The 72,089-nt window shown below is 33.7% G+C and overlaps 2 protein-coding genes, 2 long non-coding RNA genes and 2 pseudogenes across 4 annotated transcripts; 1 reads left to right on the top strand and 5 right to left on the bottom strand.

Moving 5' to 3' along the window:
* Positions 1–23,938: 23,938 nt before the first annotated feature.
* LOC140038489 (uncharacterized) lies at positions 23,939–24,502 on the bottom strand. Its single transcript, XM_072083861.1, has one exon. The coding sequence runs from the start codon at positions 24,500–24,502 to the stop codon at positions 23,939–23,941; it is 564 nt and encodes a 187-aa protein (XP_071939962.1).
* A 47-nt stretch (positions 24,503–24,549) lies between these two features.
* Positions 24,550–27,475, bottom strand: LOC140038488 (uncharacterized). Its single transcript, XM_072083860.1, has 2 exons — positions 26,989–27,475; positions 24,550–26,457 (listed from the first exon to the last, which is right to left on the bottom strand). Exon 2 carries the CDS (start codon positions 26,452–26,454, stop codon positions 24,550–24,552), a length of 1,905 nt encoding a protein of 634 aa, XP_071939961.1. The 5' UTR covers positions 26,455–26,457; positions 26,989–27,475.
* A 1,998-nt stretch (positions 27,476–29,473) lies between these two features.
* LOC113738033 (uncharacterized) lies at positions 29,474–32,839 on the bottom strand. Its single transcript, XR_003460021.2, has 4 exons — positions 31,580–32,839; positions 31,431–31,472; positions 30,936–30,967; positions 29,474–30,218 (listed from the first exon to the last, which is right to left on the bottom strand). It is a non-coding gene; the product is annotated as an uncharacterized lncRNA (long non-coding RNA).
* An 11,612-nt stretch (positions 32,840–44,451) lies between these two features.
* On the top strand, positions 44,452–45,430 carry LOC113736610 (premnaspirodiene oxygenase-like; annotated as a pseudogene).
* Positions 45,431–46,590: 1,160 nt separating this feature from the next.
* LOC140004444 (uncharacterized) lies at positions 46,591–47,005 on the bottom strand. Its single transcript, XR_011842295.1, has 2 exons — positions 46,900–47,005; positions 46,591–46,803 (listed from the first exon to the last, which is right to left on the bottom strand). It is a non-coding gene; the product is annotated as an uncharacterized lncRNA (long non-coding RNA).
* A 173-nt stretch (positions 47,006–47,178) lies between these two features.
* Positions 47,179–49,034, bottom strand: LOC113737589 (kinesin-like protein KIN-5D; annotated as a pseudogene).
* Positions 49,035–72,089: the final 23,055 nt, after the last annotated feature.

The raw sequence follows: 72,089 nt of genomic DNA, 5'->3' as shown, positions 1-72,089 counted from the left end.
TGTCTTGTGCATAATTGAATCTACTCTATCATTACTTTATCTTGATTTAGGAATATCAGGAGAAAACTTTATCAACATGAAAACAACCACATAGCTATACCTCCACAGAAAAATGCAAATACCAACTATATCAAAGTTCTAAAATACATGCCAGCTCACATAACTACTTTTCACTGTGCTATTTTCAATCTACCTTTTACAGATATACACAGTCAAGTAACTAATACCTCATTGATTATATCTCATAGATCATGTATGTCTTGTTCAAAATGTCTATATGTTAGGTTGAATGTACTTGTTGTTCAGAATGTCTTATTCATAATTGAATTTGCTATATCATTCTTAGAACTACTTTATCTTGATTTAGGAATGTTGGGAGAAAATCTTATGTAATTTAAATGTAATCGTTTATCAAAAACTGGTGCAAATGGCATGAAGGAGATTGAGAAGTTCGACTAAGAAAGCATCTAGAGAAGAAAAAAGTGAAAAATTAGGTAGTAGCGAACTTGAAGCACCATCAAAATCCTTGAATATGTAAGTTTGTCAATGCTTTTATGTTGTACTAGTATGTTGGTAGGATAGTGAGACGTGACTGTTTGATTGATTGCAATTATGAATTGTTGAATTGGTCTCACTTTGTTTTAATTTGCATAGATAAGAGTATATGAAGTTTTAGCAAAACAGACATGTTGAACAAAGTAAATAACCTTTACAATTTCCATGAGCATTGGCACGAAAAAGGGCAAAGAAGAATCCATGTGAAAAGGAAGAAATATGAAAAGTGGGAACTCCTGAGCTTGCAAAACCAATCCCACCATTTATAATTAGAAAGAAAAAGATAAATCAACTTGAGAAGGAGAATGGAGCAAGTGAAACTTAATTAACAGCATTATATAACTCTTTTACTTTCTTTTTATAGATTTTTGTTAGCACAATGTTTGTAAATTTTCAATTTTGATTTATAAAAAATGTTATGTAGTGATAGGTACGAATCCTTGTAAATATCATTGTAATCATCATAGATTTTTGTTCAATTTGTAAATTTGTTTGAATCATTGTATATATCTATTAGACGTTGTACATATTGTTATAATTGGAGTGTATATTTGGTTTATTTTTATATGCATCATACCTAATAAACCCAAGGATATTTGTTCAAAGAGCAATTAAATGATAGAAGTATGCCAAAATTTACATCCCAACCACATTTCTAAGACTTTTAGTTTGGGATTTGATAAAAATGGAAATAAGTGACACTGTGTTATAAATTTGTGGATAAAACGGAAACGTGTACACTTTACAGAAAAATACTAATATCAACTACACCAAAGTTTCTAAAATACATTCCAATTCCAACTCATGTAGTTATCTTTTACTGCACTATATCTAATTTTTCTTTTTCAAATATACATAGTCAAGTAACTAACACCTAGTATGATGTACATTTTTATAAACTGATTATAACTCATAGATCACTCCGTGTAAAGTGCTCACAGACAACTAGTATTACTCATACAAGTAAAATTATGCATCAATTATAGGGAGATGCACAAGTTGATTAAATGGTCAATAACCATTTCAAAGTTATGCGTACCATTACACTATCTTTCATAGATATACACAATTAAGTAACTAACATCTAACATGATGTATATTTTTGTAAACTGATTGTATCTCATAGATCACCTCGTGTAATATGCTTATAGGTAAATTAGTATTAGTCATACAAATAAAATTACACACCTACTATAGCCTGCAAGAAGATACACAAGTGAGTTAAAACACCAATAATCATTCTAAATATATGGGTACCATTGCACTATGCATGTGACTGCAAAGACTCATTGCAATATGCATGGGTAAGTACTACTTTTTTATATTGTTATATATTGATAACTAAAATCTTACCTAATCCACTATTTCCGTAATAGTGGTAAATAACTAATTAAATTTTTGTTCAATCAATGTGTATGTAACTTATAAGTAATCAAATGTAACTAATTTTTACCAATTTGTGAAATAAAAATCTTTATTTCTTTAAATGTATAAAAAATGGACTAAATAGTCTGTAAACCATTAGCAATGGAAAGTCAATAAATACCAACATGGCGTACAGTATTGGCATGTTACTAATTAGCAATAAAAAATAAATAAAAATGGACTAAATAGTCTGTAAACCATTAGCAACGGAAAGTCAATAAATACCAACATGGCGTACAGTATTGGCATGTTACTAATTAGCAATAAAAAATAAATATTTTTTTTACTAATTAATAGAATAGAGTTATTGCTCTGGATATATTGTAAAATAGATCGAGCTAACAATAAAAAATTAACAACAAATAGTACTTAAATACTAACTAAATATACAACACTGATAAACAAAATCTAAAACTAATAATTTAAATTTTTTTCTGCTAATACATTGTAAAATGGATTGAATATGTGGTAATGCATTAAGAACTAAATGTAAGTACATTCTAACTAGTATTACAAGTCTAGCGCAACGAACTATCTAATTGTCCAATCTAATTTCTTTACTCTACCAGCATTGATTGATATCCATTGATTTGTCAAAAGAAATTATCTTTGCCCATGACACACTGCAAAATAAGATCAATAAGATATAATGTGTTAACAATTACATACAGGGTATAGTTAATCAAATTCCAATTTATACGCCTATATGAACTGTATAAATCAATAAACAACTATATAGTAAATTTATTCTTACATTATGTGTATGTATGTGACAGTGTGTATGGGCTAACAACCAATTACAAATTCAAACAATAGACTAACTTCTGTAAATTTATGGCTATATAAGCATACATAAGATATAGCACTACTCCATACCTACTAACAACGTATACACTCTATAGAAAAATGCTAATATCAACTATACTAAAGTTTGTAAAATATATTCCAACTCATGTAACTACTTTTTGTTGCGCTATATCTAATCTCCCTTTTACAAATATACATAGTCAAGTAATTAAAACCTAACATGATGTACAGTTTTGTAAACTGATTCTACCTCATCGATGACCCCGTGTAAGGTACTCATAGACAAACAAGTATTACTCGTACAAGTAAAATTATATATCCGTTATAGGGAGATGCCCAAGTTGATCAAAGGGCCAATAACCATTCCAAATTTATGTGTACCATTGCATTACCTTTCATAGATATACACAGTCAAGTAACTAACATTTAACATAATGTATATTTTAGTAAACTGATTGTACTTCATAGATCACCCCGTATAAGGTGCTTATAGGCCAATAAGTATTAGTCATACAAATAAAATTACACAACCACTGCAGCCTGCAAAGAGATACACAAGTGGGTCAAAATACTAATAACCATTTCAAATGTATGCATACCACTGCACTATGCATATGGTTGCGATGACTAATTGCAAGATGCATGTGGATAAATAATTGCATGTTCAACAATTTCTATGCATCATAGTTGGTCAGTAACACAGTGTATATTATTTGAACCAGATTGTACATTCACTAATTATATAGATATATATATATACATGCTACTTATAGAAGTAAACTACCTATCTACAAAATATTTAATGCATTCTCATAAGCACTAATAATCAATTTAATAGATGATTAGAACAAATAACCATCTAGTAAAAACTTTGATATAATGTTATTGATTAATAACATACCATACATTCTGATAAACAAGGTATACATCACACACCTTATCTAGACAAAATCCTACAAGTTAGCAAAAGTTATGCCATACTTTAAAAGCAATTACAAGGAGCCAAATTTATACATGTACAGTCATATCAATAAATTGTAACTTTTAACTCACTTTCTGTATAGTCATACAAACACAAGAATTGCATAATACATAACTCTTGCTTTATAACATAGTTTTTCTAACTATACTTAACATTTTTCCCTAGTTGTGTGAACCTTAAACTCCTTTATCAATCTAATAACTTGGTTATTTTAAGAGTTATTAATCGACCTATGAATAACCAAAATTAAGGATAAGGGTTAGTAGAATTACCTTCATCTACCTCTACCATTGTTTTTCAACCTTACTTCGCCATCCGGGATAGTGGTGTATTTACTCAGTTCTATTTTGCTACCCAATATTTGCTTCATGATCGAAATTGCGAGGCGTCAATACCCTTGCATCTGTGTTCTTTACCCTTAATCATCAACAAATCTCCTATGTAATGATGAAACACTACTATAGCTTGCTTCTTTAGTTTGAATAGCCCGTATCCATCAAGCACATATCCCTCACAACACGTTACTCCTCCAGCTTCAACAAAGAGGAAGAAGGTTATCTTTCAGTAATTTTCTCATCCCCAACTAGAGAGAGAAATTAGTTTCCTTGAAGGTAATATAATGTTAAATTTTCAATTCCCGGTTAGAAAGATAAAGTTGTTTTCTTCAACATTGTGTTGAATAATGACTTTCCCAATTTTAACTTGAAGCTAACTATCAAATTCAAAATTTCATTTCAAAATTCAAAATTTTGAAAGTTTCGTTTAGTTTAACCTAATCGTTAAGATAAGGAAACTCAAATTTTTTTTTTTAGATTTTACTAATTAGAACAATAACATTTTTGCTTCTCTTGTGGTCCGTGGCTGCGTAGCTCTTTTTCAGCCACTTATTGAGGCTTATGAGGAGACCGTTCAGGGACGGTCCTTCTGATGACTGTCCCTGCCCCATATGCCTGGCAGGTAAGTTGATAACCATCCCTGAACGGTCCCCTCACAATCCCAAGCAAAAGGACTAGAAATAATCATGTCGACCAATTTTGGGAAGGCGGAAAAATGACGTCACATAAATTAGTAATGAAAAAAAGAAATTGATGCTTCTGACGGACCTCGTCATGAAGCATTAGCTCCGTTCCACAAAATCCCGCGTAAATGAATTGTCAAACAAAAAGGTCATTTGCTTTCCTTCCACAATAATTGCTAATTTTCATTCGTCTATAACACTTAAAAACGAAAGCAAACAGAGAATACAAGAAAGTGGCTGGAGGCAGAACAAGAAAGTGATTAGAGGCAGATTAGGGATATGGGAAAGCAAGGGAAATACAATTGCGCTGAGGTATATTACAGCAAGAAAAAGGAAGAAGTAGCGACAGAAGAGCAGAGTTTCGCATCTGGAGAAGAGATAAAGTAGGAAACACCTAGGTAACAAAATAACAATGGTATCACATAACTTTCGAAATTTGATAAGGTCGTGGAGCGATGTGAGTAGTTGTCATTGTTGGACAATGTTATAAATAAATAGGTTAATTGATCTTTAATGATTTTGGTAGAATAGACTGTTCATTAGTCTCGAGTAGAAGAAGGTAGGTATTTTGGTGGCCAACATAGGGGAGAATAGGTGAGGAAAACAGAGTGTGCCAAGTGTTTGTAAAATCGTGTGAAATAGACATGGTTTTAATATCATTACATTAGTGAAGAACTAATTTACAACACCATAGCAGTTTTACTCCATGGTCATTATTTATTTAGATAAAATAATACTTCTCCAACATGATGTCAAGGAACATTGAATTGTAACAAATTTGTTTCACTAGGTAAGTCTAGCTAAATAATATGTACATAGCATAACACATATATCTACAATCTACACTCATATCAAATTTAAAAGAAATCCTCTTTAATTAATTCACTGCTATTGTATGAATAGGTACCAAATTTCTAACATAAGGTAGCAATCAACAATGTTTAATTAATAAAGTGTATAGTTCCCTCCCCTCTTGTGTCCATTATTCCTTTTTTCATTTCTTGCTCCAATGTAATTCTCTACGTATATAAATGCCAAACCATGTTAGAATCCACTTAATTATAGATACATAAGAGTATTTCTTAACTATCAGCAGTTTATCTCAAAAAATATTTACTATCAAGAAATATAGCTACCCACAATTACTCAGAGAAATACATGAGTGTATTTTCCAAGCGTCAGTAGTTTATCTCAAAAAGTATTTGTGATCAAGAAGTACAGCTAGCCACAATCACTCGGATATCTTGTAATCTTGAAGGAATCCCTCTTTGTTGTACTCCCTATTTCATTCGTGTAATTTACAATGATTCAATTTGCTTATCTTTATCTTTGTATGTGTCAGTCTACTGTGATCAAGAAGTACAGCTAGCCACAATCACTCAGATACCTTGTAATCTTGAAGGAATGCCTCTTTGTTGTACTCCCTATTTCATTTGTGTAATTTACAATGACTCAATTTGATTATCTTTATCTTTGTATGTGTCAGTCTACTATGATGTGAGCACCCATACACAGTTGGTAATACAGTCTAAATTGTACGGTGTCACTACTATCCTACAACAAGAATAAAAAAAAAAACAACAATTACCTTCATACTCTCCCTGTTATTTTATATGCTTATAAACTTCTTAAGTTATTTAATTCGTTTATTAAGTCAAATTTACAAACACTTGGGGTGCATAAGTTTCCTGTGCATACCTCCCCAAGCTGGCTCTTAGTTTATCTAACTTGTGTTACCCACAGTTTCTTGTTGAGGAGTTTTCGTCAGAATTTGAATTTCATTATTCATGTCACACCATCTTAAACACATTGTACAAACAAAACCATGCAAGTAAGTTCATTCTCCTTCAGTCACAAAACAAGCCAAATATTGTGATGAGTTTGCAATATTCTTACCTATGGGATTTAGTCCAATTCAATTGAGTGTATTTTTACTTCAGATCTCACCAACTTTCACCATTTTGTAGCTTTTATGAAAAATTCTTGTCCCTCTAGCAGTTACTTCTTGTGTTCCTTCGGTACATTGACTGGTGACACTATATTTCTGCAACACTTCTTCCAAAAACCTCTCGTCTGAAACCATTTTACAACACTATCACAATCTGAATCCATTGTTACGATTTATTCACATAAAATAATACTTCTCTAACATGATGTCAAGGCACACTGAATTGCAACCAATTTCTTTCACTAGATAAGTTCAGCAAAATAATATGTACATAGCGTAACGCATATATCTACAATCTGCACTTTTACTAATCAAGTTTAATAGAAATTCTCTTTAATTAATTCACTACTATTGCACGAATATATATCAAATTTCTAACATGAAGTAGAAACCAGCAATATTTAATTAATAAAGTGTGCAGTTCCCTTCCCCTTGTACCCACTATTCCTTTTATTTACTATTTTCCCCTCAAATGTGATTCTCTACGTATATAGATGCCAAACCATATTAGAACCCACTTAATTGGAGATACATAGGTGTATTTATTAACTATCGGACACAGGGCAAGGACGGTTGCCAGTCCAGCCATTCTTGAACAATGTAACTTCTTTTGAATATTTTAAAATTCTATGTAAATTTCTTATACATTCTTACAATAGAGGTGTGATATTGTGTTACTGTTTATCTGGATCCCATATGTACTAATTCATCTCTGTTGTTAAATTTTACAAGTAGTTCATATAAACTTACACATTGTTCAAAAAATATTATATCATTCCGAACAGTTATTACTGGCAACCGTCCAGGCACTGCATTCTCAACTATCAGCAGTTTATCTTAAAATATATTTGATATCAAGAAGTATAGTTAGCCATAATCACTCAAATATCTTATAATTTTGGAAGAATCCTTCTTTAGAGATACATGAAAGTATTTCTCAACTATCAGTAATTTATCTAAAAAAAAATTGCTATAAAAAAGTATAACTAACCACAATCACTCAGATATCTTGTAATCCTGGTAGAATTTTGTTGTACTTCTTATTTCATTTGTGTAATTTACAATGACTCACTTTACTTATTTTTTATCTTTGTATGTGTCTGTTCACTATGATGTGAACGCCCATCCATAGCCAATAATACATTCTAAACTGTATGGTATCACTGCTATCCTACAACAAGAATGAAAAAAGCAAGTAATGATTACCTTTATACTCTTCTTGTTATTTTATATGCCGATAAACTTTCCAAGTCATTTAATTCGTCTACTAAGTCAAATTTACAAACACTTGGCACACATAAGTTCCTTATGCATACCTCCCCTAAATTGGCTCTTACTATATCTATATACCTTTGGTGACAAATCATTAGATGTAATTCAGGACATGGTTCAGTGACATTACCTTCATCGAATTGGGGCATTATGTTTCACCAACATCAGATGGCACAGTTGATGTTACTTAGTTGTTCGACAAAACTGAAAATTGTTGTAAATGTATTTCTTCTATTCCCTTCTACTTTGTTGCCTGCCCTGGAAAGGATACAGAGAAATTGTCCTAACAATTTTTAACCCCATTCAATTGTTGTATTCCCTCCCAAAAAGCAAAGACATCCATTGCTGAATTCCTTCTAGTGATTGAAAAAAAAAAGAAAGAAAAAGAAAAAAGGAGAGCCCAGATTTTAAGTCCAATACTGGGGCAATTTTTGGGAAGAAATGCGATCTTAAATGCGTTGTCCTTAAAAAAATTTATTTCTTTTGGCTATCATTATCAAATCACATTACAAGTTCATAAAGTCCATTACTGACTTATCTTTCATGACAATTTGAAATGAAGATTTTGCCTCTAAGGAACCTACCAATCATTCATGATCATAAGACCATAACCTGTTTTCATATGTTTAACTATCGTTTCTATCCATACATTATAAGCCTATAGAGATTATATGTTAACTGAGTCTTCTCAATAAATAAGAGTGATAAACTATTTGCTTTCACCAAGATGTGATATTCAATTTGAAAAAAGAAAAAGAAAAAGAAAGATCCCGACCTATCATTTCTCCTTGAGCCACCTCAAAATTCTGAATAATACCCATTTGATTGGTCCCAAAAGATGAGCTAACAAGAAGGGGACCCTTTTCCCTCAACACCGATACCAAAATGAGGAAGAGATCTTTTAAAATTTTACCTTATTTTGAGAGATTTATCATGGAATCATCTATGTGAATTTGGATATGACATTTAAAGTCTTCATTTGAAAAATGTAGTTTCTATCCGCATTGCATGTGATTTCTTTGCAACTAAAATAAGCCCAAATTGGGGCAAATTTTTTGTAATATATTTGCCAGATTTTGTCAAATAAGTTCAAATTGAAGCAAAATTTTTATAATATATTTGTAGGGTATGTCCAAGGTCAAGTATATTTTTCAAATTCTTGATAAGTCAACACTTTGTATGAATCTTAATTGTTATATCATTTTTCAAAAAAAAAAAAGAATTTTGAAAAATTCAAATGCTTTGAAAAATTTCCCGTGTACAGGTATTTATGGTTAAGATTGAGAAAAAGACGTAAGTCAGAATCTTGCAAATTTGGAAGTCAATCACAAATAAAAAAGGGAACAATAATACTACATTGCAAAGTGGATGATCGGCTATTTATTCAGAAGGAGTACATAATTCAGCAACCAAAAAAAAAGAAAAAAAAAGATTAAAAGAAAAAAGGGAAGAAGAAAAAAAATTGGCCCCTACACTGAGGCAAAGTTTTGAAAAATTATGAGTTCAGAAATTATTTTAAGACCAATTTAACGGCAGGTTTGGGTCGTGTCCCACTGACCATTTTATCATGTTGGATGTAGAATTTTGGCAGGCTTGGATTGTGTCCCACTGACCATCTTATCCTATTGGATTTGAAATCTTGACAGGCTTGGGTTGTGTCCCATTGACCATTTTATCATGTTGGATTTGAAATTTCGGCAGGCTTGGATTGTGTCCTATTGACCGTCTTATCCTGTTGAATTTGGTACAGGTTTGGGTAGTGTTCCACTGACCATTTTATCTTGTTGGATTTGGTATCTCGGCAGGTTTAGGATGTGTCCCACTAACCGTCTTATCCTGTTGAATTTGGTATAGGCTTGGGTAGTGTCCCACTGACCATTTTATCATGTTAGATGTTGAATTTGGTATCTCGACAGACTTGGATTGTGTCCCACTGATTGTCTTATCTTGTTGGATTTGAAATTTTGGCAGGATTGGGTTGTATCTCACTGGCCGTCTTATTCTATTGAATTTGATACAGGCTTGGGTAGTGTTCCACTGACCATTTTATTTTGTTGGATTTGGTATCTCGACAGGTTTGGATTGTGTCCCACTGACCGTCTTATCCTGTTGAATTTGGTATAGGTTTGAGTAGTGTCCCACTGACCATTTTATCATGTTAGATGTTAAATTTGGTATCTTGACAGGCTTGGATTATGTCACACTGACCGTCTTATCCTGTTGGATTTGGAATCTCGGTAGGCCTGGGTTGTGTCCCACTAACCGTCTTATCCTGTTGAATTTGGTACAAGCTTAGGTAATGCCCCATTGACCGTTTTATCATGTTCGATTCGAAATTTTGGCAGGCCTGGATTGTGTCCCACTGACCGTCTTATCCTGTTGAATTTGGTACAAACTTGGGTAGTGTCCCACTGACCGTTTTATCATGTTGAATTTGGTACAGATTTGGGTAGTGTCCCACTGACTATTTTATCCTGTTGGATGTGAAATTTCGACAGGCTTGTGTTGTGTCCCACTGACCATCTTATTCTATTGAATTTGATACAGACTTGGGTTGTGTCCCACTGACCGTCTTATCCTATTAAATTTGGTATAGGCTTGGATAGTATCCCACTGACCATTTTATCATGTTGGATTTGAAATTTTGGCAAGTTTGGATTGTGTCCCACTGACCGTGTTATCCTGTTGGATTTGGAACCTCGGCAGGCTTGGATTGTATCCCACTGACCGTCTTATCCTGTTGAATTTGGTACAGACTTGGGTAGTGTCCCACTGACCGTTTTATCATGTTGGATTTGAAATCTTGACAAGTTTGGGTTGTGTCCCACTGACCGTCTTATCCTGTTGGTGAGTCTCAGCGTCTACCGTGCACCCTTCTATCTCTCTTCTTGACAATTTAATTCCATGTTGGTGAGTCTCAGCGTCCACCGCGCACCCTTCTACCAATTTTTTGTTGGAGTGTAATCGCGTCTCTCCGCGCATCTTTTCAATTTCCTGTTAGTTAGTCTCAGTATCCACCACGCACCCTTCTATCTCTCTTCTTGACAATTTAATTTCCTGTTGGTGAGTCTCAGCATCTACCGCGTACCCTTCTACCACCATTCTTGACAAATTTAATTTTCTGTAGGAGTTTAATCTCGTCCCTCCGCGCATCTTTTCAATTGCCTGTTAGTGAGTCTCAGCGTCCACCGCGTACCCTTCTACCACCATTCTCGACATATTTAATTTTCTGTTGGAGCGTAATCGCGTCCCTCCGCGTATCTTTTCGATTTTCTGTTGGTGAGTCTCAGCGTCCACCGCCTATCCTTTTATCTCCCTTCTTGACAGCTTAATTTCCTGTTTGTGAGTCACAGCATCCATCGCGTACCCTTCCATCCTCCTTCTTGACAATTTAATTTTTTGTTGGAGCGTAACTGCGTTCCTCCACGCATCTTTTTCAACAAATCAAATTTAATTTCCTGTTGGAGCGTAATCGCATCCCTCCGTGCATCTTTTTCTAAAAAAAAAATCAAATCAAATTTAATTTCCTACTGATGAGTTTCAGCGTTCACCGCGTACCCTTCTACCTCCTTTCTCGACAATCGCATTTAATTGCCTGTTGGAGCATGACCGCGTCCCTTCTCGCATCTTTTTCTATTTATGACTTTACTGTTTTGATTAATAATTGTGTTTTCTCAGGTATCTTGTGTTTCGTGTTTAGAAGTTCTAAGAGTTCTGACTTCTTCGATTTTGAAAAGATCACAGATGGTCAATACACTTGTTTCATTGTAGTTCACCGATATTCGAACTACGTTTGACTTGATTCCTATGGTGGGATACGTAGGCAACTATATATGAGTTTGGTCACGTCTTTTGTAACATTATTGCATTATTTTGTTTAATAATTTCAGCCAAGTGTTGGCTTGTTTATTTTAACTCAGATGCAGTTAGAAGAGACAGGTAAGCAGTTTGGTGTCTACGTTTTTGTCTTGAGTTTCTTTGAAACTCTAGACAAATAGGGGCAAGCTCTAAATACCAAAATTTTGTCAATTTTTAATTTTTCTTGATTATTTTTTATTTAATGAATTATTTATTTTCTTACATTTTAATGTGCATTTTTCTCATTTTTACAGGTTTGTTTTGGAAAAAAAAAAGAAGAAGAAAATAAAAACAAAAAAATTGATTTTTGTCAAAATAAAAAATAAAAAATAATAAAAAAAAAAAGAAAAAAGAAAAGAAAGTGGAGACAAGGTCATCATGATGCCACTACAAAATCACCTTTTGACCAAACCACATGGGAGGCAACGGAATAAAAACCAAAGAAATGCTCTAATTTTGCATGTGGAGTCCTTGGTGGAGCAACGGACAGAGAAAAACGGAAAGAGTTTTTTTTTTTGCAGAAGAGGTCCTGGCTCCTCATTCACGGACTCTCGGACCTCGGCTGAGGCAGAAGCAGAAAACAGAGAAGAAAGAAAAAACACTTGGCCCTGACTCTCTCAATTCTCTCTGGCTGGAGCTCCCAACGGAAAAAGGCCTCGGGTGCAGAAGGGAAAAAGAAAAAAAATCTCTCGGTTCTCTCTCTCAGATTCTCCCTCTCATTTTTAGCAAACACTCACTCTTAGGTTTTCTCTTGGACAGGGCAAGGCCAATAAAAACGGTTGAAGGCTCGTAATTTCATCAAATTTTAGTCAAGAGACTACAATCTTCATTGAGGTATTTATTCTTTTTCTTTTTTTTTCAGCTTTTTCCTTTCTTTAATTTATTAAAGTAAATACATGTTTTGATGCTTGTTTGTCCCTTGGTTTCGTTTGTTGTTGTTGCTACTGATGTTGTGGAAGTTTTGGAGAAGCCATGAATAAACATTAAGAAAAAAAATGATTTCTGTGAATGCATGGTAATTATTTGAAAAAATGCCAAAAAAAAGGAATTTTAGGGGGCTGTTTTGCCTTATTTTATTCCTTTTATGTTGTTTTCTTGTCAAATTAAAATCATAGTTATATTGATGAAGTTGTAAGGAATGTTGTAGTATAATTTTTATGATTTTTAGTAGTGATTATAGTGTCTTAAAAAATAATAAAAAATCGGATTGTTTTGGCAATTTCGCCACTTTTGATTCTTTTTTTTGTAAAAACTAAGTTCAAAAATGGGATCAACACGAAAAATTTAGTTGGGATGTCTATTTTGGTGAAATTTGATAATCGGAAAAATCGCCGGTGATCAGCAACCAAAGGCACCGTTAGCGGTAGCCATTACCGCCAACAGAATGTTGTAGGAGAAAGTTGCAGAAAATGATTTCGAAAGCTTTGCATGATAATATTAAAAATTTGCAGTTTAGCCCCAATTTTCAAATAATTACATTATGGCCCAAAAGCTTTTGTAATTGAACCAGTTATGTCCCTATTTAGTTTTCATCTTCTTTTCATATTTTAAGTGCATTTCTAAGCATGTTGTTTCAGTGATTTGAGGTATAATTAAACCTTAATTTGTTTTAGTGAATTTGTTATCCTAATGGATTTTAATGAAATAGTTTTTGGGCTGAGGTTTGTTTGGTTGGGTTTTGGTATAAAATCTGGTTTATTTTGTTGAGTTTTAGGAAGTGGGTCTTGGCTTATTTTTATGGATTTTAGCATGGGTTTGGGAATTGAAACCCACTCTTTTTCATTGGGTTTGTTGGGTAAAAGAGCTAGGCTCAGCCCGCTCTTCTCCTTTGGGTTTTGGTTGGGCTAGGGAGTTTTCAGCCCAAATAAATAAATAAAATGGCCCAAGTGGCGTGTTGGATTAGGAAGACCAGAAATGAATTTGCTATTTGGTCCCTGTACTTTTGCTTTATTATATTATGACCCTAAATACTTTAGATTTATTTCAATTAGGTTCTTAATTAATTTCAAATAGATCCCTAGACTTTATTTGCCTTTAATTTGGACCCTAAATTTTTATAGTAATTATAATTTGACCCCAAAACTTTATTAATCTTTGCAATTAGATCCCTAACAGATTTGATTTCTTAAATAGAAGTTGCTTTTCTTCTTAGATTATTAATTATATTTCATTTGAATACTTCAATTGATAGATTTCATGTTATTTTCATTTTTTATGATTTATTTGTTAATTAAATTGGTGCCTTGATGATTCTGTTAATTTTGGAATTAAATAGGGCAAATGCCATTCCCCATTAGCTACTACGTCAAGGGAGATATCTTTTTGTGTCATTTTAAATTCTCCTATGTGCTCCTATGTGATTTTATGTGTGTAATTGCATGTTTTTTATTGTTTTTATTTTATTTTATTTAGTTATTCATTTTATTTGTTTTTAATTTTGTATATTTACTTTAATTTAATTTTTATTATTTGAGAGGCATTCAAATGCCAAATTATAATAGTTTGGTTATTATTTTCATTCTTTACCCCTTTAGATTGTAGTTAGGGCCCTCAAATGTAATAGTTAGGTCTTTATTCGCTTTTATTTGTTTGTGTTTGCATGCCTGTGTGTTTATGTATTTACTCGCTTTATTAGGATCTTTGCATCTAGATATCATGCTTACGTGTTATGTGCTACGTGCTCTTATGTATTTATTTGTTTTAATTTATACTTTATTTGTTTTACTATATATTATTAATGCATGACGTCACTACACTAGTCCAATGCTAATTGTGACTTCTCCCTCCGTTTATTTGCTAGTCCAACGCTAGTGAGGATTTTTAGAAATGGGCTAGTCTAATGCTAGACCCTTAGATCGTTCCTGCATTAGATTCAGTATTGTGTGGCATTCATTATATTTTCATGCATATTTTTTAGGATTTTTTCTTATTTGCATGATATTTTCTATTATATTATCATCTACCTGTTACCCTCTATATGTGTTAATCATGTCATTTAGAATTGCATTTCATTTAAACTAGTTCATTTGCTTGTCTATGTTAGGAAAATTAGTCTTTGAACATGGAAAATGGGTGATTATAACTTTTTAGTTTAAATACCCATTAATCCCTGTGTAATAAAATTATGTCACGAGTTTTTACCTCTCGTACCCATTATGCTGCATTTCCTTTTCTTTTGATCACTTATATCTATGTATATAATTTAATTTTTTTTCTTTTCTTTTAATTTCATCATTTGCATACTCGTGACCTTTTCAAGAAATTATTTTGGCCTTCGCAACTAATGCGATTGGTTTCAATTAAACTCTTGAATGGATATTTTGCTCCTCTCGACATTTGTATTTGCATCCACGTAGGAAACATCTAAATGTGATAAATTTAAGGGTTAGATTAAGAAAAATTTGACTAAACCATGCAACTAACTTAGACTAGGTTGAAAGGGTGCCTTAAATTTGAGTTAATCAAACCTTTGCCTTCCCTTTCTTCAACCGTGACTCCCGAACTCATTTTCTCTTGTTTTCAAAGACTTGGAGGTGTCGAAAATGGTTTTATTTTATTTTATTTAAAAACACTTTTGTGTGACTTGGTACACTCGAACTCAATACCAAGAGGCAACTCTTCTTTTCTTAAAAATCCTTTTAGACTAAATTTTGGACCAAATTGTCACTTTTTTTGAAGTCTCATTCTAGGTCCTATTTTACTTATTTTAAAATAAAATCACATCTTTTTATAAATACTTTATTTATTTTTTCCATCGCAAAAAATGGGGCGCGACAGATTTAATCGATAATAGTATTTGAATAAATTACCTTTTACCCTACTATAGTTTGATATTTTACCATATAACTCTCCTATAGTTTAAAACCTACAAACCTCCTTATAATTTGGGATAATGTGTCACTTTTAGCTTTTTTCGTTAAAACTAACGGCCAATAGTAAAAAAGTCAAAATTAAGCTAATAAATTAACAAATTTACCCTTCCATTATTTCTTTTTTTTTTGCTCCAAACTAAAAATAGATAAATAAAAAATAGAAAATATCATTAAAAGTTTGGTTTAAAAACCTATAATGATATTTATAGTAAAAAAAGATTTAGTATTTTTTGTTTCTTATTTATTTGTTTTATATTTCCCTCGTCTTTTTTGTTTCTTATTTATTTTTTTTATTTCCATTCTATTTTTTTTGTATTTGGAGAAAATTAAGATTTTCTAGACCAAAATATAGATTTTCAAAATCATCTCTTCTCTATACACACACAGAGAGAGAGAGAGAGAGAGAGAGAGAGAGAGAGAGAGAGAGAGAGAGAGGGGTGGGGGAGGGAGAAGGAAAAAAAGAAAAAAGGAAAAAAAAGTAGTGAAAGGGTGAATTTTTCGATTTATTAGTTTGACTTTAACTTTTCACTATTGATCGTTAATTTTAACGGAAAACTAATGGTGACACTGTTACCCAAACAATGAGAGAGTTATTTTGAAGGGGGGGGTTAGGTGGTAAATCATCAAACCATAGGAGAGCAAACGATAATTTACCCTATTTATTCTTAACATAGTCAAGCTTTATCAAAGTAAATCTGATAATGAGCCGAGTTTTATCGAGTTTAAGTTTTTACAATATCAAGTCCAAATTCAAGCCTAATCGAGATTGAATCATATAGAATAAACATTCTTTGTGAACAAGTATTGAAAAATAACAAAAATATTTGTTCCATGGGTCAAATTGAGCTCAATGATCATTCAATTTAGTATTTTGCTCGAGTTGAATTTGACTTGAATGTCTTTCAAATTTTGTCTCAAACTTTATTAACGCTGATTTAAGTAAAACTGTTGACCTACTTACAAGTAATTTGATTCACTCACTCCCATCTCATTAGCAAGCCCCGTTTTACAGGGGAGGGACATTGCCCGAAATTTATTGCTAATGAAATTTTTTTTGGAGATGAACATAATAATTGACATCCATAAAAATACAAGATTGAAATTATTTATAACGTCTAAATAAAGGAAGACCTAATCTATCATACTTTAACTGTCCCCCGCCTTCTCAAGGGACCTCCGCAAAGGAAATATGAATAAATGAACAAGAATTAGCAACCCCCAATATTTGGCACTAATAAAATAGGATAGTATCTGCAGAGGCCCCGTCCTGGGCCTAGACACGTGGCAGCCCAGGAAGGACCGAGCTGGGCCTGGACCCCAGACCCCTAACAACCGTCCTGGGTCGCACCGCCACTAGGACTCCAGGAGTGCCAGGGAACAATCCCGTAGAGGTCGAAGGAAATCCCCCTCGGCGCGGGATTGAGGCTATACCGGGCAAGTCCCGAAACGTACGGAGGTCGGACTCTCGAGCTAGTATAAATGGTAATGCACACCCACTACACAAGGTACGCTCACTATTGGCAAATTACTCTCGACTGCTTACTTCCCGTGAACTTCACTCACCGGAAAGCTAACTTGATCGTCGGAGTGCCCTCGGGGACGACCTCGGGGCCCCCTTGTGAGATCACTCTCTTATCTGTCTTGCAGGCTTGGAGCGAGCTCTTCCCGTTAGCACGCCGAGCTCATTAGTTCAGTTCGGTCCGGGGAAGCTCCGCGCTTCTTCAGTATCCTTTACCAAAAATAAAAATAGGGTAGTATCATATGGCCCTAGTGACAAAGTAACTTTTCTACTTTACAATTAAAACTTTCGCGATGGATTTGTTTGTACAGTAAAATTATTCCAAATAATATTTCGCTTGCATCATAAACACATTTTTCAACCCACCTTTTTATATTCCCAGCAACCTTTTTATCTCACATACATCACATCACATCACAAAAAATGTTACAGTAATTATTTCAAATAATACTCTATCTAAACAAACCTTTAACCAACCAAACTCTTGCTGTTTGAAGAGAAGTGAAAAATATATATACATATGGCTAACCAACCAAACCAGCTACACTCTCTAAAAAGCAAGAAGTTTGGTACGCTTTGGGAAAGGAATGCCCATGATTGGTCATTGGATAGGACTCAAAGAAGTTTGCGGGTGCCGACTCTTTTATGAAAGGCCGGTAATTTGTTTAATAGGAAATGAGCACTTCAACAGAGATGCTTGTGCACATTTGAAAGGTGTTAATAAGGTCAGCTGTCACTCAAGAAAAGGAGACTTTTCTTTGACGCGTTGGTTCTTTGGGTCCTTTTTAGCTGGATCTCTTCATCTCTTTTGGCATTGTTTGGTGCGTTGGAAGGATGTAGGAACAGGAACAGCCGATGTTGTCTTACTGTCTGGCATTTTTGCAGCAATTTATCCGTGAATGCATGTGAAATTGTAAAGAAATGGTTATTCCCAAAATAAAAAAAATACTTTTTTCTTTTTCTTTTCTTAGCACATTATTTTCATAAGAAATGCTGCATATTTTGAACTTTTACGATCATCAGTTTCAATTTGTCTACATGTTTTTGCATAATAGTAGAATAGATATAAATAGTAAGATAACTACGTATAAATTACCATTTATCGAAAGTTATGCCTATAGTCAATTTCACTTGCGCAATTCTAAATTAAACCCTTTTGGTCTATCACTTGCATGATGCAATTGCTCTAACAATCGCAGAGAGTCCTGTCCTTAGTGTTGCATAAATCAACCGAAATCCCAGTATCATAAAGCAAGAACTTGGGTTGGAGTCTAATAACAATCTTATTATAAGTAAAAACAGAGCAAGCTTTGATCTAATGGTCTCCCCTATTTTTTGTAAATTTTGTTGTGCTTATTCTCTCTTTTCAGGCTATAGCTTCCAAACTTAACCACTAAAACAAAATGTCTTACCAACGATTGATTGACTAAGTAATTGCATATCTATTTTGTAAAGCTATAATAACATGATTCTCCATGTACTTTCAACTAACATAAATAATTTTTGGTTGAATAAAATAATTTCATGTAATTTTAACATACCAAAATAAAAATCTTCAAGTGCAGACGCATTAATTTGCCACCATTGCTGGATTTTTTTGGGTAAATTTTGAGTAAACGCTATGTGTAGAAAGATTATAATTTAAAGGTATAGATACAATTTGATGCAAATTAATTACACAATTGTTTTAACTTTCCATTGAGACGTATAATGTCAGAAGCTGTATAAGCAAATTTTGGTGATAGATCATATAAAAATATAAAAACATAAATTAGTAGTGGACTAGAAGAGTTGAAAAAGAAATGGTTAAAAAGGGGGAAAATTCACTTAAAATACACACCTTATTTGAAGCATTTAAAATATTTTCTCTTGGATCGACATCATATTTGATTTTTGAGTAGGTCAAATAGCGCGCTTTGCGTGTAACAGTAAAAAGTGTAATTATTATTTTTAGGGAAGGGCTATTGGGAATTGAGTTAAAATGATTGGATTCTATTGTTCTACAACAAGTGACTTTTAAGAGCAATAATTTCCAAAACATGCATGACAAGATCATACCAGAAGGGCCGAACAAAGGGTTAGCACGTAATCACGTAATTATTACATACCCCTTTGGCTAATTAGGTTTATGACAAAATCATTTACCGCTATTATTAACTTGTTTATCTTCTTATCTGGACGTGTTAATTTTCCCATTCAACTAACCGTAGTTTCGTTTGGATTGAGGAATTTCATAAAGGAAATTTTAGTGATAGATCATATAAGAATTTAAAAACAAATTAGTAGGAGGCTAGAAAAATTAAAAAGAAATGGTTCAAAAAGGGGGAAATTCACTTAAAATACATACCTTATTTGAAGCATTTAGAATATTTCTCTTGAAAAGACATCATATTTGATTTTTTAGTGGGTCCAATATCTTCTATAGTTGTGGACAATTATGATTATGCGAATGATTGTGAGAAGGGATAAAAAAAAAATTAAATTTTAGAGAAGGGCCATTGTGAGTTGATTTGAAAATATTGAATTCTGCTATTATACATTTACTAACTAACACCAATCAAATGAATTAAAAGAGCAATAATTTCCAAACATGCATGACAAGATAATGCAAGGTGGACCGAGCAAAGGGTTAGTAGGTAACCGCGTCTCTACCCCTATAATTAACTTGCTTATCTTCTTGTGTCGACGTGTTAGTACAATTCCCCACTCAACTTAAAGTGACTAAAATAAATTAACTGGATAAGTTTGTAATTTTGAAAATAATGAATTTTTTTTGGAAGAGTAATAGGTGCATTTGATAAAATTAAAGTTTGTAAAACTAAAATCTAAAATTTGAAATCTGAACGCTAAAATCTGTTAAATTATCAAATTATTAAATACTAAATCTGATACATTTGAATGTATATCACATTAAATGATAAGTAAATAACTTATCATTTATTTTTTAAAATAAGTTTTGCCTAGAAAATATAGTATCATTTTATTAATTCTGATGTTCTACTTTTTATTATCAAATGCGTTTGACTATGTTAAAATCTGAATCTATTAAATTTAAATATCGAAATGAATTATCAAATAGAGGCTTTTTATGAATTTTTGGAATTTGGAAGTATGTAGTAATGAGTTTTACGGAGACTTTGCTCTAAGTGAGATATCAAGATTTCTAGCTTCTGTTGACTTGGTAATGTGTAGAATTATTTGGTTTGAGTAGGTCAAATATGTTGAATTGCAAAAAAATTAAAAAAGGACGATCAATATGAACATTCTATTCAGAATTGATTGATGAAAATTTATCATAAGGGGAATCTTGTAAATCTATTATGTCGTGGAAATACAAGCAATTTGGCCCTTACTCTACTCTCGGATCTAAGACAAATATAAAGGGGAAAAGAAGCTTTACTGCTTTCTTCGTAGAGGTTAGCGAGATCCTTAGTCTTTTTTTTTTTTTTTTTTTGTGAAGACTCAAGAAATCTAATCTTTTTATGTCTTACTTATTTCTTTAGTAAAATTATCCCAATAAGATTAAAGCCTAATAAGTAATTAACTAATTCATTATTCATTTCGCCAATATCCTTTTTGTTTGTGGTTTCGCTAGTATCATTTCTTTACTATATTGATAGTTTGTATAGGACAGATCTAGCAAATGTCCATCCTTTGAGGGCTCCAATTTTGCATAAATTAATATTAATTTTATTTTTGTTTCATTATATTTTACTATTCTTGTAAATTAAGAAGAAACACAAATACAAGGTAAGAATTCAAAACGGAGACAGTTTGACAGCCTTGTTCCATTACTGTTATTATTATTTTTATTTTTTTGGTAAGAAAATAAAAAGGCAACAATTAGTTTCTTTTTTAATTTAAATCTAGAACTTCTAATTTTTGAGATTTCAAATTAGCTATGATACTAAAACCTTCTCGGTAGGCAACACTAGTTTAAGTTTAGAACGAGGCAAAATTAATCAACAAGAAGTTTGGAAATAGGAGTGGGTTTACAAGGAGAACAAAATGAAATCATCTTCAGCTTAGCACCCAATCAGGACACCCTTAGTTCACATTTTCACTACTGTTTAGTATCATGCTCGGTATTGGATACACATCCTCCCATGGCTTAATTTGCCATGCTTAACCACATTGTGGATGGCTTTTATACAATTAAAAGTTAAAAAAAAACATTGAAGTTGTACACCTTGAGTTTTCCTAATTTTGTTGAGATCCAATTCTCATATAGTTAAAGTAAAAAATGCATCTAATTAATGGCAATAATAATTACATTAATTTCATTTCTTTTGAGTTTATATTTGACAATTTTCTGAGAATTATTTTGAGTTTATCAACACTTCAACTTGGAGTTTCCCTCAAGCACGTAGATAGGGTTGTATAGTATGTAGAGCCTTTCTATTCCTCAATTAAGTGGAATCAATATCACGTTAACATCATAAAGAAAGTGACTAATAAACAAATTGTGTGGTGATGATGAAGCCTTATCCACTCTTTTGAATTTAAGTGGGGAAGAAGTTGTGACATCTGAATTCTGCTATATCATGATCAAATTTTTGGACCCATATCCTAGTGCACAGAAAATTAGGTTGATGCTGGCCAGAAAGTCCAAAGAATTCGACAGCTAAAAGAAGCAAATTTGAAATTTAGTTCCAAGGAAGATCCCACAAGGACTGTGACATGGGACTATGGTTCCATGTGGTTGACTTAAGTTTTCATTTTCTCAGTCATAAGTTGTGTGCATGTTCCTGTTTTCTAGATTCAAGTCACTGCACCGAATTGAGTACGTTGCCAATTTTCAATCTAATGTTTCCATCCAAAGATGTAATATATATTACTATCCTTGATTTCCTTTTCTTCTGTGACTGAAAAAGTAAAAAAATGGGTAAGAGTTAGGAAGAACGGTCAGTATAAGTCAATGACTAGTGGTTTTATTGAGCCTCTAGTCACATTCTTTTCTATCATAAATGATGAAATTGATCGTTATAACAATCATCTAGCAAATTAACGCGTTCAGCAGATGGGGCAAGTGCATGCAATTGTGTTGTTGATGGGTCGTACGCGAGTCGAGCCGCTCGCGAGTTGATCGAGTCAAAGTTTAACTCAAGTTTGATCAACATCGAATTCGATTTGAGTTCAAACTAATCAAATCGAACTCGAGTTCAAAGATAGTCCATTCGTTAGTTCGCAAACCGACTCAATTATATATATATATATATATATGTATATATTATTTTAATAGTGAAATTATATATTTTTAATATTTGTGAAGAAAAATATTATTTTATTTATTTTTAAAATAAAATAATAATTTTTTTAACCTTGAGCTTGAACTTGAACTTAGTAAAATTAAATTAAGACTTAGCACGATTAGGACAAAACTCGACTCGACTTGTTATATTATTATTCGATTAGGACAAAACTCGACTCGACTTGTTATATTATTATTCTTGACTTTCTTTTATTTTTGTGGCTGAAAAAATTGAAAATTTGGGTAAGAGTTAGGAAGAGCGGTCAGTATAAGTTAATGACTAGTGGTTTTATTGGGTTACTAGTCACATTCGTGTCTATCATAAAGGATGAAATTGACTATTATAACAATCAACCAGCAAACTAACCTTGTTCAGCAAATGGGGCAAGTGCATGCAATTGTGCTGTTGGCGATTTTGTACTATATTGTGTTTCTCATATGGTTTATTCTGCATTTGTATCACCTAATTGTACCCATATATTTTGTTAATGTACACCAATTTTGTAAGAAATACAAGAGTTTAAAAGTGTACACTTAATGTTTTAAGAAGTCCAATAATTGAACTAAATTGTGCCAAATCATAATTGTACAAGCTCAAAGTGCAGGGACCTTGAACACTTTTTATTGCAACTAATCTACAAGCCCTACTAGAAACTGCAGAATTCAAACCATGAACTGAGAGAAAAGTTGCAGGGAGTTCTAGACTCGAACTTTAATTAAACAAAGAGTTACAAGGACGTCGTTATCTAATACCTAGACACCGCCGCAATATTTCTAATTTGGTTAATTTTCAAACTAGATAAACTTGTTGGTTCCAGCTTTGACAAAGTGGATCTTGGCAATAAAACCCTCGTCACTCCAAGATATCAAAACTTTTGGAGATAGAGAATTTCGTCAATAATTATTTGTTTTAATTACTACTATCATTTATGTCAATTTATTCATTTTCTAGATTCTTTTCACTAGTTTCTCCTTTCTTCTTCCTTGCTTTCTTGATTTTGATAGACAAAATAAGTGGGATTGTGAAATGAATTATGATGATCAACTATTACTACACCATAGCACTCAATGGGACAGTCGGTGGTTTCAACCACCATCTGTATGGCAAAGACAGTGCCATGTGCAAAGGCTTAAAGTCAAAATCACAGATTATATGCATATCCAACACCGTCTGGGAAATTGGATAATTATTTTTGTTGTCACACATTAGAAGATCACAACCAATATCTTGTTATCAAAAGCACTTCTAATGTATCTCTCTCCTGGACGAATGTTATGCACAGGGACGGAGCCAGAAATTTATTTTTGGGGGGGCTGAAGTGTATTAAAAATTTTTTTTTGTGACGAAATAAATATATTTAATAAGTAAAATTTAGAATCAATAATTATAAAAATAATAAAAACATATAATTATACATACCCAAAAATTTGTTATTGATTAACACTTGAAGTATTGGTAGTTGTTGCACTCGAATAACGAAGAGGAGGCAATTGCATTCTGCGAGTCTTCATCCGTTGAAAACGTTGCAATATTTGCTCATTTTCAATTGTTGCAAAAATATCCTTCTCGATGTATACAACCAGACAGTCATTCATCCACTCGTCTCCCATTTTGTTGCGCAAATCAGTCTTGACAATATTCATTGCAGAAAATACTCTTTCAACAGAAGCAGTCGCAACTGGTAGAACTAATGCCAACTGGATCAGACGATAAACAAATGGAAAAACTGTATTTTTACCAGTTTTAACCATTTGTTGAGCAAGACTTCCCAAATCTCCAACTTCTGAAAATTGAGGATCGCGTTGCACATTATAAATATAATTTCGAAGTTGAGACTCAAGATATAAATAATCGTTACTTGAGAAGTCTTCAGGATATAAATCAGCAAGACGGAGTAGTTTCTGCACATTGAATTGAGAGAAAGAACTTTTTGGATCAAGACATGCTATGCAACTAAGCAATTCCGTGCTAACTTCCGAGAAACGATTATTCATCTCTTGTATAATTAAATCAATAACCTGACATCACAACAATAATAAAATTAATAACTAAGAAAATCTGCTAACAAGTAACAAATGTAATGAAATAATAATTTCAAAAATAATACCTCACAAAAAATTTCCACGCGATAATGATGAAAATTAGTGATGGTTTGACCTCTGCGACTGCGCCTGGCATTGCCACGGATTGCTATACTGTCTTCCATATCAATCACGGGAATCATATTCAACTCACAAAAATTGTTGACTTCATCTAAAATTATTTGCCATCCCTCTTCCCTAAAGTCTTGCAATTGAGATTTCATAGTATCAATCAAACTCATGGCTTGGACAATATTTTGATCCCTTTGTTGCAAAACAAGTGACAAGTCATTTGTGATTCCCAATAAATACTTCATCAGGTGCAATGCAAAAACAAACTCATAATCATTCATTCTATCAATCAAACCCCTGGCCATACCTCTATTGTCAGAAGTGGAGGCATCATCTTGTATATTTCCCAATATTCCAATCACCGAAGCCCACATAGAGGATAGACGAAGTAATGTTAGATAGTGTGATCCCCAACGAGTATCCCCTGGTCTTGCTAAACTAGTTTCTTGATTTTTGCCTTTTCCACTAATAATATCTCCACTGTCTAAAAGTGCAACAATCTTATCATGTTCTATTTGTCTTAATTGATCTCTCCTTTTACATGATACTCCAGTTAAATTGACAATCATAGAGACATAGACAAAGAATTCACTGATAATGATATTTCCCTTAGCAACAGCAACAATAACTAACTGGAGTTGGTGAGCAAAACAGTGAATATACATCGCATAGGGATTTTCTTGTAATATAAGGGCCTTCAAACCATTGAACTCACCTCGCATATTTGAAGCTCCATCATATCCTTGACCTCTCAATTTGGATAATGATAATCCGTGTTGCGCGAATAAAGAATCAATTGCATCTTTCAAACAAAGAGATGTGGTGTCAGACACATGTACAATTGCAAGGAAACGTTCAATCACACGCCCTTCTTTGTTCACATATCTCAAAACAACTCCCATTTGCTCTTTCACTGAACTGTCTCGAGACTCATCAACTATTAGGGAAAAATAATTGTCTCCAATATCATTGATTATAACACTTGTGATCTCTGAGGCACAAGCATGTGCCAGATCTTTTTGAATCATTGGAGAAGTTAGTTGATTATTTGCAGGAGCATTTTGATTTACAACCTCAAAAATCTCAGTATTTCGCTGGCTATACCAATCAAACAATTCAAGAAAATTGCCTCTATTTGAAGAACTAGTTGACTCATCATTTCCACGAAAAGCCAATCCTTGCTTCAAAAGAAAGCGGGTCACATCCAGAGCAGCAGTTAAACGGGTGCGATATGCAATATCTATTTCGCGCCCACAAGATCGTAGCACATTTGACACACTATGCCTTTGATCTTGAAAACTTTCAAACTGTATTCTAGCATCATTATGGCAACTATTCACAGCTCCAATATGTTCATTAAATCTTTCCATTGCCTTTTTCCAATTATTGAATCCCGTTTTTGTAAAGGCATCCTCTGCATATCGACCTCCCTTATTTTGTGTTTTGAAAAGAAAGCACCAAAAGCAAAACGCCGCATCTTTCGATATGCTATACTCTAACCATACAAACTTTTGATACCAAATATCTTGGAAACTTCTATGTTGTTGACCAAATGATGTTTTTGGATACATATGGCCAATCGGTTGGCAAGGTCCCCTAGTCAAATACTCTCTTCGGACATGGTCTCGAAGAGAAATATCAAATTTCTCAACTGATTTTCGTAATCCCGGATCACTAACAATATCATTTAAATTCAATTCCACACAAGATTGATTTTGAACTGGTTCACTAATATTAGGCTCATTTGAAGATTCACCACTACGGACTCGTTTAGGTTTAAAGAATCTCTCCATTTTCTGTCACAATTAAATAATTGTGGTTAAATTCAATAAAATTATGCAATTCAATAATCAATTAATTTAAAATTCATATAAATAATTCTTTAATTTAATAATAAATTCATATTACTTATATTTCTCAATTTATAAAATTCATTATATAAAATTATCAAAAAGTTAAAATAAGGTACAACTAAATACCCATATAATTTCTAATTCAATCTCATAAAATTTTGAATTTATATTTACATTCAAAATTTCTAATTCACATAATTAATTCTTAAAATTTCAAATATAAAACTAACAAAATTTTAAAAACTAAATACAACCTAAAATCTATACAATTTCTAAACTAATTTCTAATTTAAATTTAATATCATTAAATTTTTTAATGTAATCTTTCAAATTCTTAAATTACATTAACATAAACTAAATAAAAATTAATCTTAATCAAATTAATATCAAGATACTCAAAATTCAAAAATAATTTAAACATATAATTAACAAAAATATAAAGATGAATATTGTAATTTAAACCAAAAAACTAACCTAAAAGATTTATGTGAATGGAATGGTGGAGAGTTGGAGTCTTGGAGCCTTGAATTGAAGGCTTGAAGCAGGATGGTAGAATCTCAAGTTCTCAACTGAAGCTTCTTGGAGTTCTTGGAGCCTGGCGTGAGTGGCGTCTTCTTCTTGGAGTTGGAGACTTGGAGTCTTGTTTCAGTTGTTTGCCCTTTGGCCTTTGGCATTGGCGGCGACGCGGCGTGCTTTTGCATCAGATGAAGCCTTAGGGCTTCATCTGATGTATTTTTTTTTTCCCTCATTATACAAAACGACATCGTTCCACTAAAAGTGAAACGACGTCGTTTTGTATTTAGAGGGCAAAAAAAAAATTCAACATAAATTGGGTCATCTTCTTCCTCGGACCTCAGCAGTCAGCAGACTCAGCAGTGCTGGCAGCGGCTTTCCAGGCCCAGCTATTCTTGAGGTCCTCTGCAGCATTCATGGAGGCATCAGGCATGGAGCCATGGACATGGACAGGCACGGATTTAAGGGGGGGCTGGTAGGGGCTGGTGGGGGCTGGCCGCCGGAATCCCCTATATATAGGGGATTTTCCGGCGGCTTGGGGGGGGCTTAAGCCCCCACCAGCCCCCCCTTAAATCCGTGCCTGGTTATGCAAGTCTTTGGCTCATGGTTGCATTGAGATAAGAAAAAATTATTCATTTCTTGCTAGTTACTTTTATTTTTGTGGCATTGCTGCCAAACTTATATCACTTTTTTATTTTACGCTCTAAGCTTCAATTTTGAACAGTTTACATCCTAAATTCTCAATTTTGGATACTTTATACCTTAAATCTCAAGCTTGTCCTATTTAAATCCAATCAATGACAACTTTATTCAAAATTAATGGTATAGAACATCCAACAAATCAAGGATAATGTGCCAAAAGTAATCAAAAGGTGCAAAGGTATCATATCAAAATAAAAACAATACATTATCATTAATTTGCACCATCTTTTATTTTGTTAATTTTGCTAACAGTATTAGTAATTGAGATCATATAAATAAATGATAATGTGATAAAAATGGTCAAAAAAAGCTAAGGATTTGTAGCTGGAACAAAAAGATACATTATTGTTAATTTTCATCACCTTTTATCTCATTAATTTTGTGAACATAATCATTGATTGGACTTAAATGGGACAAGTTTGAGAGTTTAGGGTGCAAAGTGTTCAAAATTAAGAGTTTGAGGTGAAATGTTTAAAAATTAAAGTTTAAGGTACAAAATAAGAAAATGATGCAAGTTTAGGAGTCCAAAATAGAATTAATCGTTCTTGCAAATATATAAGTTTTGAGTTAATTATTGTATTTTGTGGTTTATATATTTTGCTTTATTTTTTGAATGCTTACATTTTCGTTTTTGGGAGTTTCTATGAGGTCTAAACAACAAACCAAAATTCTCGAATAAGAATCACTATTGATCAATAGAATGAAAAAGAAATTTATCTCCAGTACTATTTGTATTCAGACAGGTTAATTTGTCCACAATATCTAGCTACGAGTACATGGTGCAACTTTGACTCTGTTCGTGCATAGCAAATTCTTGGTCTGACAAAGTTGCAAGTCGGCTTTGATATGATTTTCTGTGAATGTGTCCTAATAATGTCAAGGCAAATTTAACAAAGTCTTGAACCCATTTGGATTGCTATATTTTAGAATTTTTATATAAAAAATGTACTACAAGAATTTGATGTATATATGATAAAAAGATAATTGAAAAATATGTTAGTAAAAAACGTGAAATTTTTTTTTTTAAGAAAACTACAATCCACACATAGGTTGCCACTTATGTCTTTAAAGAAAACTAACATTTTTGCCTAATTGAAAGATGTTATCCTCTGGATTATGATTGCAAGCACCTTTCGCCTTGGAAGTTACAAAATTCACAAGTGAAAATTTTGTCAAATCACAATTTGATTGTTCCCAAACCATTTTCTTCAGGTTAGCAAGACCGGGATTAAACTTACTGTTATTGTGGCACACCATTTGCTCCACTTTCTATTGTACATATTACAAAGGAGATGAACTTTTGTAACGAAAAGTGTAGTATCAACAGTGCTACCCTTTCGTAACAATTTGTAATTCAATTTTCTAGTACCAAAATATTTTTTATTTATTGGTTTACCCTTCTTTTCACTTTGCATCCGTCTTAGTAACTCTTCCACATTTTTGGGTCAATGAAAAGTTGAGGAAGAGAAAATTACCACATTCTAAGGGTTGAGCAAGTTATCGATGCATTTTTCAGCAACTTACTGTTATTCTTATGGGTTGCTTCTCAACCGAAGACCACTGGAAGCGAATCTTGAATCCAAACTTTACATAGACTAGGAGGGAATCACCGCGCGATGCGCGGTGTTAATTTCATGTTGCCCAGAAAATGCCCAAATTCATAAGTGGAGATATCATGATTTGGATGCATTGCATTTAAGTTATTTCGTTATAAAATGATTAAACTTTTAAATAAGCGAAAGCGTGAGCAAATAAATGGGTAACTTTTCTCGATTTCCAATTGCTATGCATGTTTAGCTAATCCTTATCCCTTCTCACCATTTCAAATTTACGTGATCCTTATCCGTTAATCTTATGAACTAATCTGGAACACAGAAAATTGAAATCACATCTACAAAACCATTCAGCCTTTTTTTTTCTTCCAAGGAGACAGTAGCATCGAACTTCTTAATTGCCTTCGATGTGCATATAGCAACTCTTAGACGACGACTGACTCAATGTGAAACCTAAAATGTTTTAATTTTCGAAAGGACTTCTCAGAGATAGAGGCAGGAATTTCTCGATGACCGTACACGTCAGGAGTCCATCCAGGAAAGTGTGGTACATCCTCTTTCCGTCTCCTATTTGCAGAAGTCCCAAGTACTCTGAATGAGCCTCACGAAGCCCAGACTGCGTGGGGTGGTTCATGCTAACCACCAGACTGACGGAACCACATACACAAGAAGGCACCCTTGGCTTCGTCTTCACCTCTCCGAGCCACTGCATTTCCGCCAGTGGACAGCATCATGCGGAACAAAGCCCATTCACTATCATTAGTTCTTAATCGTTCGTCGACTGCCTCGAGCCAGCAAGATATCTCTCCCGAACAAGGTAAGAGGAAGCTGGGTAGATGAAGTTTGTATGATCTATCAACGACCAGCACCAGTTACTATCACGACATTGGCAGTCCCATATATTTAGTCCCTAGAATGTTGCATAAGCTCAAACCACTGCACGTAAAATACAGAAAAAATTGGTTAGACTCGGATCATAATATATAGTGCTACAGTAGTATTCCATACCTTTTAGGCCTGAGAGAGAGAGAGAGGGGGGGGGAGGGGGGAACAGAACCATCTCACACACTTAGAAATATACTCTCTATTTAAAACGTTACTATGAAGCTTTGGTCTGACTATGTTCAATTTTTTTGGTTTTGTCATGTCTACGTAGTAATTGCTAAGCATCAGCTGTGTTGCATAGAAACACGGTGGAGTCAATAATCATCTAGTTCATATTTTCTCTCATGCAGAAATGGAGATATTCTATGGAATCAACAAACTCAATAAGATAAATACAAAATTCTGATTTTAGGTCCATGTAAACTTTCTTGCTTTCCAGTTTTACCTACTACAAACAAATTAATAGTTTTGGCATTTTGTCAAACACTTGATTTCATATAAATATCATTGCATTATTACAGAAATTTAGAATTAAAAAAATTCTCAAATGACATCTATAAAATACTCAAATGACTACAAATTCTAGTAACATTATATCAACTTTCATGTTTCAAAGGTTTAGGAAACATGCCACAACCTAATCTTTTGAAGGCCAACTAATCCATGATAACCAATATCAAAACTTACACCTAATAGGTTATAATCATAAATAAATCAACAATTCAAGGGAAAATAAAAAAAATTTTACAAAAGGACAGAGCAAAAAACCTGTAATGTGACAAAATCAAGGATAACCTCTTCTGCAAGGAAAAAAAATGCAAGATGATGTTTAGGGTACAAATGGCAATGAAATAGATACAGTCAAATATTCATTTACTATAACCTACCCAAAATATATATATATATATTCGCTTACTATTACATACAAAAGGCTGGAAAATAATCCCTCACTACATAACCTAGATTATTTCGAAAAAGAATTGAAGAATTTTCCCAAACTTTGACATGAAATATAAAAAAAAACGTAAATTAGGAAAAAAGAAACCAGGAAAAATTTCTTATAAAGGCATTAGATCGGGAAAAGTTCCAAAAAACTTTCTCAGATTTGTTAAATCCTTTTTAATACTTTTTGGCCAAGAACAAAATTGAGATACAAATACGGCAAGAGAAGGAAGAATACCAGGCAAAAGGGGGGGGGGGGGAAGAGCAAAACTAACCACGTGTTTTAGAACACAATTTTAAAAACAGAGAAAAAAATCTTACAGAGTCTCACAAGAATGCTGGAAGAGTTTCCAAAATTTTCACCTGCAATATCACAAATAAATACGAATTAGATTAGTTCAGACAACTAAACCAAAAAAGAAAAATAGAAGGCTAGAGAAAATCAGGGAGGGAAAGAAAAAAATACCAACCATCTGTTTTGGTCCTGATGTTGCCGGTCATGGAGAATAAGAGAGATATCCTTAACTATAGACACAGAGATCCCGTGGGATCCTACATGTACATGCAACATATCTGGCATTCCGTAATCAGACGCTAGACACAGCCACCGGAGATCTAACGTCAGTTTGGTACTCACATAAACAAAATCACACAATACTATACTATTAGTCCATCACTATCAAAGAACCAGTACACAACTGCCAAATACTTGCAAGGTTTAAGAGACAATACAGACCTGCCAACTTTCTTCAAATTACCTGCTATATATGCCATGCCTCCATATACCGCCATTGCAACGAAAAAAAATACCTGGGCATGGTGATGTAAAACGAAACCCGCCTATATAGAGCAGTCCCTGGCCTTTGGCTTTCCCCTGTCTTCGCATCACTGTCCTTCCATCTCGCATGCTCACACAGTGGGAGTGCGGTGGTCTTCTGCTGAGAATATAAATGCGCAAGACAACATCACTACAATTTATTTCCCATTTTGCCGTTCCCTCACCGTGTTTTCATGGAGCCACGAGGTGTTCTCCTCTTAGGTTTCATCTGCGTTATCGTCGCCGGCGTCGGTGGCCAAGCTCCGCCCAGCCCACCCACCACTACTTCCTCTCCTCCTACTCCCACTGCACCCACCACAGCTCCCCCTGCTCCTCCTACTCCCACAGCTTCACCTCCCCCTACCACCAATCCACCTCCAACTCCAACTCCAACATCATCCCCGCCCCCTGTACCTTCATCTCCTCCTCTCGTAGTGTCGTCGCCTCCGCCAACTGTCACTTCTCCATAGAAGGGATTTGGGGGTGTCGAGGAAAATGAAGAAGAAAAGAGAGAGATGGTCTTAGAGAGAGAGAGAGAGAGAGGAGAATAGCGATGAACAAGGAGAAAGAGAACCCTTCTTAATTGTGATGTATCGAGCCATGCGCTAGTCCCATCTCGGCAGAATACGTCAGAAAAAAAAGAACAAGGGGTACAGTAGCCGTGGTGGTCCGGTGGTTTGAGTATGAGAGGAGAAAACAACGATGAGAGAGAAACACTTGATGGGAGACGGGAGACACTTAATGGGAATAGGAATCTCGAGCCCACCCCATTTGTCGTTCCAACCAAGGAGCAGATAAGGGAACAAGAAAACTCTCCAATATTTCTAGCTGGGCACGTGATTTTGGCATGAGGAGGACGACCACATTTGAACCAATGAGAGCTTGACACATCAGCAGACGACCACTCTTTTGCCAAAACTCATTCGCGCTTTTACTATATAGGTTGATGAGGTGGGTGAGCTTTTCCCGACCCTTGTTGGCATTCTTGCTTCAAGTTATCGAAGCGCTAGTGAACTTTGTGAACATGAAAATGAAGCTAGTAGCATAACCGCTTAATCAACGGGACTGGGGATTTTCGTATAGTTACTCTGTTGTACTTTCTACACTATATAATATGTGCTTATATAAGTTTTATTTGTGGACATCATATAAAAATATAAAATACACTCGTTATTGTAAACGTATACTTGCATTGTATATGTAGTATATCAACCACAATTAGTCGAATCTAAGTCAACCATATGTATCCCATTTCCCAATCAACGGGCCTCGTTTTCAAGCCTATACTGGTACAAGTATTCATAACTTAAACCTAGTCATGAACTCCAAAGAAATTGCTAAACTAAATCAACTGCTCGTAATATTTGTAGTGGAGATCCACACCATTTTTACTTTCCAATCGGCTCATTGAAAAACAAAAAGCCCGATCCACACCATTTTAATTATTTTTTACCTCGTCTATGCCAACAAGCCCGATCCACACCATTTTAATTTCCGATCTAGCCTGAAAGTTAAACCTGATGATTGGCCTTTCTTGTTGCTGGGCTTCATTCACATAGATGAAAAGATTTTAGGTTTGCGGTAATGTCACGGCCCTAGCCAATAGGCTAGAAAGATCACGCCATACACCAATATTGTGAAATTTAAGTATACTGGGTCACTCTTATTCATGTCAAGATGACAAAGTTGGACGTGAAATTTTAAATTTTAAATTAAATAAAAGCCCAAATGTAAACAAGTCAAACCATCACCCATAAAGGGTCACATAAAAAAAAAAAATTTGCTTCCAAACTTTTATGGGATAATTGCAGAAACCTCCCCTAACTTTTATAGTAATAGCATTGACCTCCCCTATCAATTTTAAAATAGCACTTACCTCCCCTATCAAAAGTTGGAGGCAATTTAATAGGCAAAAGTGGGTCAATTTACTAAAGTACCCCTGCCATGATTTAATTTTACCAAATGAATGTGATGAGTACTTTCATCAAACCCAACAAAACATTTGTTAATAAATATTACACTAAATTAACTATTTCTGCATAGTTTAACTAATTAACTAAATAATTAATAATCTAATTAATTAATAACTAATTATCTAATTAACTAATTATCTAATTGTTAATAGTTATTAACTAATCAAACTATTTCTGCATAATTAAACTAATTAACTATTAACTAATTAATTAATTAACTAATTAACTAATTTCTATTTATCTAATTAACTAATCACTATTTATCTAATTAACTAATTATCTAATTAACTAATTAACTAAACCTGTGGTCTGTCCGAAACTAATAAACTATTTGCATGTTAAACTAATTAACTAATTAGTTGCTTAACTAATTAACTACCTAATTATCTAATTAATCAATTAACTAATTAACTAATTTTTGTTTATCTAATTAACTAATTATCTAATTAACTAAAGTTGTTGTCTATCCGAAACTAATAAACTATTTGCAGGTTAAACTAATTAACTAATTAACTGCTTAACTAATTAACTAAAGCTGTTGTCTATCCTAAACTAACAAACTATTTGCATGTTAAACTAATTAACTAATTAACTGCTTAACTAATTAACTAACTAATTATCCAATTAATTAATTAACTAATTTTTATTTATCTAATTAACTAATTATCTAATTATCTAATTAACTAATTAACTAAAGTTGTTGTCTATCCGAAACTAATAAACTATTTGCATGTTAAACTAATTAACTAATTAATCGCTTAACTAATTAACTAATTAACTAAAGCTGTTGTCTGTCCGAAACTAACAACTATTTGCATGTTAAACTAATTAACTAATTAACTACTTAACTAATTATCTAATTAATTAATTAACTAATTAACTACTTAACTAATTAACTAACTAATTATCTAATTAATTAATTAAATAATTAACTCATTTCTGTTTATCTAATTAGCTTAACTAATTAACTAACTAGTTATCTAATTAATTAATTAATTAACTAATTTCTATTTATCTAATTAACTAATTAACTAAAACTATTGTCTGTCTGAAACTAACAAACTATTTGCATGTTAAACTAATTAACTAATTAATTAGCTAACTAATTAACTAATTAATTAGCTAACTAATTAACAAACTATTTGCATGTTAAACTATATGCAGTACGCATTACCTATTTAAAGTATCGGCTCTTTATAGGTATTTTACTTTCAAACATTTAATTTATGATAAAAATATCAATATTTGTAAATAAAATTCAAAAAGTATTACAAAAAATATCAATATTCTTATTTTCAAACATTTAATTTATGGCCCTATGCCCCTCCCTTTTTGTAAGAATATTACTGTAACACTTTTTGAATTTTACTTACAAACATTGATGTTTTTATCATAAATTAAATGTTTGAAAGTAAAATACCCATAAAGAGCCGATACTTTAAATAGATAATGCGTACTGCATATAGTTTAACATGCAAATAGTCTGTTAATTAGTTAGTTAGTTAATTAGTTGTTTAGTTAAGCAGTTAATTAGTTAATTAGTTTAGCATGCAAATAGTTTGTTAGTTTCGGACAGACAACAACTTTAGTTAATTAGTTAATTAGTTAAGCAGTTAATTAGATAAATAGAAATTAGTTAATTAGTTAATTAATTAGTTAATTAGTTAATTAGATAATTAATTAGTTAATAATTAATCAGATAATTAGTTAATAGTTAATTAGTTTAACTATTAACTAATTAGATAATTAGTTAAGCAATTGTCAAACAAATAATAATTGTCAACCAAGAAGAGGGCAAAATTGGAAGAAATTTCTTATCTCACTTCTACAAAAGCTGTCAGGGAGGTTTCTGCAACGAATTGTTACTGTTCAGGGGAGGTGAATGCAATTTCAAAATCTAGAGGGGAGGTCAGTGTAAATGTCAGAAATCTCAGGGGAGGTTTCTGCAATTATCCCAACTTTTATTGATTAAAAACCCATGACAAATTTCCTCTTTTTTTTTTATAAAAGCAAATTACATTAACAAATTGCTGGAAATAGGGCTACAAAGGAATCAAACTACTTGTGAGCTCTCGCAAGTCGACTCGATCAAAGTTTGATTAATTTCAGTCGACATCAAGTTTGAGTCGAACTAGAATTGATCAAATCAAGTTATCTAACTCGAGTCGAGCATAAAGAAGTTCAGGTGCTCGACTTGAGCTCGTCAAAGTTGAGCCCAAGTTGAGTTCGAGCTACTCGATTGAGTCTGCAAGTCAAGCTCGAGTAGGGATATTATGTACTTAAGAGCTTGTCGAGTTCTATCGAGTACTCGCTATAATATTTAATTACTATTTTAAAAATAACTAAATTATTCCTTCAGTTGGACGAGCTCGACATTGAACTCGAGTATTGACTCGATCTCTAACGAGTCGAGCTCGAGCCTGGAATATATTGTTTCAAGTCGAGGTCGAGTGCAGTATAACTTACTCCATTGAGTTTGAGCTCAAGCAGTGTGTTTGATCATCGAGCTCGAGTTTGAGTATGGGGATATTCGAGCTAGACTTGAATCGATGTCACCTCTATTACAAAGTATCACATGCGAGTCTACATCAAGTACAATACAAATCACTCAGGGGAAGAACCTTCACAAGATTAAAGAAGAAAAGGATGAAGAAGAATTATATCAGTGATTTTGCAACTAATCAAGAAGTGGCAATCAAAATTTCATGAGTTTAAAGATTGCTTATCAGGACATCATGCCAACTATGTATTGATAGTGTGGGAGTCATTTCAATTGAAGATTGATAGTGCATACATAAATATGTTAGAACAGGTTGGTGTACATATTCCCATGTAAAATTTTTTCCTTCTAGGTTAAAAGAATATTTTAATGCTCTTGCTACTGCCAATATTAATTGCTTCTAATTCATATTTAATAGCCTTTTAAAATATGGAAAATCATGGCAGATATGCTCAGAAGGTTAATGCAGTTTGATAAAAAAGGTAACCGTGTATTTAAGAAATACAAAACAAATCAACGTCTTTTCTTTGGAAAGTAAATATTCAAGATTAATTGGACAAAATAGAGGGAAATACGGGAAAATAAAACAGTAACGCATTAATCAATGTAAAAATCAATAGAAGGAAGAAAAAAAGGCAAGAGGATCGTGAGAATGAAATTCTAAGTTACATTTGGAGTAAAATGTTATTCTTTATATTCTAATGATAATAAAAAAAACACACTAGCAATCTTTATGATAATGAGTACGAGTTAGTTAAAAGCTAAAAATGTTAAATAATTTGCTGGTATCAAAGACTAAATAACATGGAATTGGGGCAGTATGGTTGGGTTGGGTATGGTTGTTGTACTTTATTCATAATTTAATGTACACTTATAGATGCAGTTCTATTTATGCATTGAATTAATATGCACGAATAAAATTTATAATTACAATAAACTGAGCAAATTTATATAGGAAACTACCATATTATGTAGAAAGTATAACAATTAAATAATTGTACAAAAATTCCAATTGCACCTGCCCCTCCCTGGTCCAAACAACATAACTCCATGAGATTAGCTGGTTCAGGACTTGCCTTTCTTACTAGCAAAAATTTGTCTCATTGTGGAAGCTCTGTAAAGGTAGTTATAGGTAGGAGTTGTACAAAAATTTCAACTCTACCTGATCTTGGTCCAAACAACATAGCCCCAAGGGAACAGCTGGTTTAGGGATTTGCTTTTCTAACTAGCAAATACTCTGTCTCATTATGGGATGCTTCATAAAGGTCGTTATAATGAAGGGTACGGTATCTTAGTCGAGTATTGATGTCAACCTCTAGCCATCCTATCCTAGGCAGAATACTAGAATAGAATATAGAACTAACCACTCAGCTTTGACTAAGTGGCCTCCTATAGGTCAGGGGTTCGAACCTTACCTGTAGTGAAAAAAATCCAAAGAAGGCGTTAGAATACTTTTTTGATCTAGTCAGATTCTTATACCTATTAACCCATTATACACAGCCTCTTTAGATTCCCCTCCCCCTGGATTAGGATAGATTAGATTATAGAAATATTATCGTTGCCGTTTAAAAAAAATATAACTAGCATTTCGACAAATTCAGTTAGGCTTGCCAATTGTATTATGATAGTTTAGGAAAATGAGAATTAGCTACCAAAAACCTTATTCACAAGATTTGCAAAGATGATACAATACTTCATTTAAGTCAAAGTGAACAAATCTCTACTTTTTGAGAGCCGGAAATGACATTCTTAGTTGAAAAAGGTGAAAGAATGGACTTAACTTGCAATTTGGTCTAATTTTATATCAAGGATAAACAAATTTTGACCAAACTTCCTCCATTTTTCATCTAACTTGGCCAGTCACATGAAGAGGGAAAAGAGAGAAAGAAAGCTTCAACTTCATCCTCCATTCTTTGCTTGAATCTTGAGATTTCACCGATAATCTTGCAAAATACTCCATAGAAGTTGTTCTCTAAGGAAGCTTAAGGGTTTTTGTGGAGTGATTTGGGAAGATAAAGGTGTTGGTAACCTCTTTGCATAAGGTTTAAGGTATTTATGGCAAGAAACTCTCTCTACTTCAAGTAATTGTAAATTAGTGGCTTATGGTTGCAACTTTGGTAGTTTTATGCAATACTTCATGTTTGGAAATGTTGATATGGAAATTTTTGATTTTTATAGTGAATTTTCTGCCCATATATGAAGCTTAAAGATTTACCATGATTTACTAGCTTTGACATGTGAAACATTTAGTGTTTATGTGTTAGTTTACTTTGCCTAAAGAAATTTCCATCTTGGGTGCATAAATTTCAGTTTAGGGTTTCCAATTTTTAGCTTTATTGTGGTTGATGTTTGAGCTATATATGTGCTATATTTGGATGGTATTGTGGCCTATGACTTGTGGTTGTGATTGAGGTTAAATTGAGAGGAAATTGGGTGCTAATTTTGGATGGAAAAGTAAAGAAAACAAGACGAGGTGCTACTGAAAATTTGTCTCAAAGGAACCATTGGGCAGCCGTAGGAAATCTGCTATATCTTGTTGTAGAAAAGTCGGAATTGAGTTCCGTTTGTTGCATTTGAAACTAAAATCAGAGTATTATGTTTGTTGCTTTTGAAACTAAAATCAGAGTACTATCAACAAAATTTCAGCCTTTTTCTCAATTCCCTTGAATATCTGTATTTTTTCAAAGTTGATTGAAATTGCATACCTGTTCTGTCTTGTACTGGATGAAGCAGCAATTTGTGGTTCGAATTTGACTGACTTATGGTCTGAATCTTATAAATGTGTCTTCTAAGAACTTGTAACCCTTTGAATCTATTTTCCGATGGTCTAAAGTTTATCAATTTTGGACTTAAGAATCTTGAGATATGATTTTTCAAATAGTATTGTGCAAAGCTGAGAAATTCCATTCTTTTAGAACCATTTGTACCCCACTTTAACTTTGGAGTTGGTCGATCATTTTGGGTATGGTTTATGAGTGGAAGTGAGGTTTAAATGAGAGGACATGAAGTCTTAGAAACCTTAATTTCTTCATGCATTTGGCTTTGTATTGCTAGCCTTGTAATATGATATGTGACTACAGGACTCGAGAGAGTTCAAGAGGACGAACCAGGGTTAAAGTGAAGTATTACCATTGATTTGTGAGTGTACCACTCCCATGATTTGTTGTTTAACTGGTTTATCTGTACTTGCAATCTGTGATTTGAATGACTGAACCATCTGTTTATTCTGGACGAGATGAAGGTGTACTTTATCACACTCGTTTCTCTGGCCTGTGTGACTGTTTACTGTATAAATTGGAATCTGATACTTGTGCCTGATATGATGTTGTTTGGACGTGTATCCAATGACCGTATTGTGAAATCTGAGCTCAACCTCATTGGTAGTTAACTGAATCGAGCCAGTAAGGCCTTGGTCGAGGAAAATTGACAAGCTATAGGGACTGTTTCTGGGAAATCTTTGGTAGTGGAGACTCTAGATTTTCGATATATTCGAGTATTACCACTTCTACTTCTATGTGGTGTTCGGGCCCAGCAAAAGGTATGTTTGGTGGATGGAAGTTGGTGTAAAGTGGTGCTCTACTGGATTGGTTACTTTACTTGAAAGTTGACGGAGTGTCAACTACTACTTGATCAAGCTCTGGTGAAGCAACGGGAATTTGGCTCTTGAGAGCTACCTGTATCCTTTCCATTTGAATTACTATGTTTAACTGAGGTGTTTGTTCATCTTTATATCTGGTGTTTCTATATGATTGATGAAAAGTGAAGTTTCCTGATTCTTGACTGCTTGTACTTTTGGTACCTCATTGAGCATAAGCTTACCCCTTTCCCGTTATCTTTGTTTTCCTTACAGGGGACAAACTTTCAAACCATGATTTTTGAAGAAAGGGTCGAGTCAATGTAGACATTCTTTTGTTAAGCTCTTCTATAATAGAAAACCCTATTTGTATTTTGATCAATTATCACATTTTGATTTGTAAAGTTCCAATGTATATATATCTAAGTGTTTAATCATGTGTTTCAATAGTAGTCCTTTGAGATTGTACATTTCCAGGGTTATATGAACTTTTCGTGTGTTCATTGGAAATTTAAGCGAGTGCGGAACTTGACGAGAAAAGAATGAAAATTTGGCGGGAAGCTGATGCAGGAAATCCGGCCGTATATCTAGCCAGTTCTTGGCCGGATACTTGGCCGGATTGACAGGGGAGAAAGAAAAAAATTCGTCTTGGCTCACTGCCCTGAATCCGGCCGGATATCCGGCCAACTTTTGGCCGGATTCTGACGTGGCACTTGTTCTTTTCATTTTTCGTTGGCGCATGTAATCGAAGTACTATTGCATCGTTTAGTTTGGCTAATTCAATTTCTGACAATTCATTTTCTCGCAGTTCTTTTGCACGTTTTGTAGGGTTTACGTATATTTCGGATCAGTAGTCCTGACGAGAATTGGGCAGACGGTCCTTCGAACCCTTTGGTTCGCCTTAGGGGGAGGTGGGACTGTCACAAAGTGCAATCACCACTGGACTAACAATTCATTTGTTAGTTGCTTTGTCCTTCTTATATTATATATTATATTTTTTTCTTATTTTATTTTTTCAAAACAAAATTTATTTGGAATCTTTTAATAATATTTTATTATTCCCCAAACTCTATAGGTTATGAAATGGAGTTAAAAAATAGCATATTACACAATTCATTTTAAAGGCAAATATCATTCTTAATAAACTTTTGCACTTAAAATTCATAAATAAACTAGATAATTGCACTTAGATAAAATTTTATACTTGAAATTTGGTGGATTACTAAACAAATTTAGGTTGTTAATTCTTATAAGAATTAACGATTGTATAATAAATTAGACTAATTGAACATTTATTATGGCATAGTTTATTATGGTTTCAACCATATCATAAATTATGAGACCTAATATTTAAATATATTTAGTGATCCATCGGTTGGACTACTCACCCACTGATTGAGCCAATAATCCATTGACCCACCTATTTCACCGAGTTCCTCCCTGAGCTAGGTTTAATAACTATGGTTTCGACATATCTTCATGATGCTTGATGTTTGTGTTATCCAAACAATGGGCACTAAGAAATCAGCTCTTATTACTTTTCTACTCCCAAAAACATATAATGTAGATAAAACTAGAAATATTTGCATAATGGTAGTTACAAACTTAAATCCGTTTGCAGTAAAAAACATATAGTTTTCCCCTGTTGTCCCACGTGACGACACGTTGCCTCCCTATTCACCGTTCATGCTTGGGACAGACACGTGAACGATAAATAGGAGGTTGACGTGTTATCCATTTCAAGGATGGACAACACATGGGTTATTGGACTTTTTGCCATGTGGCCGAAGGCCATTGGCCACTTACTAACCACGTCAAGCATGTGGGCCCCACAATGCCATTGTTTCGCTGGCCATTGCATTATTTATTTTGTTTGTGTCCAATCATGAATTGAAAATAGACAAGGGAGGAGCAATTTTTTCGATTGTTTAGAAACGGGGCAGGAGGCAGGGGAGTATACCCTTGCCCTGCCACTCGTTAAAAAAATAATATGTATGTATATAATTATATATGTAATATTTAATTTAATTAGTTATAAACTTATAATAATGATATTATTAGTTATATATATTATATAATGGATATTAGTATATGCAATATAATTGATGTTATCAATTATAATAATAATTATACATGTCTACTAATCAAAATTATTAATTAGTTATACTAAATTAACTAATATATTTATACTAAATTCCTAATTACAAATAACAAAATAACATTTTTTTCCTCAAAAAAAAACAATAATATCTTAATAATTATATTTGTGTTAAAAGTAAAAACTTGACTACTTTATTTATATTTGTTTCATCATATTTAATTGTATTTAAATCATTTTTGTTTGATTATTTTTATGGATTTCAATTGTGAAATTAGAATGGATAATAACTTGGTGATCTGTTGATATTTTAGTACTTGATTATTTGCTAAAATTTGACTATAAAAAAAATTATATGACAACTTTTTATTAGCCCCGTGAGGACACTCACGGGGAAAGTTGGGCAGGGCGGGGGGAAGGTGGTGGGGTGGGGGTGGGATCTCCTGCCCCACCCTTGCCCCGCTGCCATCTCTAATATTTTCCAATGCATTGTTTATTGTCGCGAGGTCATAATAAGATATGTCAAGAAATTTTCAATTGTTGAGCATTAGTGCCAAAATCAACATATCTGAATGCCAAAGTTGACTTCCAATGATATTATGTAAAATGACATTTTTTGACTCTCACTTTTTTAAAATAACATTTTTCTTCCCTCACTTTCAAAAGTGTAAATTTGCGTCATTTATAAATTTAAATCGGTTAAATTTGGTCTTTACCTAGATTTCTGACTAGTTTTTGGATGAAATTTACTAGGTGCCTTGTACGCACTCATTTTTGATGAGCAAAATTGTGAAATTAAATTTCACATAATCCAATCCATAGTCCCTCATATTTTACAAAATAAAATTTTTCCTCCCTCATATTTCATAAAATGAAATTTTCATCCTCATGGATCATGTTTATGAATAGTTTTTTTTCTTTTTTTTAACCCATGTATATATCTATTTGATTTCACCTAAACAATATGAATAACATGTAATATATCTCTATTTACAATTAGCTTGTTTAGGTGAAATCAAATAGACATATACATGGATTTTAAAAAACAAGAAAAAAATGATTCGTACACATGATTAATGATGGATGAAAATTTTCATTTTATGAAATGTAAGGGATGAAAAAATTCATTTTGTGAAATGTGAGGGACGAAAAAATTGATTTTATAAAATGTAAGGGACTATGGATCAATTATGTGACATGCGATTTGACAATTTGCCCCTACAAAATGATCATGTACAAAGCACGTGGTGAATTTTTGGTCAAAAATTCATTTTATAAAATGTGAACTACGTTTCGAATTATTTTTCCAAACAAAAGGATATTATGTAATAGCTGCATCACATGTACTTAATTTTCTACAATGTTAACGTTAATATATCATATACCGCAGATCTTTGAAATCTGGTTATGACCTCAGTATATATATATTTTAGAATGCAACTGAAATAAATGAATTTTTGTGTCAATGTGACTTCATAGATTAAAATCTAAGAGGGACAACTTAACCACAGCAAAGATCATTGCTGAATAATGGAACTTCCCTTCAACTAGATAGCTTTCTTTCTTTTCCTAGCCTTTGTTTTAACTTTATTCAAGGAATGGAGGAGATCCAAGGCAGGCAAGAAACTACCACCATCTCCTTCGAAGCTACCTATTATCGGAAATATGCATCATTTGATCGGTTCCCAACCCCATCAGGCTTTGATAAAATTAGCTCAGAAACATGGAGCTCTAATGCACCTTCAACTTGGTGAAATCTCATCAATCGTTGTATCACCGTCGCATTTGGCTAAAGAAATTATGAAGACTCATGATCTTTCCTTCACGAACCGGTTAGAGATTCTACTCAGCAAAATCATAACGTATAACAGCTCAGACATTGCCTTCTGCCCTTATGGTGACTACCTGAGGCAGGTGCGAAAGGTATGTGCTCTGGAGCTCCTTAGTGCTAAAAAGGTCCAATCATTTGGCTCTATTCGGCAAGATGAGGCTTTGCATCTTGTTAAGTCTATACTCATACGCATGTTCTACGGTTTGTAGAGCAGTGTTGGGCAAAGTAAACAAAGACCTTCACAGCAAATTCTTAAAGCTAATGTGCGAATTGGCACCCCTTTCAAGTACCTTTGATATTTCTGATCTTTTGCCTTCGTTCAGAATCACATCCCCTCCTCTCTGTCAAGAGGCCTCCATCTTAAGTGCGAATAAGCAAATTCTTAAAGCTAATGTGCGAATTGGCAAAATTCATGGCAAATTCTTAAAGTTAATGTGCGAATTGGCACCCCTTTCAAGTACCTTTGATATTTCTGATCTTTTGCCTTCGTTCAAAATTCTGCATCCCCTCCTCTCTGTCAAGAGGTAGTTGGTGAAGGTCTATCTTAAGATGGATAGACTCTTGGTCAATACAAGCGATCAGTACATCAACAACCCGCAGAGAAATATGTCCACTGGTGAATCTGGCAATGAAGATCTAATTCATGTTTTACTGCAAGTTAAAGATAGCGGTGATCTTCAAATTCCAATTACTAATGATAACATCAAAGCTATTGTGATAGTAAGCACCAGGTCCTGAATATTATGTAGTTCTTATGATTCCAATCTCTAATTTTTGCACTTTTTATTCGTTGATGCAGGATGTGTTTTCTGTTAGAACTGAAACTTCTTCCACAACGGTAGAATGGGCTATGTCCGAGATGATTAAAAATCCAATGTGATAGCCAAAGCGCAATCTGAAATAAGGACAGCCTTCAAGGGAAAGTAAATGTTTGAAGCAGATGATGTTCAAGAATTGAAGTACCTAAAGTTAGTGATCAGAGAAACACTAAGGTTACACCCTCCTCTCCCTTTGCTAATCCCTAGAGAATGCAGGGAGGAATGTGAGATTGATGGATATGTCATCCCTGTGCAAACAAGAGTCTTGGCAGTGGAAAGCGACCCGCAGTATTGGGATGATCCAGAGAGTTTTAAACCAGAGAGATTTGAAAATAATCCAGTTGATTTTGCAGGAACTCATTTTGAATATTTACCATTTGGTGCAGGAAGAAGGATGTGCCTTGGAATTTCATTTGGCTTAGCTAATGTTTATGTTCCTTTAGCTTTTCTGCTTTACCACTTCAACTGGAAACTCCCAAACGGGAAACGGCCTAGATCCCAATGACTTGGACATGTCAGAGTCAACTGGAATAACTGCATCGAGAAAAAATAAAATTCGTTTGCTGGCTACGCTATGATCCATCCGAAGAAAAGTCCTGCTAAAATCTGTAATTAAGTGTCAGGGCCGTTGCCTGCCCTCTCATCTTCTTATGGGACTTCGTTTCTTGATTTTTACTTAATTACTGTTATTGCATTTGGTTTCTGTTTAATTCTCCAACAAATGGTTTTCCTGCAAAGGGACACAATGGACATGATCAACTGTGAAAGTTTCTCATCTATTTTTGTGCTAAGAGAAGCTCCATAACATTCATCAGATGTCTTTTTTTCCATTATTATCTAAACTTAACTGTAATGTAAAAGTCTGCATCTGTGAATCTCCATCTGGACAGGAGTAGTAGATGCCAAGTAATAGACGAAAGAAACAGGTCAGAACAATCTGCAGGCTTCTTTTGAACATATTTCTTGTGAAGATGCTGTGAGATGAAATGCACATTATTCTTAGCTAGACGAGCTCCAAATCCATGTTTTCCCTGTTGAGTGGAAAAAAAGTCATGCCATCTAAACAAAAAACTCACCAAGGCAATAAAACTAAATATACATACTTTTATATCTTCAACAATCCATCCTCACATAATGATGAAAAGACAGTTGGATCTTACCAAAAATTTAAAATACCTATATAAAAAAATGCAAAACCATAGTAACTAATTCCTGGTTGGGTACTTCATAAAGATGAGAAACGTAATGTGCAAATTATTGAGAAGATAACTTAGTCTTTAAATTTCATTGAACCATAGTAGTTGAATGCAGGGTTCTTGTAATGGCCTAATTTGCTACTGCAAGTATCATTCGTTGAAATGGAAGAGTTAATTTTGTGGATCCAGATTGAACTGGCACAATCATGGTTCGTCATGGGTACTTCATGACGATGAGAAACGTAATGTGAAAATTATTGAGAAGATAACTCAGTCTTTAAATTTCATTGAACCATAGTTGTTGAATGCAGGGTTCTTGTAATGGCCTAATTTGCTACTGCAAGTATCATTCGTTGAAATGGACTAGGAGGGGATCACCGCGCGATGCACGGTGTTAATTTCATGTTGCCCAGAAAATGCCCAAATTTTCAAGTGGAGATATCATATATCGTATGCATTGCATTTAAGTTATTTGGTTATAAAATGATTAAGCTTTTAAATAAGCAATGTTGTAAGAAAATGCGAGTAAATAAAGGTTTGCATCTAACGTGGTGTCGAGAAAAAGATCAAAAAGAAAATAATTGAGGCGAATAAAATTGAAACTCAATAGTATGATTTTGCTTCATGTAGAGATGGGATGAAGTGTTGGGAGAAGTAAATGGGAGATTCAAAAATATTAAACAATGAGTAAACACTACTAATTTTTTCTATTATTCTGTGGAGGATTGATTATCTGTGGTGTTCTTAAATTTACAACGAGCATTAATTTTGATGTTGTTCAATCGTTTCTATATTGTTCATCCAATTCTTTGCATGTAACATTTTAGGGATGTAACAAGCATTTAATGCCTTTCTAAGAGCTGCCTTTCTTCATTGGCAGCACACTCCTACATTGAAGGAAGAAACCAAAACAGAATCAAACTTAAAGCAAGACCACAACTTAGAGCAGAAAATAGGTTCAAGTGGGAAAAAAGTCAAATCACCTTAAACTTCTTTTCTAGATCAGATAATTGTTTATCATTGACTGTCTGTGATTCTTCTACAATTCGGCCTAATTGTGAAACATGCGCATCCAAAGTTTTGAAAAAGTTGGCAGTTATTTCAGCAATTGACCTTGTTATCGTGACAGCTCTTTGATGAGCCTGCAGAAGATGTCAATGTGAGTAACATTAGCTGGTTCTCTCAAATTAGATCAGAGAATGGAAAGTTATCAGGCCAAGCATGTTTCTTTAGTTTCTTAAGCAAATGCCAACCTCACGTTGCTACTGTGCAAATGCAATTAGTTTGCTCTCCTGACCGTGAAGACTATTTTGAAGATCATTCAGCAGTTTATCAGCCTCTGAAGCAATACTATTGAAAAGCTGCATTTTTTGAACATTGATCAATCAAAAGATACAGAGGCAAATCATGGTTGTAGCATTCAATGTCAAGAGATACTCACCTTAGTCAGAGAAGATGAATGCCCAGAGACCTGAGAATTTAGATGTCCAAAAGTTGACTGTGAATTCCCATCAAGTTCCCCAGCTAAACTGTCAAGAGATTCTATACCAGAACCATACATGGTTTTCAACTACTTGAGGCAGCTTCGAAGCTCTTCAGTAGCCTAGCACACAAGAGAGACGTGAATGTATTGACAAACAATCTATGCAGATACAAGCTTATGCTATTCCATGTATACAATACCTGTGTCTTTGTGGATACAAAAGACTGCATATCTTCTTCCATATCCTTTAATTGTTGCTCTTGTTGTGTTGCTGAAGCTGTCACAGTTTTATGCAAGATGCGAAGCTATTGCGTTAGCTGTGATTGGAACTTCTGGACAAGAATTCTGTTTCCATCTTCTATTTTGTCCTTGTGCTCTGGATAAGCAATTATGCATGAATAACAACATTAAACTGCATGGTTTTGGGCATAATACATCCTTATTCTGTTTAGATCACTAAGCTTAGCATACAAACCAATCTTAGCAAACAAATTGGAGACATCTGATGCAGCATTCTCCAGTTCTGTTCGAAGATCAAATGCCCGCTCCATAAGTGCTTTCTCTGGTAGAAGAAGACCACATGATGTCAGAAAACTGTTCTAATAATGTCTTGATGGATTATAGAAAGATTTCTTTTACATGATGGATAGTTGTTATTAGTACATAAGGTGAGAAAAAGCAAGCAGAGAAATTCAAAAACATAATTGTGTCTAGCAAAAAAAATTCAGCTCATTGTGGGCCTCTGTCACTCTTTTGCGTTTCCTATTTAACCAAAGGCAAGTTGCACAAGTAAACAGACTAAAATATTGAAAGTAAAGGGACCTCATATCACCAGTCAAACTGGAAAAACTTAATTATGTCTATCAAAAAAAATATTCAGCTCATTGTGGCCCTTTATCACTCCTTTCTGTTTCCCATTTACCAAGGCAAGTTACACAAGCAAAAATTATGAAATGGCCCATGTATATAACATCACAGATCTCACCTAGATATTACTGAATATTAGAGTCAAATAAGAAGGAAAATTGCTTAGGAGACAGGAAAGCATTGCAGGCTAGCAGATCAGATGCAACAAAAAATCATAAATTGAAAAAAGTTATTAGAATGACTTGGTAGCCTAAGTAACAGGAAAATAATAATAGATGCATTATTTATGCAGCAACATTAGCATTTAGGACTATATGTGAACAACTTTAAACTGTGGTGAACATTGGCCTCACCAGACTTCAGAAGATTGGCCATCAGATACTTCTTTTCTTTTATTGTGGCATTAGCTTGTCTAAACCGTTCCTCCAGATCAGCCAAAGCATGCTCAGTTTCCTGCAGCATTTTCTAGAGCACAACAAAAATATAGTTGTGACATCATGAGCAAAAGAGGGGAAAACACGACGTACTATTATGAGGGCAACAAAATAAATTAATTTTATCTCAGTTTTGTCAAGTTTGTCACTTAACTCTGCTGTCAATAGCTGTTGAGATTTGTAAAGTTCCTGAAGCACCACAAATTGCTGCTCAAAAAGCATAACGTGTAATCAATCAAGTGTTGCAAGTGGCAACAAGAAAAGACAAGCTTAAAGATTCATTTCTCAAGCATACCTTGTCCCTGGATTCCACATCAAGCTCCATGCGTTCTATCTTCTCAACCATTGCCTGAAATTAGAAACAAAATTACTAATTTTTAGGGGAAATTTTCAGGTAATACATGTCATCATCAGACCAAATGACCAGATTGGGACCTTTTTCTCGGCTTCATCCTGCAGATAACGATATTTTGGTATATAAATCCTGTTTTTTTCTCTAGCAGCATACACCTCTGATGAACATAAGATTGTTAAATAGATTCAATGCAATATTGTCACGGCATGTGCAAAATTATCTAATGTGCTTAACCAGTCTGTAAACCAAAGATTTCTGTATTTATGGAAGTGTACACAACGCACTTGCATGAACAGACATAGACAGAGCAATCAACAAACCTTGCTTCAGTCTGTCAATTTCAGAGTATAGATCTTTAATCATTGCAGATTTCATCATCTTTTGATTAATCTGAAATCGCAAGCAAACCAACATTTTTTAGCAGGATATAAATGAAGACAGTCACAAACCCTATGAAGGAACACAATAGGAGAAACATAGAAGGAAATCAATACATGTAATGATGAAAGAGCTTTAAGAGCTCTTAGAAAGGCATGTAACATTTTAGGGATTAAATGCTTCTAGAAAGCTTTAAGAAACCACCATAACTCATACTTTCTGTCAAACAGCACTAGAAAAAATGTTTACAGAGGAAAACATTGATGTTCATGCCTATTTTTAGCTAAAACCTAATAAATTCATCTTCCTTTCTATAAAAATAATAGTATGATCCAATAAAATAAAGGACAAAATAAAAACTTCAAGTGATTTGAGAGTAGAGACTGAAATAAAAAGGACAAAGTTTTTATCGGCAAAAAATAAATAAACAAATAAATCAATAGATAAATAAAGCAGAACAGACCTTTGGAGGACAAAAAAGGATGGAATATATCCACAAGTACTTGCATTTGCATCCCATAAAAGTTGTCATCTTTTTCCTGCAAAGATAATACTATAAAAATTAGGAAATCGGATAAATAACACATAAAATAAAATAAAAAATCTTAAGATATAAAGATTAGAAGATCAAAGTTCTTATCGCTAAGAAAATAATTGAGTAACAGAGATATTAAACCGAGCTTTATTAATTTTTAAGCAAATAAAGACCATTGGAAGAACAGAGAAAAGTTGAGTAAATCTACAAGTTATTTGCATCCCATCTAAAAAGACCAGAAACAAAAGCCTGAAAATTGAAGGTCATTTGTGGCTGTTGTTGACCTTAATTTTTTTTTAAAGAAACTTTAAATGGGGATTTGATAAGGAATCAAGAAAAAGCATTAGTACATCCGTTAGGAGAGGGTGTTAGCAAAACACCCTGACAAATAGTTGATGGCAATAAATAGAACGGGAAGTTGATGACAAATAGTTGAGCAAGCCAAAGGGAGATCACCTCTGACAGAGCAGGGACAGAAGGAATGGGGTGAATGGTTTTCCGATGAAAGGAAAGTGAATGTGAAGATGAATAACCAAAGTTGGCATGCTTGTTCAGGTATCCAAGAAAACGAATTTCTGGTCTACTCCGGGCAGCAGCAGCTCTTGTTGTCGGAGCTTGGCACCAAAAAACCGGTACTGGTATGCTTGTCTCTCGGATTCTGATTCTCCACATATACCAGTAGCTTGGCGGATGAAGCTGCCAGAGTTTCCATCACCACTGAGGAAACAAAGGCTATCGCGCTAGGTAGCAGGGATACTACCACTAAAGTATTTCCCAAATAGGGGGTGAGGGGTGATAATTCGAGAAACAAACTGGTAGATCAGTTTCTGGCGCGAGGCTTTTTGTCAACCAGTGCCAGAGGAACATATATATGTGGGGACTGGAGGAGAGCGGTTGGCTACTATTGAATGGGTTTTGTGGTGTGGGGCACTGGAAGCTGCCGGCAGACTTCCGACCTTAATTTTTAGAGAAAACAATACAGAGAAAATCGGAGAGGTATGGAAGAAATGTTGGTCCGCCGGTGAGTTTGAAAAGAGAAGAAAGTAAGTGACAGGACGAAGAGTGTTTACCAAGCCCTAGTCCCAATCGTATAGAAATCAGAGGAGGAGAAAGATAAGAATTTGATGGTAGTAATCCTTGAGCCACTAACCAACCTTCAATTGATGTGATTTTCTCTGCTACTGCACGTCTTAGATTGGATCCAGTGGATAAAGAACAAACACATATAGAGAAGAAAGTTCGTGTAAATGAAGAATCGGAGGGGTAAACCAAGGGACTAAAAGTCTAAAACCCAATCAGACGAGAGAGAGAGAGAGAGAGGAGAACAGCTATGAACAAGGGAGAAAGAGAACCCTTCTAATGTATCGAGCCATGCGCTAGTCCCATCCTCGGCAGAACACATCAGAAAGAAAGAAAACCCTCCAATATATCTCTAGCTGGGCACGTGATTTTGGCGTGAGGAGGACGACCACATTTTAACCAATGAGAGCTTGACAAATAAGCAGACGACCACTCTTTTGCCAAAACTCATTCGCGCTTTTACTATATAGGTAGAAGAGTTAATTTTGTGGATTTAGAGTGAACTGGCACAATCATGGTTCGTCATTGGGGGTCGCGGTCGCATCGCGGTTTCGGTTGTTTCACATCCATCGCCGCATATCGGTTGAATATCAGGTGATATGCATATTACTGCACATGAAAGTTTCCAAAAATTTTGAAAAAATTATTAAAATTCGAAAATACCAAAAAAGGCACAATTTAAAAAAATATCCGAGTCGACTCGGATATATCGGCCGATATCATGTATCACAGATTCGAATCGACCAATATCGGCCGAATCAGAGAAAGTCGTCGGGGATATGATAATATCCGAGATTCGGGAATTGGTATCGTATCAATTCACTTTATTTCGGTTACGACTCGACCGATACGTATCTGTATCGGCCGATATTGTGAACCATGGGCACAATAACTAGCACAATAAATGTGGATCCCGAGTAAACTGGCACAATTTGTCATTTCTTCAGTGGGATAATTTCACAATCGTCCCCTGATATCATGAGTGACCACCCTTACTTTTGAGATTTTGATAACAATTTAGTCCAAACTGGATTAAAATATTATTGTCACGAGTGAGATGAGATTTTTATTCCATGAATGCCCTCTTGGTCCATGTATTAGTAGAAGATTTGCTTAGGTAGTGATGATAAAAAAAGTCCATATTTAATCCATTAAATTTTTAAACTGTATACATCAAACTGTAATACAAACTCAAAATTATGGCTACCAACTCAACAACAAAATACAACTTTTACTTAACATAAGATTCATAACAATACACCAACGTTTACTTCAACCCTTAATAACTTTCTATTATCCCTTCCTTACTGTACAAATTTACGCATAACAATAGGATACATGAAGTACAAGAATTGAACTTTACTACCAACTCAAAAATCTACTGATCAACCAAAAATTTACTAGATAACATACTAGTTTTCTTGAAACTAATTCAATAGAACATTTTCTTGTAGTAGGCTAAGATGAAAAGGAAATTTGTACCTTGATTTATGCTTTTAATCACCTTCACTTCCAATAGATGAACAACATCTTCACTTTGTCTCCATTTTCTTCTTCTTTTTCCTTTGTTTTTTGTTCCTTCTCTATTTCTTTTCTTCTAGTTATATGACTACAATATTAGAAACTTGTTCAAACATCCTTGTCAAATTGTATCAGTCACAAAATTGGGGCTAAATTTCATCCTCAATTGGCGCCTTTCTGTAATGGACTTTTAATTGGCTAATTAGATATTAGATTCTATTATTCTAGTTAAATGTAATTAACTAATTCAAATGCATTTGTTCCCCAAATTTACGTTAGTCATTAGCCCCAACTTCATAGGACAAAGTGGTAATTTCAGCTATCATGATGTAAGCAAAGGGCCCCAAATTTCTGTCAAAGGAGGTCAGTTAAATTTTTAAAACCTCGAGAGGTGTTAGTGCAAGTGTTAAAAACCTCAGGGGAGGTTTGTGAAATTATCCCTTCTTCAATATATGCTGATTTGACAGATCTATCCACTCTCACCTGTTATTCACATATGGTTATAATCATACCCACGTGGTATGATTATAACTCTATTATGACTAAAGCTCTTGAAATAATAATTATGTGGGGCGATCAGATTATTGATGTGAGATGGAGTCAGAAAAAAGAAGGTTCAGTTTATAATCCAAAAATGATTAGTGTATATATTTCATAGAAACATAAAATCAAAGTAGGCATAAATTAGTTAGAAGACACGAAGATAAGGGTATTATTTCAAAAATTTTGACTACTTGAAAAATGCAAAGGCGTTCTAAAATCCCAAGCTAACAATACTATGCCAATGAAAAGTTAAAACTGACGACTATAAAGTTGTAAGACTTAATTCATAAATGCAAGCTAGCTAACCTGAAAACTCTATTAGAATTTTATCTTGAACGATCGTCAAAAACAATATTGGTGATTCAACACTAGCTTCTTTATCCTGGAGGAGTAATGCTCATGGTACTTGTTCAACCCATCATATCGATTGGTGGAGCCAAACAATCATACAAATCTTCCTATACTTTTCATCTTTCCCGGACTCAAAAGCTTCTCAACCCATATCTCTCCTTGACTTTTATATGCGGTTTCTTAGCCCCAACGCATGCGCTTTTTATGCCCTGGGCTACGCCCCAAGGTCCGAGGCATTGTTGGCCATTCACCAAAACAAACGCCTTGAACAGATAAGCTGAGGCAGCTTAGCGGTGGCCCACCGTGAAAAATTGAATCGAAACTGGATCGAAATCGAACCGGCCATTTGTTGAATCGGAATCGGAATCAGATTTTGAAAATTAGAACTATAATCATAACTTTAACTAAAGATTCAGGTTCAAATCCACCAAATATAATGCAGCAGTGGAAATATCCTTCCAAGGGAGACGTTACACAGATAAAACCCAACCATGACTCGACAATTCAATTCAAAAAAATGAGAGAAACTCTCGCAACGGAAAAAACCAACGAATGATATATTTTGATTGGAATTCGAGAAAAAGTGTGATTGTTTTAAGTAAAGCCACGTATTTGAGTGGGACAATGTCTGTCCATTCAACGGATTCGGGGCAGGGACGGTCATCAGGTCGACCGTCCCTGAGCAGTCCTCTCACAAAAGGAAATGAGAGGACTGCAACAAGCCACGTATAATGGAGGCAGCAACAAAGGAAACGACGCTGTTTTAGTAAGTGAGTAGAGAAAAAAATAAAAAAAAAAACATTTGAGAGGCTAACGGACTCCGTTAAAATACCTCAGCTGTCCGTTCCAAAAATTCCCGCTCAAATTAATGAGGCACGACTCTTCATCTGAAATCTTCAAATGAAATAAAATTTTGGTCTCCCTCCAAAAACATATCTTGTAAACATTTATTCACAATTCCACAGTATCAGCAAAATAATATCCTTACCCCAAATTGAAAAATTTCAAATGAGAGATTTTTGGAGAAAGTGTTGCAGAAATATAGTATCATCAATCAGTATACTGAAGGAACACAAGAAGTAACTATTGCAGGACAAAATTTTTTCATAAAGGCTGCAAAAAGGCAGAAGTTGGTGAGATCTAAAGCAGAAATAGACTCAATCGAATTGGACTAAACCCCAAAGGTAAGAATATTGCAAACTCATTGCACTATTTGGCTTGTTTTACGACAGAAGGGGGATGAATTTACTTGCATGATTTTGTTCATACAACTTGTTTAAAACAGTGTGACATGAAACTCTGGTGAAAACCTAAGCAAGGAAATCATATGGGTAGCACAAATTAGATACATTGAGAGCCAACTTAAAGAACTTATGCACAGGGAACTTATGCATGCCAAGTGTTTGTAAATTTGACTCAATAGACGAATTAAATGACTTAGGATGTTTATAGATATATAAAATAACAGGGAGAGTGTGAAGGTAATTGTTCCTTGCTTTTTTTTTATTCTTGTTGCAGGATAACAGTGACACCATATAGTTTAAACTGTATTACCGACTGTGTATGGGCACTTACATCACAGTAGATTGATACATACAAAGATAAAAGATAAGCAAAGTGAGTTATTGTAAATTCCACGAATGAAATATAGAGTACAACATTGTAATGTCTGACTCACAATGCGTACATTTATGACTACAAACCGTAACTGTCATCTAACAACATGTATATTATCGGAAACCTATTGTGCACAACTGTGACACTATGCGACCATTACTCACATATATGATTTTGTCATAGGTTTTAGCATCTGAAAAGTCTACCTAAACAAGGATTAGGATGGCTTAACAACATCAAGAAGGTACACTCATTGAAAGGTATTCCATAACATGATTACAAAGATATTTACCTACTCGTAATTGCTTTTAAAGTATAGTGTAACTTGTTGCAAGATATAAATTTTACTACTTGTAATTGCTTTTAAAGTATGTCGTAACTTTGAATAACTTGTAAGATTTTGTCTAGACAAGGTATGTGATGTACACCGTATTTATTGGAATGTATAGCATGTTAGTCATTAATAACATTTATATCAGATGTTTTTACTAGATGGTTATTTGTTACAATCGTCTATGAAATTGACCATTAGTTCTTACGAGAGTGCATTAAATTAGATAGATAGTTTACTTCAATGAATGATAAGTACATACATACTTAGTGAATATATAATCTGATTGAAATAATGTACACCGTGTAACCGACCAAATACAATGTGTACAAATTATTGAATATGCAGTTAGTTGTCCACATGCATATTGCAATTAGCCGTTGCAGTCACAACTTGTACTGATTTTTAGTAAATATTTTTTTACTTGTATGAGTAGTACTGACTTGTCTGTAAATACCTTATACAGTGTGATGTATAAATACAATTAGTTTACTAAAATGTACGTCATTTTAGATATTAGTTACTTGAATGTGCATATCTATAAAAGATAGTGTAATGGTATGCATACCTTTGAAAAGGTTATTGGTGCCTTGACCAACTTGGGCATCTCCTTACAAGCTGTAGTAGATGTGTAATATTACTTGTACGAGTAATACTAATTTGCCTATAAGCACCTTATACGGGGTGATCTATGAGGTACAATCAGTTTGTAAAAATGTACATCATGTTAGGTATTAGTTACTTGACTGTGTATATTTGTAAAAGGTACTGCAATGATATGTATAACTTTGAAATGATTATTGACCTAGATAAGGTGTGTGATGTACACCATATTTATCAGAATGAACAATATGTTATTCATCAATACGATGCATAGAAATTGTTAAACATGCTGTTATTTACTCACATGCATATTGCAATTAGTCATCACAGCAATATGCATAGTTTGCAATATGCATGATGCAATGGCATGCATACATTTGGAATGATTATTGATGTTTTGGCCCACTTGTGTATCTCCGTGTAGGCTGCAGTGGATTTATAATTTTATCTATATGAATAATACTAATTTATCTATAAGCATCTTACACAGAGTGATGTATGAGGTACAATTAGTTTATAAAAATATACATTATGTTAGATATTAGTTACTTAACTGCGTATATCTATAAAAGGTAGTATAATTGTACACATAAATTTGGAACAGTTATTTAGCCCTTTGATCAATTTATGCATCTCTCTATAGTACATGTGTAATTTTACTTGTATGAGCAGTTTTTGTTTGTCTGTGAGTATCTTACACAGGATGATCTATGAGATACAATCAGTTTACAAAAATGTACATCATGTTAGGTATTAGTTACTTGATATGTAAAAGAGAGATTAGATCGTTGAACCCATCGTTACTTGACTATGTATATATGTTAGGTGTTAGTTACTTGAACGCTACATCGTTGAACCCCAGTTGTGAGTATGAAATTTGGAATGCATCTTGTAATGTGTTAAATTTTTTCAGCATCATATCTAAATTGGTATGACGAGCCAGTACACTATTACTGATGTCTTCTACTCGCCTATGTTATTGGTTGTAGGAAAAAATTTTAAAAATGAAAAAATTTGACAAGCAGTCTGATGTCAGCTTATCTGCTAAGCTGAAAAAGCTATTCAAGATTCGCAATAACAATACAGGGGTTGATCCCGCGAATTGTGAGTGGGTATGCAATTAGCACCTTTAACCCAAGACTTTTTTATTAGATGTTGAATATCCAAAAATGTAGAATCAGGTTACATACCTTTTTTGTGTTTTTTTTTTTTTATACCTCATTCGTTTCAGATACTTGTTCCGGTATGCACAGAGGGGTATTGATTTGTTTACAGCTTTGATGTCTCACAGAGACAAATGTACCTGCTACATCCTAATAGCGATCAAGCAAAGAGTAAAGACATAAGTGTACTTAATCGACTGATATGTTGGACTGTCACATAAATGCATTACAAGAGAAGAGGACTATATTGTAGTGTTTCTAATCTGCTTGACATAATCTTTGGTGCTATAGAAACGTGCCTTGGGGTTGATCGTGGCGACAAAGTTTGGCCTCGCTATTGACTTCTCCAGTTTCTCGTTTGCACTTGCCGATGTCTCTCATCACTCACCAAATAAAGTGTAAATAGTTTTATTTCTCACATGTTTAATTGTTACAGCTGCAAATATTTTATTACAACATATAAACTGCAACCTCTCTAATGTGAAGTCAACATGAACAGTTGTGATAGTGGTATTTTCATCATGACATTCCTAGAGCATTGGAGCAGAAGATTAGCTGTTTGGCTTACAGAGGTATTATAATTTGCTTATATTTTTTTTCTAATTTACATCTGGAATTGTGGAAAATAGCTGTTACCATGGACATGAAAAATTACTATTATGTTTAAATTGGATAGGAAAATGTTGGCAAGTATTGAGTGTTGTACACAACTTGATTGTGTACCTCAGCAAAGAATTCTAAGCTTTTGGACAGATTTTCAAACCTGAAAGAAGCAAGACGGGCATGATAGGATGTTGGTAATGCTTGAATTTTATTAAGTAAGATGTGACTGTAGTTTGACAAAATTGAATCTTCTCACATTTGTACATTGTTATGTGTACCTTGTAGATTTTGAATTGGTGTAGACTAGAATCAGGTCCGATGAGAAGGACTACGTTAACCTTGTTGTATGTTAATGGAACGTTTAAATTAACAGTTTTCATATGTACATAAGTGTACCTGTTGTTAAATTTGGACGACGAACACATCACAGTATGGGGTTCATACATGTCTCCCCAAAAATTGTGCTAAAGTTTGTAACTGATTTGCAGCACGATGTAACACGAAACAAGATTCTTGGCACTACAAATTTCACGCTTTGTACATAATTATTCTGATCCGACATGGTTCAGGCGCTGCATGTGACTCTATAACTTCCACTTCCATGATGTACTAGTTGGCCTTATATGCATTAGAGTCTGATATTTTACCATATTAAAGGGTATTACGGACTATAAAAGGCCTCCCTTGTAGGCGTATATCCCTTACATAGACTCCAGTTTGTTCGTCCCCCTTTCATTTTTGCCTGCATTGTTATTCAACTTCACACTTCCAATTTCTCTTTATATTAAAGCGGCAATGGACTCGTGTACTCGATTCATTTTTTTATCTTCAACCTCCCTATAATAGGGATTACAGTTTCATCAATACAGTGTTCAGTTTTAAATCAAGCTCTTGTGAGCCAATTAAAAGCATCCAGGTTTGCTTGATGTTTGGGAAGATCTCGCTTGATGTTTGGGAAGATCTCGCTATTTTAATGAGATACTCGAGAAGGTCTCGCTACATCAAATATTTTGAAATTCGAAACGATCATCTCTGTATTCTCATTAGACACTTAATAAAGTGTCTAAGAAATTTAATGTGTCGGAGGGAGGAATTATTGTTTGTGCCAAGGGCAATTGCACAAGCAAGAGAAAAGGAAAGGTTCATCGGATGTTAACTAGTTGTAGTATCACTAGTTGTAACATCGAGAAATATCACTAGTTATAAAATCACTAGTTATAATATCACTAATTTTAACTAGAGAAGATGAAAAGCTGCCGATTGCAAATTCATTAGTTGTAATGAATTGTAACATACACCTAACTGGTTGTAACTCAATCTGTACATCTCGTTATGACTATTTGTTGCATTTTAAATATTAGTTATCCCACTTTCAAATTAGTTGTCCCAACAAAGTATCATGTTCTTTTATGAAACTGTTACTTGGCATGTGGTCGTGTGGAACCAATCCCAGATGCCAATTGTAACTTTCTTTTCGTACCAAAGGAGTGATACCTATTGAATTTCTTATAATTCTATTTGTAATACTCATCGTTAATACAATTGTAAATCACATATCTAAGTTTTAACATAAACGAACATGACAAGGTGTCTGTACAAGCAAATCAATAAGTTGTAACAGCTTATCAATTTCTTGTATCGTATATATGCAGCATTCCCTGATAGGGACAACATGACTGCATTTAGTAAATGTTCATCCACAAACACCGTAAATCTGGTATTAGACATCTTCATATCTGAAAAATCTGATGCTAGACACCTAATATCTAAAAAATCTGGTACTAGACACTGCAAATCTGGTGCTAGACACTTAATGTCGGAAGTAATTTTAGAGTTACTGTCAACAAGCACTAATTCATTGAAAGATTGTATATTAAAACAAGCTTACAATACGGAACCGATCGAAACTGAGCAATATCTTCTCTGGACAAGTACAAACATCAGTAAATGAGGTGAACTTGGGAGACGGATATTTGGAACAACCAATTGTTTTGTATTCATAAAAATTGTAGGTACATATCATTCATCAACCTGCAACTGAGGGGAGTTGACGTCTACAGTAAGTCGCAATCCCTAGGTGTTATTTCTTTCCTGAAACGCGTAACGATGGCAAATTAGTCAATACAGTTAATGGAACATACGGTTAATGATATATGCTGTCGAAATATCCAATTAACAAGATACTATAAATATGTGATGTAATGATAAAAATTTATCACCTAGGATGATGGTGAAAATACATGATATGCATCCTTATCACAGTGTGTTGAAATTGCCGCACGCTCTGCCTACATTGTATAATATAACTATTCAACTATCAACAACACATTAGCAATGCCTATACTGCTCAGTTACAAAGCTAAATTGGACTAGACGTTATAACAAAAATGATATTTCAGATCATTAAGATATTTCTGACGGAGTTATACTTAAAAAATATAAAAAATTTGAGGTGCATCTATTCTGTAGGGACACTTCAATGAGGCCCCTGATTAGCCAATTAGTGGACTTTCGGATAATACAAAATAATATGCCATTAAAGCATTAAATGTTAACTACAAAATATGCGTGCTTCGACAACATTCGGGTGCCCACCATTACAATTAAAGAAAAAGTAGCTCTACGATACGAAAAAATGACTTTATTTTATCTAGTAAATGTATGCATACCGTTGGACTTTCCTTGATTTCGAGAGCAACAGCATTTGGAGAGCCATTTACTGACTGGTTCATTGAATGCATCTACGAGTTTTGTTTGGGCCAAATAATTTTATAAGACAAACAAAAAAGGTATATCAGGAGGGATGTCAGCCTTAACAAAATCATCACACAATGTAACATTATCATAATTAATTGTGCTGTTAGAAACATCCAAATAAAAGTTAAAACCATGCTCATTTTATACTAATCGAAACTAAATCAGTTGATGAACTAATTTAATATCATTACATTAGTGAAATACTAATTTACAATACCATACCAGTTTTACTTCATGGTCATTATTTATTCAGATAAAATAATATTTCTCCAACATGATGTTAAGGAACATTGAATTGTAACTAATTTCTTTCATTAGGTAAGTCCAGCTAAACAATATGAACATAGCGTAACACATTTATCTACAATCTACACTCATATCAAATTTAAAAGAAATCCTCTTTAATTAATTCATTGCTATTGCATGAATAGGTACCAAATTTCTAACATAAGGTAGCAACTGGCAATGTTTAATTAATAAAGTGTGCAGTTTTCTCCCCCTTTGTGTTCATTATTTCTTTTTTCATTTCTCGCTCCAATGTGATTCTTTACGTTTATAGATGCCAAATTATGTTAAAACCCACTTAATTAGAGATACATAAGAGTATTTCTTAACTGCTAGTAGTTTATTTCAAAAAATATTTACTATCAAGAAGTATAGTTAGCCACAATTACTCAAATATCTCATAATCCTAGAAGAATCCCTCTTTAGAAATCCATGAGTGTGTTTCCCAATCATAAGTAGTTTATCTCAAAAAATATTTGTGATCAAGAAGTACAGCTAACAACAATCACTCAGATACCTTGTAATCTTGAAGGAATCCCTCTTTGTTGTACTCCCTATTTCATTCGTGTAATTTACAATGACTCAATTTACTTATCTTTATCTTTGTATGTGTTAATCTACTATGATCAAGAAGTACAGCTAGCCACAATCACTCAGATACCTTGTAATCTTGAAAGAATCCCTCTTTATTGTACTCCCTATTTCATTTATATAATTTACAATGACTCAATTTGGCTATCTTTATCTTTGTATGTGTCAGTCTACTGTGATGTGAGTACCCATACACAGTTGGTAATGCAGTCTAAATTGTACGGTGTCACTACTATCTTGCAACAAGAATAAAAAAAAAGCAACAATTACCTTCATATTCTCCCTATTATTTTATATGTTTATAAACTTCCTAAGTCATTTAATTCGTCTGCTGAGTCAAATTTACAAACACTTGACGTACATAAGTTTCTTGTGCATACCCCCCCCCAAGTTGGCTCTTAGTGTATCTAACTTGTGTTATCCACAGTTTCCTCATTTAGGAGTTTCGTCAGAATTTTAATTTCATTATTCATGTCACACCATCTTAAACAAGTTGTACAAACAAAACCATGCAAGTAAGTTTATTCTTCTTCAGTCACAAAACAAGCCAAATATTGTGATGAGTTTGCAATATTCTTACCTATGTGATTTAGTCCAATTTGATTGAGTGTATTTCTGCTTCAGATCTCACCAACTTTCACCATTTTGTAGCCTTTATGAAAAATTCTTGTCTCGCAGTAGTTATTTCTTGTGTTCCCTCAGTACATTGACTGATGACACTATATTTCTGCAACACTTCTTCCAAAAACCTCTTATCTGAAACCATTTTACAACACTATCACAATCTGAATCTATTGTTACTATCTATTCACATAAAATAATACTTCTCTAACATGATGTCAAGACACACTAAATCGCAACCAATTTCTTTTACTAGGTAAGTTTAGCAAAATAATATGTGCATAGTGTAACACATATATCGTACAATCTGCACTTATACTAACCAAGTTTAAAAGAAATTCTCTTTAATTAATTCACTACTATTGCACGAATAGGTACCAAATTTCTAACACGAAGTAGCAACCAGCAATGTTTAATTAATAAAGTGTGCAGTTCCCTCCCCCTTGTATCCACTATTTTTTATTATTATTATTTTCCACTCAAATGCGATTCTCTATGTATATAGATGTCAAACCATATTAGAACCCACTTAATTAGAGATACATGGGAGTATTTATTAACTATCGGATACGGGACAAGGACGGTTGCCAGTTTAATTGTTCTTGAACAATGTAACTTCTTTTGAATATTTTGTAGTTCTATGTAAATTTCTTGCACATTCTTACAATAGAGGTGTGATATTGTGTTATTGTTCATGTGGATCTCATATATAATAATTCATCGCTGTTGTTAAATTTTACAAGTAGTTCATATAAAGTTACACATTGTTTAAAAAATATTACATCATTCCGAACAGTTGTTACTGGCAATCGTCCAGACCCTGCATCCTCAACTATCAGCAGTTTATCTTAAAATATATTTGATATCAAGAAGTATAGTTAGCCATAATCGCTCAAATATCTCATAATTTTGGAAGAGTCCTTCTTCAGAGATACATGAAAGTATTTCTCAACTATTAGTAATTTATCTAAAAAAATGCTATTAAAAAGTATAACTAGCCACAATTACTTAGATACCTTGTAATCCTGGTAGAATTTTGTTGTACTCCTTATTTCATTCGTGTAATTTACAATGGCTCACTTTACTTATCTTTTATCTTTGTATGTGTCAGTTTACTATGATGTGAACGCCCATTCACAGTCAGTAATACATTCTAAACTGTATGGTATCACTACTATCCTACAACAAGAATGAAAAAAGCAAGTAATGATTACCTTCATACTTTTCTTATTATTTTATATGCTGATAAACTTCCCAAGTCATTTAATTCGTCTACTAAGTCAAATTTACAAACACTTGGCACGCATAAGTTCCTTGTGCATACCTCCCCCAAGTTGGCTCTTACCTTAGGTGACAAATCATTAGATGTAGTTCAGGACATGATTCAGTGACATTACCTTCGTCGAATTGGGGGATTATGTTTCACCAACGTCGGATGGCACAGTTGCTGTTACTTAGTTGTTCGACAAAACTGGAGACTGTTGTAAATGTATTTCCTCCATTCCCTTCTACTTTGCTGCCTGCGCTGGAAAGGATGCAGAGAAATTGTCCTAACAATTTTTAACTTCATTCAATTGTTGTATTTCCTCCCAGAGATGTCTACAAAGATAAATTGGTCCTTCCATCTTCACTCAAAGTGCCTCACGAGCTTGGCTTCCTCTTAATAGATTTGGCCTCCTTTCTTCTTCACATAAACATGCCCTAAATTTCTCCTCCCACTTCAATGTTTGCATTTTTATCTCTCAATTATTTTTGACAAATATCTGTAGAGATAGCAAGACTTATTTTGGTGTACAAAAGAATAAATCCATGCTTTCTCGACTTTTTCTTCTCATTTTATGCGGTTGATTCAAAATTTTGCATTTGATATTTGAATTTTGAATCAATCCGTTTGCCCCAAACGAACACCGTTAGGATTTCAATACATTTTTTACTTTTTTCGACTTAATCAAGATAAAAGTACTGAGACGGGATGAGATGCACCTCCCACTCAGATTGAATGTGGTACATGCTATCGCTCAGCACTGCAAGTCAAGCACAAGTACCAATACAAATACAGTTCAATCAAGTGCAAGCGAGTACAATATCGTTCAAGAAGGGAGGCCGAGCGCGATAAGGACACACTCGCCTAACCAAAATCAAGTCACAAGTAATGTATAGCAATTCACATTCTCAAGTATTCTAAGTATTTCAAGTAAATATACAGGTCATATACAGATCAGATTACTTGTTCATGCGTAAAGGAGATATCAAGTGTTTAGTCAAATCGGGTCAATTGAGTGTACACAAGAATAAACTTACCTAAATAGGTTCAAGTCACAATTAAGGTCAGCATATCAAGTTTCAAGCATTTCAAGTATTTTCAGTCGAAACAGTTGAAAATCGGATGGTTACTAACACTTGATCAAATAAAAAGCACTGGAGAAAATTAAAAATCCCTTTAGCAAATCCGGCCACGCATCGGTTATAACAAAATGGCCAGTACATTTTTTAACAAGATATCAAAAGTTTAGTCAAGCAAGGTCAAATGCCATAAAGTACACACTTGCCTACAAGACAAGAAATCAAGTACCTAGCATTGTCTAACAACAATGAGCATGGAACATGTACGTCGGTGGGATGACAACTCAAGTGATCAACAAGTCAAGTGCAAGCAAAACATTTCATTTCATATCAATACCATGAAGTGAACTACAAAGGATTGAGTATGATAAAGTACATCCTCGTCCCAAAGGTTATCAATTCAAGAGCAATTACTTTAACCAAGTAGGCACGTTATTCAACCAAGAAGACATTCCACATAAATATTTTTATGTACTTGGAATACTTACCTGTTAAGCAATGCAGTAGTCAAACGTCAAGTATCTTGGTTACGACCATCTTCGTTTTCCAATCCTAGGGCAATGAGTGAAATCGTTAACAAATTCAGTTCATTTCCCACTAAATTGTAGGCTCATTAAGTGACCAAGTGAGTAGTTAAAACTACTCAATTTTTCATGCAAATTAGGCCCAAAATGCAGTAAAATTTCTTAAGAAAACAAGTGTAGTAAGTGCATGAAAGTTTGGCAAAAGAAAAGTTTCATTCAAGTTTGAAATGTTCTTCACGGGTAAAACATTCACGACCGCGCAGTTTTGGGAAAACGGCCATATCTCACTGTAGGAAGGTCGGAATCAGGTACCGTTGGTGGCGTTGGAAACTAGATTCAAAGGGCTTTCCAACGGTATCAAATTCATACTCTAGTTCATCTCTTATCAGTACCAATAGCCCCAACAATTTGTCTGATTTTTCAACTCTGGATCAGCCCTAACCTCAAGTAAAACTACATTAGTTCTTGGTGCTATCTTTATTTGTTTTGGTTCAAATTCACCCAAATCAATACTCAAATATTCATATATAGGTATTCAAGTCATCTAGTGCCTTTGGAGTTCAAAAAGTAATACATCAACATGTTTAAGAATGACCATAGCAGTCTAGTCATCAAGAGAAACCAAAACAGTCCATTAGTGGTCCAACCAACCACTTTACTTGCTTAAATTTCATTCCAACTCACACATGAGCTTAACCAATGTCTAGCCAAGTTTCTTAGGCATGATTAAGGTTCAAATGAACCACAAATATCAAGGGAAAACCCCTCCTTCCAATACCGGTCAGCCAAGAAAAAAGAAAACATCTACAAGTTCATTTATTTATCCAACCTTCATCCTTCATGATTTTCACTTAAACAACATATCAAGTCTTAAATCTAACTCAAAAGAGGTTTAAAACATGTTAATACTTCATAAACAACCATGAACAAAGTTTAAACATTTCATCAAACACTTGGTGGGTATACTAACTAATTCAACTACCACTTGTTTAATTCAAGAGATTAACCCCAAATCTTAACCAAAACAAGTTGTAGTTTGCCATTAAAATTTAAAGTACATAATATAACACCATAAAACTATCATTTGAAGATTATTTACCTCTCTTATAAGAAGTTTGAACCACCAAATCAATCCACCCAAAAGAAAGCTTCAAGCTTGAAACAAGCACTAGGATTGGAGGAAAGTTTCTCAACTAACTCAAGATCTTTCTCTATTGGTTTTTCTCTCAAGATCAAACTAGGTTTAGAAAGCAAGAAAAATGGAGTTTCTCTCTTCCCTTGGAAGCTTCAAGATGGCTAGCCAACATGGAGAAAAATGGAGCTAAGTTTGGTTTAAATTTCCTCTAACCTTTGGTCAAACAAAATACATGGCTAACGTTTGGCCACTTGGCCCAATTCTTGTCCATTTCTTCCTTAATCTTTGACTAATGATGTTTCAACCCTTCCAAATGTACCAATACCTATTTAACACCTCTAATATCTCATATAAAGTCCCTACCACATATAAATACCACTTGGTAAAATGTAAATGGTGAATTATTTAAAACCAACTCAAGAAAATGTTTTACTTCAAGTAAAAGGAAACGAAATGTAATGCATAGGAAATATTGTAACACATAGGGAATATAATAAGTGGTCTAGATCTTAGAATAATGCATGTAATTAAGGAAAATTACGGTTTAAAGTGAGGGCTCTCACATAAACAAAATAAATCGACTATAGTAGCAAAAGGGAGATATTTTTAAATCACACAACCAAAGATAAGGGAACGCACTTAGTATTTTGTAGCACTCCAAGTTCATTCATTAAGTCACAAAGATACTTGACATATCAACTTGATCAGTTCATTCATTAAGTCACAAAGATACTAGACATATCAAATTGATCAAAACCAAGTGCATAGTAGTATTGACATGTCACGAGCAAATTACATATAGTGGTAGAACAAGAAATGGCCTGTCATCCCAACTACTTATGCCCACGTCCTACATCCTCGAGTCTCTAACTTAGATCATTATCGAACCAACTGATTCTGCTCCTCTCTCAGGTTCAGGTTGCCCCTCCTCAGGCTCAAGATTAGATTCATTAGGGCCTACATTCACTTGTACTACCTCCTCTACAAGCATCCCGTATTTGGTTAAAATGTTCTTTGTTCGGTCTCTTGAATTAGTCAAGGTACATAACCCATTATTGAATTCTCATATCTCGCATATCGGATTTGATTATCACTTAGGAACTAAGAAAGTTACCCTATTAGACATTAAACCCCAGGTATTATTCAAGTACTACACTTAATCAAAATTCGAAGAAGTACAACCAGACATGTAGACTGAATAATAACTCACATTAAACCTCACTAATAACTTCAATATATCCCAAGTCCAGACTATTCGCATCCCCCATGCCTTGACTTCCGCCATCTAGACTTATCTCAATGTCACTTGTGATATCAACTTATCATAAATGTATCAACTCTTTGATACTCAGGCTTAAGAATCCGAAAATAGGATAATTCATCACTTAAACTGGCTAGTCCCAAGAGGAAATCAATCACATTTGTGATTCCTACCCAACATACATATCTAATTTTCCTCAATGATAGAGATTCATTTCACACTTACTAGTCAATTCCCATAGTCCAAGAACCCTCTCCCGGCATGAGTTCAATAAGAGTTCTGACATCACTTGTGATGACCCCCTCCCTCTAGGGCTAACCCAAGAGTTTGGCGGACTGTTTACCCAACTCTCATCAGGACTTACTCACTAACATTCTAGAAATAGTCTGTCACGCCTCTAGATTAACATAAATGTTTCATTTCCAACCAATAATTCAAACTTAATTTACAACCCAAAAGTGAAAAATAGGATTATATTACCAAATCTCCAAAATACATTCCACTATACAATTACACAAAAACTATACACACTAGTTCACACTTACTTGCTCCGGCCTCCACTCCTTTAAGGAAAACAAAACTAATAGAATGCAATAAAAACCCAGTGACGTTCCAAACAAGCATTCAGGTAGATAAAGCATAGAAATGTTATATTTAACAATTTATACACGTTGCATGGTAATAAGTAGTCATTCAAGAAATAATCATACAAGTATTGGAATGATACGTGCTCATTTGGAGCCATTCATTCGCCATCTATTCCCTTATCCCTCCGACTTTTAAAAATATTTGAAAGTAAGGTGGCGTTTGGTTCGCACATCGGTATCGGATTCGGATTCGGAATCGGATATCTTGGGTTTGGAATGAAGTCATTCATTCCAATACATTTGTTTGGTTCAAGTACCTGGAATATGTATCATTACTATAGTTGATGTTTGGTTCGTCGACTCTTTCGGAATGGAATATAATAAATATATTATAAATCTCATCGTAAATGATAGTTATTGACTCTTTGTAAATGGGATATAAGAAATTTTTACTAATTAAATATATTAGTATAAATGTATTAGTAAATTTAGTCTAACCAATTAATAATTTCGATTAGTCAACATGTATAATTATTAGTATAATTGATAATATTAATTATATTACATAAATTAATATAAATTATATAATACATATAAATAATAATATTATTATTATAAGTTTGTAACTAATTAGATTAAATATTATACATAATTAAATATAAATATATAAATGTTATAATATAAATATAAATATATAATTATATAATATATACAAATATTAATTATACTAATATTTTATCTAAATATAATATATATTACATATTAAATGTAGTTATTATTATATATTATTATATTTAAAATAATAATTATAATTATAATTATATAACTTATTAATATTACATACACGTATATATTATAATTATATGCACATATAATATACATTTATAAATATACATATATATTATAAATATAATATTAATAAATTTATAATATATATTATATAAGTATAATTATATTTAACTAAATAATTATAATATATAATTATATAATATAATAACATCATTATTATAAGTTTGTAACTAATTAAATTATATAATTAATTATAATTATACAAATGTTATAATATAAATATATAATTATAATTATATAATTATAAATATTAATTGTACTGATATTTTATATAAATATAATGCATATTAAAATTAGATATAGTTATTATTATATATTATTACATTTAAAATAATAAATACAATTATAATTATATAATTTATTAATATTATATACATGTATATATTATAATTATATGCAAATATAATAAGAATTTGTAAATATACATATATATTATAAATATATTATTTTATAATATTAATAAATTTATAATATATATTATATAAATATAATTATATTTAATTAAATAATTATGATATATATTTATATAATTTACTAGTATTATAATAAAATATAATAATAATAATATATTATATATTATTTTATATATATAATATATCTAAATATTAATTATACTAAATAATATGTAATCGGTAAAGAAATCTTGGAATCACACTTGGATTTTGGACAAAACCCACCCTTCTACTAAGGAATAGAGAGACACCAAATTTGTAGAAATCATTCCAAGATTTCAATTCCCATTCCAGTGAACCCAACACCAATTATGTAGTTCATTTCATTCCTTCATTCCGATACCCTTTTACCAAACGCTCCTTAAAACTTTTTCAGTGTTCATTTCATTCAGTCATTCGTTTCAATCATTGCATTGCGTTCACTAGCCAGTACTCTATCCAACTTCGTGGTCACATTCGAGTATACCAAACACTGTGCCATGGTCATTAGTCGTCCGATCAAGTCCGCTTTTGGTTCGAATCGACTGGCAACGAAGGGCAATGCCCTAGTTCAGCCAAAGGCTGACTTTCTTGCATAAGTAACATTCAATTATTGAAAATCCACTTTCACTTGGGTTGAGTGTGATAAAGTACACACTTGCACATTGAAATTTCACTTAGCAATCATTGAAAAACATTTAATAGTCGTACAACATACACAACAGTCTACATAGTCATTTAAAGCACACATATGCAAAGAACACTCACCAATCAATCGAAATCTTTCACTTCAACCTTGATTCGTCCTCTTGAACTCTCTCGAGTCCTGTGGTCATATATTATATTAAGAGACTAGCAATCAAAGTCAAAATACGTGAAGAAATTGAGGGTTCAAAACTTTATTTAAAAAATGCACCAATTTACAAGTTTTATACCTGTATAACTTATCAAAAATATAACATTTCTAGTTCAAATCAAGAGTGCACAAAAAATCAATGTTGTAATAGTCATTTGAAACACAAAAGCATCGATTATAGTCAATCATTTGAGGAAATTAAGACAAGACTTTCAAAGTCCAAAGTTGGAAATCGTCCCAGAAAAGGATTTGAAGAACTCATTTCTTTTCATTTAAATCTCTTGTCTTGGCTCAAAAGTAATACTCATGCAAAGAAATAGATTGTAACTAGTAAAGTCATATGCAAGAGGAAAACAAAAATGCCCTAAATTCACATCTCAACCATCACCTGACCAGCAAGGAAAAAAATCCAGCAATATATTCCCAAATTTCTCCAAGTTAACCATCCAATTCAAACCCTAGTTTCATAGTAAATAAATCTCAATCAAGAACTGTGACAGCTCCACCTCACCCTAAGGCGAACCAAAGGGTTCAGCGGACCGCCTGCCCAGCTCTCGCCAGGACTACGGAGTCAATTCACACAAACCCAATATAGTATGCGCGAAAGGATTTAAGAAAAACGAACAATTGCAGACCACCAACAGTTACAACAGAGCTTACCAAACCATACGGAAGTACGGAACGTCGGTTAAACACTTATACATATTTTTACATCGGAGTCTTGAACAAGTGAACCAAAATACAAGCCAAAGTATTCATGCTACACAAAATACAATTAGGGGTTTCGGTTACAAAGGAGCTTAACAAAATAACATATACATTAGCTCGACCCCTTTTCTTTCAAAATCGTGGTTTCAAAGTTTGTCCCCTGTAAGTAAAACAAAGATAACGGGAAGGGGGTGAGCTTACGCTCAATGAGGTACCAAAATAATAGCGAGTAAAAAACGTGGAACTTCATATTCAATTAGTCACATATGTGAATCAAATAAAGAAATGAACAAACACCATAGATAGAAAGAATACGGGTGGCTCTCAGGAGCCAAATTTCCATTTGCTTCACCGAAGCTTGATCGAAATAATAGTTGAGACTCCATCAACGCTAAAGGAATAACCAATACCGTAGACTCCACTTTCTCCGATTCCTTCCACCTCACATACCCCCACCGGGCCCGAACTCCAATCAGTTCAGAAATGGTAATACTCGAGTATACTGGAATGAAGGGTCTCAATACCCAAAGATCCCAAAACAGACTACCGTGGTTCGTAACCTAATCGACCAGACCCTTGCCGGCCCGACTTGAGTAACTAGCCACAGGTGTCGAGCTCAGAGGTCACAGAAAGGTCGTTGGATACAAGCGTCCAAACGACGTCAGAACAGATACAGATACAGATAACAGATACAGATAACAGATTCAGATTCGCACCAAAAATTGGCATATGAACAGGCAAGAGAACGAGTGTGATAAAGTACACCCTCGTCTCAAACAAAATAAACAGATAGTTCAGTCGTTCATATCACAGATTGCATGTACAGAACCCGAGTTAAACAACAAGTGAGGGGAGTGGTACACTCACCGGTTCAAGTACGGATACTTCAAAAGTTTTCACTTCAAACTGGCTTTAATAGCCAAGAAACCCCAAAATCATCAAAGTAAAACAATTGAAGGTTTCACATCCAAGATCGAGTAAACGGAATGTACAAGTGAGGCTCGACTACATGTCGTACGTCTTTCCAGGTTAAGTATTAGTACAAAAGAACAAAATATGACTTTTGAGCAAAAGGATAACAGTTGATCCTAGGGTTACAAACAACTCCCAAAACCCATCATTTTTACCAAGATCAACTCAACTTGAAAGAATCGCGTAGCCCTAAAATTTTGGGCAGCATGCCCTCTGTATTTACCTATTTTCCAGCCATTTATGGCTTCATTGTTTTCCTCAATTAATCCCAAAATCACACACAAAAATAATCTCATTTCAATAGCCGTTCAATAGGCTCCAAGTGGTACAAATACAAATTCAAGCTAGGACAATGGTCCGGAAATGAAGTTTATGCCCTAAACCAAAAG

Source organism: Coffea arabica, chromosome 3e (assembly GCF_036785885.1).
Source record: "Coffea arabica cultivar ET-39 chromosome 3e, Coffea Arabica ET-39 HiFi, whole genome shotgun sequence".
NCBI lineage: Eukaryota > Viridiplantae > Streptophyta > Magnoliopsida > Gentianales > Rubiaceae > Coffea > Coffea arabica.
The sequence above is the reverse complement of the archived record's forward strand: the minus strand, read 5'-3'. Positions and strand labels throughout refer to the sequence as shown.

Bases quoted from the DNA above. Each gene is read 5' to 3' on its own strand.
- LOC140038489 (XM_072083861.1), bottom strand. From the start codon at position 24,502: ATGAATAATCGTTTCTCGGAAGTTAGCACGGAATTGCTTAGTTGCATA.
- LOC140038488 (XM_072083860.1), bottom strand. From the start codon at position 26,454: ATGGAGAGATTCTTTAAACCTAAACGAGTCCGTAGTGGTGAATCTTCA.